This window comes from Peromyscus eremicus, chromosome 10 (assembly GCF_949786415.1).
Source record: "Peromyscus eremicus chromosome 10, PerEre_H2_v1, whole genome shotgun sequence".
NCBI lineage: Eukaryota > Metazoa > Chordata > Mammalia > Rodentia > Cricetidae > Peromyscus > Peromyscus eremicus.
Genome location: NC_081426.1, coordinates 4,533,610 through 4,605,698, shown reverse-complemented (window position 1 = coordinate 4,605,698; position 72,089 = coordinate 4,533,610). Strand labels below are relative to the sequence as shown.

General features: G+C 39.8%; 1 long non-coding RNA gene across 2 annotated transcripts; it reads right to left on the bottom strand.

Moving 5' to 3' along the window:
- Positions 1-51,379: 51,379 nt before the first annotated feature.
- Positions 51,380-66,242, bottom strand: LOC131920636 (uncharacterized). 2 transcript variants are annotated; one of them, XR_009381734.1, is made up of 3 exons: positions 66,091-66,242; positions 53,920-54,082; positions 51,380-52,196 (listed from the first exon to the last, which is right to left on the bottom strand). It is a non-coding gene; the product is annotated as an uncharacterized LOC131920636 (long non-coding RNA). The 2 variants fall into 2 exon arrangements; XR_009381735.1 differs by having other exon boundaries at positions 51,380-51,639.
- Between the last annotated feature and the right edge of the window lie 5,847 nt (positions 66,243-72,089).

Sequence of the window (72,089 nt, the reverse complement as noted above, 5' to 3'; positions counted from 1 at the left end):
GGATTGTCCTTGTTTGGGAAAATTAATGGCCTTGTACTTTCCTCACTGTTTATGATGTGCAGTCAAACAAGAAAGGAAAATGTTAAAAGCTCAAAGGCTAAAGCTACAGAAAAACTGTATAGCAGACTGAGACAGTACTAACTGTGATTCTGTGAGCTAATGCTCTTCCAGAGAACAAAGAAAACACATCTGCTAACTATGTAGGAGCAGTATTCATTGTTAAAAAAAAAGCTTTAAGCTCTGTCAAATCTAATGAGGTAACTTTTACCTAATGTGCTCAAATGGCTGAATTTTATTTAAACTTTAAGGTGCAGAGATAATAAAATAATCTTTATGGCTCACGATCCAACAACAACAATGACAAGGGGATATAATTCATAGCTATGCTTAAAAATTCTAAAATGTTTTAGTATAAAGTGTTAGAAAATATCATAAAATATAGAGAAGAGATTAATATTGTTAACTCAATGTTGATGATAACAATTGAAATGGTTTGCCCAAACTGTGCTCTTCTGAATGTAATTTCAGTAATATGGAACTTTATATTATGAGAAAATGTAGGAAATTGTTGCATAAACTGCTTTTACTCAAGCAGACACTGAGATGAAGTGTAATCTCACCAAGTAAATAGTCATTATGTTCAGAATGGAGATGCAATCACACAATTTAAGGGTTCTGCTTTGATATCTTTACCTTTGTTTTTTACCCCTGGTCTCCCAGGACGGTGTCATCCTACTGAACACACAAAGAATCAGGTGAGGGGCCAATACACAGAGGATCAGAGTCAGTGTGAGAACTACCCCTTTCTGGAGGCAGGTAAATATATCTAGGCTTGATTTCCTTTACCTTGAGTGAAGACATGCTCACTGAACCTGAGTCCAGATAATGCAAGCAGGTGGTGATGACATAAATGACCTATCAGCTTGGAGATCACTTTTGAAGCTTGCAAGGAAAGAACATTATTCCAGACTTTAATGGTTAAGTGTGTAAATGACGCCATTGCTGCTTGTAAAGCAGGCTGAACACTTTTTCTTCAAACACTGACCTTATGTCCTCTGCCACAGACCATAAGGTCTCTGCCACACTCTGTTCTATGCAGAATGGGTCTTGAAATGTACCTACAATAAAGCAATCATGACATGACTGTAAGATAACATCTGATACAAAACAGTGTCATTAGAGAACTTATATTAAATACTAGCTTTTCTTTCACTTCAGCAGTTACTAATTACCTTTGAAATGCTTTGGGAGTTCTATGTAGGACCTGAAATAGGTTCTTTAGATTATCTTCATTGGTAGCAAGCATTGATTCTTGAGAGTAAAATTCAATGCAGGGTTAAGTCTTATAGATGAGATGTGCATTGAAGCTTTGTGATGTTCTCATTTATGAAATTTTTCAAAAGTGAGTGATGATGAGTTTGATTTTGCAAGTTAGAAACTAATTCCAAAGAGATTTTCTTTCTTTTTTTTTTTCTTTTTCATTTTGTTTTTTTCAAAACAAGTTTCTCTGTATAGCCCTGGCTATCCTGGAACTTGCTAAGTAGACCAGGCCAGCCTTGAATTCAGAGATCTGCCAGCCTCTGCCTTCTGAGTTCTGTGATTATAGCTATGTGCTTGGCTCCAAAGAGATTTTCCAAACCACATTGAGTAAGATAAACCCATGGCCTTCACGTCTGCCTGGAACAAAACATGGCACTCTAGGCACTCCCTGGGACCTTCATGTTACTCTGACAGAATATTTCCACTCTTAGCCAATACTGTTAATATTAAGGGTCATGCTGCTTCATCACTCGCCAGACTGACATTTGTAAATACCAGACATTGCTTTAGCTCTTCAGACAACAACTGAAGCAGGACACAACTGCTGTTACAGAAAAAAAGGGAACATCAGCCAACAAAGTCTTTTTTAAAATGGTGTTAAATTTTTCTAGTTAACTCATATGCCTTAAATTCAAAATATAATTCTGTCATTTATGGTCTATCGGACTTGTGGGTGATTTAGATGTTCTTGACTTTAATTTATTCATATCTAAAATATGAATAATAATAATTATGCTCTGTTCCTGGATTGTGGTAAAACAAAACAAGTTAGTGCACATGAAGTATTACATCTTGACTCTCAAATAGCATTTAATACCTGTAGCTATGCCCTTGTTTTTGTGGTGAGATTTGGCAAATAATACAGTTAGAAGCATTATGTCTCCATCTTGGCTTTTTGGTTAAAAATTACATAAGATTTTATTAACTGAATTTACTTGTCACTAACTACATTTTCAGAGCCTAAAAACAAATAAATCAATATCATATTGAATAAAGATTCAATAAAGGTGAAAGGAGAGTGTTTGGGCTGAGTAGCCATTTCTGAAAGGTCTCTGACTTTATACACTTAAGCCTTAGTGAATGTTTCTGTCACTTGATGCTTCTGGTGTTGGCCATTTGAAAGTATCTTGAATAACTGAAGCTCACTCATTCATGACTATTGAGCCAGCACAGATCTTCAAGCATATTTTTAGACATTTTTTTTCCTTGTCAAAAATTAAGTGTAGGGTAGGTGGGAAGGATCTGGGAAGAATTCTGGAAGAGAAGACCATGATCAGAATATATTGTATGGAAAAAAAATCCATTTTATAAAGAGAAAAAAACAATATAAAAGAAATTAAGTATAGCACCTGATGACTTTAAGATGAACACTCTGGAGGCTCAGGCAAGAAATTTCATTTGAAGTTCGTTTGGGCTACAGATTGAGGCCTTTTCTCACTACATGTAACATGTACCAGGCCCTTCTTTTGATACTTCACACCATGTTCTAAAAGATGGTGATAAAAAAGTATATGTATTTTTAAAATGTTTATTTAAATGTACTCTTCTGGTGACAGGACATTTTATTTATTATGCTCTGATTTTAATTGTTTTTTTGTTTGTTTGTTTTTGTTTTTTTGAGACAGGGTTTCTCTGTGTAGCTTTGCGCCTTTCCTGGAACTCACTCTGTAGTCCAGGCTGGCCTTGAACTCACAGAGATCCGCCTAGCTCTGCCTCCCAGTGCTGGGATTAAAGGCATGCGCCGCCACCACCGCCCAGCCTGATTTTAATTGTTAAGTCAAAATATACTATATGCGTTATTAGAAATCAAATTACATTGTGTTTAACCATGGTGCAAACTAAATATTAATTTGAAGTGTTGCATAAATATCATGAGTGATTGACCAATGAATAAGTGACAGGCTAGCCTGTGGATACAAAAGTCTCTCTAAATGACTCTGACATAATAATGACTTCTCAACTTGATGTGTCCAAATTCTTCTTGATTTGTTTTGGCTTTCAAAGTTTTTATTTGTTTATAATGTATGTGTGTGAGAGTGCATACATACATTCGGGGGGTGTGTGTCACTCTTGCCACAGCACATGTGTGGTGGTCAAAGGACAAATTTTGTATAATCAATTGTCTACTTCCACTGTGAGTTTCAGGATTGGAACTCAGGTGGGCAGGCTGGCACTGCCAGTGCCCTATCTTGTGTTTAAAATGTAGACACAACTCAAATACTTCCCAAAGAAATGTAAACAGATGGCATGGTCTGAAAACTTTTTGTGCTTACTGTGAAAGGAGTCTCTACTGTGTAGAGGGAAGTTTCTCTGTGTCCCACCCTACTCCACTGTGGGGACAAATCTCTCCCACCCATGGTCCCACAGTCGCTCATAAACTCATAAAGTAATTACTCAGAGGCTTATATTATTTACAAACTGTATGGCCTATGGCTCAAGCTTCTTGTTAGCTAGCTCTTAAAACAACTCAATTCATTTCTATTAATCTATGTTTTGCCACGTGGCTTCATGACATTACCTGTTCTCTTACATCTTGATTCTCCTGGAGGTGGCTCGGGCCTTCTGCCTGACTCCACCCTTCTTCATCTACATCTTCAGCTTGAATGTACCACCTAACCTTATCCTGCTCTACCATAGGCCAATGCAGCTTTATTTATTATCCAATGAGAGCCACACATATTCACAGCATACAGCATATACTACTGCTTATAGTACAAAGGGTGAGAGGAGTAAGATGTCATGACTTGATGACCTGGGGAGACAATAATCAACACAGGACACAGAAGCAGAGCTTTCTTAGTTGTGTTTCCCAGAGAGCAGAACCTGCTCTGTCAGTAGGTGTCGTGATGAGGAGCAAGTGAGAAGAGCCAGGCAGGGAAGCAGGCAAAGGAGGGCTACTAAGGTAATATGGGGTTCATTTCAGCACCTCTAAGACGCAGCTCACTGCTGGGGCTCCGAGCAGTCTCTTCAAAGGAGAAGCAGTGTCCCTGAACCATCCATGGGGCAAAAGGCAATCATTTGTTAAGTGGTTTTCTTTTTACATTGGTCGGAAGTTCTTGTGTTCCTAATCACCAGACAAGAAAGTATAACATTTGTAGAAATGGTCTAGGAGAAAAGACAGCATTGTGAAGATATGCATGCGTGAAGTGTCTGAGTTCAGACGTGTGTAAGCTTTACTGAATGAAAAATAAAGATTTAGGGGAAAAATCAACATTTGTTTTGCCATTCATGTAACAGCTTGTTAATTTTTATTTATTTGTTTTGGGGGGTTAGTTTGTTTGCTTATTTGTTCGTGACAACCTCTCACTCTATAGCCCAGGCTGGTCTGGAACTGACTGTATTACTAGGGGTGGTTTTAAAGTTAGAACAATCCTCCTGCCTTAGCCTTCTGAGTGAGATTACAGATGTAAACCATGCCCAGCCTCATGCTAATTTCTTTTTGTTTTGTCTCATCTCATCTCATGATGTGAATTTATTTTATTTAAGTGTGATATCTTCTAACCAGAATTATGTTTCAGTTTTAATAATGAAAACTTAACTGAATCACCTATAACACCAAATTTAAGGAAAGCTAAGAGGAACAGACAGGTATCCTGTTCATGCTACCCTGGGACTGGTTTCATCTGTTCCCCCTCTTCCTCCTTACTTAGGGTACTCCAGGTTCTGCCTACCAGCAATGCTACTGCAACTGTGAAAAAAAGCAAAAGTCAATGTACGACTCTGCATTCACTTTGTTAGAGAAATAGAGTAATGAGATATCAAAATTTCACATGAATGTATTATAGATGTAATTAGAATGTTAATAAAAATAAGCAATTTTTATACCAGGAATATGCCTTACTTAGGAGTTAGGGTCAAATATTAATGACTAAAGAGAAATTTCTTACAATTAAACTCTCTTTTAAATTGATTAGACATTCTGAAATTAATGTGTTTGATTCACTACAACTACAGAATAAAAGAAAAAAATACAGTCACTTCCACAGGCTTAGAAAATGCATTTGTGGACCCATTAGCATTCTTCTTAATCAAATGAAATTTAAAACAGAGCAAAGATTCTTCAGATTCATTAGAGCTTATCAGGTTGTTAAAGGGTTATGGTTAGTGACATATTTAATAGTAAGGTATGAACTCTTTCCCATGATGCTTGAATCCAGGATAAATACGACCATTCTCATCGCTCTCATTCAGCACTGTGCAGGCTATCCTAGTCAGTACAATGAGACTAAAGAAAAATCAAAGTTACAAACAATGAAAGACATAAAATTGTTAATAATTTTAGGTAACATGATTGCACATGTACAAAATCAAAAGATATACACAAATACAAAAATATTATAGCTAATAAGCAATTTTGCTAGAATCCAGGGAAATATAAAAATCTAAGGTAATAGCAAAACATTTGATTTTTTAATGGCATTAATATCGGCACCAAGAGTGCTAAAATCTTATGAACAAATCTAACAGAAGATGTGTGAAACCTTAACATAAAAAGACCTCAAAACATTGCTGAAAGAAATTAAAGAGTTAATAAGTACAAAGATAGACTACATTACAAAATGTAAAGATTCAATATTACAGTCTTTTGTTTGAGCCATACATTTGGTTCAAACACAATCAAAATCACAGTAGGGTTTTCATAGAAATTGACAGGCTTGTTCTGTATTCTGTGTAGAATTGCAAGGATTCTAATAGTCAAGGCAATAATGAAGAAGGAAGATAAAGCTAAGAATCTCACATTAGAAAATATTAAAACACCACAAAACTTGTTGATTTGTACCATGTAATATTAAAAGAAGCCAGTAGAATAGAATAAAAATGCTATAAATAGATCCAGATGTAAACATATCTGTTTTACTACCTTGTTGCTACTGTAACTCAATGAGGAAATGATGACTTCCAAATAAATAATGTTAGGTTGTATTTCTACACTTGGATGTGTGACTAGAAGTAATCAAAGCAAGTTAATAGGAAGAATGTGACTGTGTTTATAGCAACTTTAAAAACAAGCAGAACTTACCTGTAATTTAAAACAAAACAAAACAAAGAAGAATGATTTTATTTGGTGAGGACAGGTGTATCATTTTGCTTTAAGTGAAGAATGGCCCCAAAGGCTCTTGTGTTGAATGCTTGGCAATATTAAGAGGTGTTTGTTCCGTGATTGTGGTGATGTGTTGTGTACCCTCATGGGCTTTCCTGATGATCAGAGGACAAGCTCTCGTGACTGGTTTGTCCTCTGATCGTCAGGCAGCCCCACTAGGGCACACAACATATCACCACACATGATGATACAGCCTTCTGTGGGTTAATCACCTGATCAGTTCTTACAGATTGGGCTATAGGTAGTGGAGATTGTTGGAGAAAATGGGTTACTAATGGTGTGCCTTTTTGAAGAGTGCATGTCACCTCTCTCTCCTTCCTGTATCTCCCTGCCTGCTTCCTGGCTGCCATTAGGTAAGCCTGTGCGAAAACAGAACCTTTATAGCAACTTCATACTGTGTGCCAAATTGATTCTAGAAGGATCTTATGAGACAGAAAATAAAAATTCTAAATGGAAACATAGAAAACTATTTTCATAATATTGGAATATGCAAATACTTCCATAATTGGCTGCACAAAGTTCTATTAAATATGTTGGAAAGTCAGATCTAATGAAAATGAAGAGCTTCTATTACTAAAAGGGACTCCTCAAAGGATGAGGAAACACCACACAGAGGAGTAAAGATCCTATCCATACGTACATTTGACAAGAGATGCTGAGTCCAGATGTGTGTGTGCATGCATGCTCATGTGGGAACTTGGAGGTCACCACCAGTTGTCTTCCTCTGCCACTCTCCACCTTATTCCCCCCTCCCTTTTTTTTTTTACATAATTCTTAATTGACTCTTTGGTAGCTTCACATCATGCACCCCAATACTGCTCACCTCCCAGGATCTCCAGATCCACCCCACACCTTTGCAGCATGCCATCCCAAAATTAATTAAAAACAAAACAAACAAACAAAAGACCCATCTTGCTCCTCCATCTTTCCAACACTTCTTCATTCATCCTAGTGGCGTAGGGAGGTGGAGTGTGTCACAATCAGCTCCACCCACAAAATGGTTATTGGAATGAACTATTGGTCTGGTTCAAGGCCTCTGGCACACCATCATCACTGGGCCCTCGTTGAAGCCCCCCTCTCAGATATTGTACCCTGAGTCATGGAGATCCCATGGCTATTGTGCCATAGAACCAGTCCCTTCTCAAACGCCAGCAGGTCTTGGATGGGGCAGATGTTTGGTGGGCCAAACCAAGGCCCAGGATGTGGGACAGAGTGGTAGCTGAGCTGGTTGGTCTGGTCCTGAGGGCTGCAAGAATGTATTATAGAGATTCAGCTGTGTATTAAAGCTAAACTTTGACCGGCCAAGGGTCTGTTAAAAGGCAAAGCCATTTATTATGAATATTTGGTGTTATCCAGCCTTTAGTATTCCAGCTGTCTTCTGCTATGAAATCCTTGTGTGCCCAGACCAATTGGCAAACATTTCAGCTCCCCAGACCTGCTGAACTACTAAGTTACTAACTCCCCTGCTGAGTTTAGGAGACAAGCTGGCTGGAAACACATAGCTTTGTTTCTTGTGCTAATGAGGCTCATACCATCCTCTCGCCTTGAGGAGGCCTAGTGGTTCTCCAGAGCAATTGACTGAGAACAAAAGAGGTTTTTACATATCAAAGAGGGAAGTAAAACAGCATTTCTGAGGAGGAAGAGAACCGTGTGCCCAGGGAAAGAAAAGGCAGGCATGTTTCTGTGGAAAAGGACAGAAAGGCACGGTGAGAGAGAAGACAGTATGACAGAGGTACTGTAGAGGGTAAGCAGATCTCAGGTAGAGTTTTCTGAGTGCCAGGAGTAGAGAGTAGCAGAGATGGAGAAAGGGGATACAGAGGTGTAGCGAGTACATACATACCCCGGTTACAGGGGAGGAATAATCACTCTTGATTCAGACTTGGTATAACACTCATTTATTCACACAGTAAGATTACAAGCAATATTTATCCTGTCTTCCAAATGGAAGCAGGAGTACCTCTCTGGGTGTACAGGTCCGGACTCGCCACATCTGTTCCTCTGGATCTTGGGTCAGCCTTCCTCAGGTCAGCCACATCTGCACTGGGGACAGGATTTCTGGAGGAGGAGAGTCATCTCACATGAGGGTCTGATGAGCTCTGTTGGTCGGGTCTGAGGCTTCATCTTTTATATTCTTTTCTGGCTAGGTTTCTAGTCTTATCCCTACTTCCACACATAGCTTATAGCTTATCACTACTCCATTTGTGGTTTACTTACGTCATTCTATTGCTTATCACTCCTGACCAGGGTTGTTCATCCTAGGTCTAACATGTTCCTCACAAGAGGACGAAGGTGAGGCTGGAAGCAGAGGAGTTTAGTTGTTAGCAGTACTATGAGCTAGGGAGCTGGATGGAACTGAAGCTATGGAGACAGAATTTCAATCCAGAGAAATAAAGTAGATGGATAAAGAGCTTGGTATGTCCAGAGTTATTCCTGCTTTGAATGCCTGGTGGAGCTACAGCTGAAATGATAGATTTTTGCCTTAGAGGAATAAAGTTAACAGACATAAAAATATAGTGTACGTAGATTTTTTTTCCCCTCAGATATCCCACACCCAATGTAGCTAAATCCCCGGATCCCTGGAAATTTCATAGTCTGGGCCACTGGGAGCACCTCCTCAGGTAAGGAGCAGAGCCAGCTCTTCCAGGCCTATGCCATCAGGGTGTCTCTCTTATACCTGTGGTGAGGGGTGGGACCATCTCTCCTGAGTTTTGGGGAGGGAGGTGTCAGCTTTCCCATGGAGGGTGGGGCCAGCTCTCTAGCTGCAGTGTCTAGTGAGGGACAGCCTTTGGATTTCAACACACATGGTTCCTATGACCCCGTATGGTAACATGAGCCACAGTCAGGTCATCGGCCCAGACCCTGGCTGCTGTTAGGCTATGGACCCAGACATGGCCCATGGCAGTAACCCAAGCCCAGACAATACCACAGCCCTATGTGGCTGTACAGGCCACCCAGATCAGCATTGCTCTGGTGGGGGACATGGCCTTTGGGATCCAACATGGCCCCAGGTTGTGGCCTAGACCACCGGCATCCACATGGCCTTTGGTGGCACCATGGGCCACAGACATCAACATAGACCCTGGCAGTAGTAGGACCACAGACCCAGACAGACATGATCCTTATCAGCATCCTGGGCTTGGGTGTCACCTGGGCCCCAGATGGCAAACCCAGGCCACTCTGATTGGTATGACTCGTGTCCATGTGACCCTTGAATACCAACATGGCCCCAGTTATCAGCCCAGACCCCTGGCATAGGCATTGCTTTTGATGGAATCAGGAGACACACACATCAACACAGACCTTGGCTGCAATGTGTCCATGGACCCAGACATGGCCTTCAGCAGTAGCCCTGACCCAGATGACACCATGGTTCCTGTGGCACCTAGGCCCTCAGACACCAACATGGCCACAGGATTCAGCCTAGACTCTATGCATCTATGTGGCCTTTGGTAGCACCACGGGCCACAGACATCACAGACCCTGACTGTGGTAGGACCACACACCTTTTGTTTTGAAGCAGGATCCTATTGAACCTGGAGCTTACTGATTTGGCTGTACTGGCTGGGTGGCAGCCTTGGAACTTCTGCAATCACTTATCTGTGTTGGGGATTGCTGGTGTGTACCACTGCACTCAGCTATTTCATGAGTGCTGGGGATCACTCAGGTCCTGATGCTTGCAGGGCAGGTGCTTTGCTGACTGAGCCATCTCCCCAGATCCTAAGTCCAGGTTTCTAAGCCCTGTCAGTAATAATGGGAAATAGGAAGTTGGTGCCAGCAAGTGAAAGGGCATATTCCAGGCGGTCAGCAAATGTGTCAATGAATGAATATGTAAAACCTTGGCATTTCTGTAAAACCTTGGCTGTAGCAGTAGTCTCACAGGTCCCTCTGGCTCCAGTTTATAGTCCTATCTTCTGCTGATGGACCACATGTCTCAAGCAAAAATACTTACCATACAAGAATAGATAATGTGCATAAAATCCCAAGTGTAAGACCGAGTACTTGACACCAACATATATTATCTTTTTACACATACATTAGAAATGCCTTTGTGGTGTTCATCAAGGAAGAACTCCTTCTTTAGATTGAATTTCCAAGAAGCACACCATGGGAAAATATTTCTGGTGCTTACTGAGAGAAATACACACTATCAGTGAAGGACACGAGTCAGGACCTAAGAGGGGAAAGATCCAAGGCAGAGTCGATTTCTGGCCATCATCTGGATCTCTTGTAAGTCCTAGGACACAGGTTACAGCTAAATTTATTTTTTGACAGAGGAAATTGGTATCTGACAGGTGATGGGCTATGAGCCACCCTCAGAGGGACTCAACTCCCAGGCACTCCTGGGTCTTGGGTTAGTCAACACACATGCCATAACCCAAAGAAAATTCTCAGTTAACAGTTGTGAGTTCAAGCTGATGGGAGCGAAGAGCACAAGGCTGATAATAGATGCACAGATCCACAGGAGAGCTTTGGAGAGGTGGGCAGAGCTCTGACCATGTCCAGGTCCTCCTTCAGCTTCCCAGCTGCCATCTCTCTTCTTATGAGAGCTTGATTTTCACTGTTACTCTTTGCTTTCTCCGCTCTTCAGCTAACTACACATAACATTCATTCCTACAGCAATCAGCTTGAACCAGGTACTGTTCTAGATGGCACAAAAATAGTGATTAAGAAAAAAAATAAAACCCCCTCCAGAGAGCCCATTTTCTACTGAACAAAGAACAAAGAACAAAGAACACATATCATTCCATGATATCAAGTAAGGGTGTGTATAAGGAATAAAAACATAGCTGAGTACAGACTGAAGGTGTCTGCTCTGTTGTTTATTGTTTATTTTTTTCTTTGTTTTAGATAGATAAGTCAAAAACCCAACCGAAAAGGAGAAATTTCAGCTGAGGTAAAAAAAAAAAAAAAAAAAAAAAAAAAGTAAGTAGGCATCAGAGAATTCTAGAGGGATATGAGCTGTGCCCAAGCCCTGAGGTGATTTGGTGACTGGTTTGAGTAACATAGGCCATAATGACTATAGTTTGGCCAGTGCCAGAAAGTGGCAAAGGGTTAGGAAAAAGTGAGAGCCAGGAACCATCCAGTGTGGGGCTTGGAAATGGCAGTGATTGTGTAGACTTCTGGTCTCCTTCCAGCTGTGAAGAGAACTTGCCGTTGCCCTTTGAGTAGATGAGTGGCAGATGACACTTGGGTTTGTAAGCGAGCATTGTAGGAAAATACATCAAATGTTCATGAGTGTTCCAAAAGCAACCCAAGACTAGGAACTTAAAATCCACATTGATTTTCTCAGCTTCTTGTGTTTTTATTTGGGAAAGGCTCAGCTGGGCCATGCAGGTTATGCTTCAGTGTGGCCACCTTGGTTCACTCACATGTAGATGCTGAGTTGGCAGTCATCTGGGGATGGGGGGACTGGCAGGCTTGAGAGCTGATGGAATGGACCATTTCCACTGGCCAATTGATGGTGATTCTCTTATAAAGGGTTCTGCTCAGAGTATGTGGAACAGATCTAGGCAAGAAGACCTGTTACAGGTATGGATGTGTTGGGCTGAAAATATTGATTATTATCCACAAGTATTATGCAAGCATTGCTTTCAAAAGAGAGATTAGGTTTAGAAGGGGAAAGGGAGGGAAAGAGAGACAGAACACATGTATTGTATTTAAACCAAAAGTGCTGAATAAAATCACATAAAATGACTACAGATAAGGAAGAGAATAGGCCCATGCCTAAGCAGTGCTTAAGTTGAGGTCTGGAACAAATTCAACATATACTATTGTGAAAATGTAACTCATCATATTTGATATCCTTTTAAACCACAATATAGCATTTAAGCCAGGTGTAAATGATGAGAGTCATGAAACAAAAGTTGTTCATCCAGTTCTGGGCCAATTTGTTCTTTAAAGTGAAGAAAGCAGAAAGGAATCTGATAAGCTTGGACCCTGGTCTTTAATACTCCTTTAATACTCTCCTAATCATTTTAATTTCTATTCCTAGAAAACCTCCTCTCAGCCAGATTCTCGAAAAAAATAATGATTGAAGGAAAAAGAAAAGAAAAACTAGAGGGACTGCCAAATGGGCTTCTTTACTAATAAACTTCAAGTCAGAGGAAGTAACTTGATGAGGGGCTCACCACCCAGCTAGAGGTGTGGCCTCCAGGGCACAGCAGGGCTCCTTCATCCTCCTTTGCTAGAAGATTCTCTAGTGACTGTGTTGATTCTCTAAATCCCACCACTTTGGTCTTTAGTTTTCCTGGACCATAGAGTGTTTAACCTTTATGGATGGCCAACAGGGAATATCCAGTTTCCTTGCTAGTTATCTGAAAAAATGAGATTAAACACAAGGTTGTTAGACAGATATCAGAATGTCAGTTTTACAATTAAAAAAATGTTAATTTAGCTTGGTTTGAAAGCCAAATGAACCTGCTAAATATGCTCCAGAAATAGGTAGGCTCACCAGCTGTTTTAGTAGTTTACACTGTAACAGACTGCCAAAAATTAGACAATTTCTTTAGAAATTTATTTTTCTCAGTTTTGAAGCAGGAGATCAGGATTGCAGATTCCAGATAGGAACTTCTTGCTGTATTCTCAAATGGCAGTAGTTAGGAAAGATGAGCTAACCAAATGGTATGTTAAAATTTTAAACAAGGGTCTCATCCCAGTAACAAATGGGATTCCCCACCATCAACTCTAATAAAGGCTTCATCTTCTAGTATTATCATATTGGCAGCATCTGACTTTGGAGGGATCATTTCACACCAAGGCACCATAAAGCCATGGCCAGTAGCTCTGGGCTGACCGGGCCCCCAGCTGTCATCACAAAGAGTTGCCCTAAGTGAACAGCAGACAATAGATGCTTCCCTGAGTAGTTCAGCCTCAAAAGGTAGGAAGGAGGATCTGCCTGTAGAGTTCAAAATGTTCTTCCCCAAGTTACTTCCCCAACTAAGAAGGCTTGGGAAGGAAAACTAGATATGCCTACAGAAGAAAGTGGCAGATTGGGGGGAAAGAGTGTTCCAACCAGCATTTAGGACTTTTGCTTTAAAAGTTGTGTTACTCGAATGCTTTTATTTTTAACTACTTTATTTTCAATACAAAACCAGTAGTAGTATCTAGTAATCAGTGTTCTTAAAAAGAAATGTAAAGTGTAAAATCATTATTTTACACTTCATACATAAAGGGAATGAAACAAAATATTTGAATCTGTCTATGTTTATGGGTGTTAGAGATGTGGACCTAACTTGGGCCTGATTCAACTGATGTGTTTGTGGTGGTGGTGAGGGAATAAAAGAAAGTAGTGGAGAAAAGACATTGAATTACCAAACTACCTAAATAATTAAGACAGAAAAACTGGCCTAGAAAAATTGCATTGCTGTCCAGCGGGATGCTGGAGGACAGAGATATGCACACCTTGTGCCTCAATGTTCACAAATGGAGCAATCTTCCACTGGAGTGCTGGGGGACACAGAGTAAGCAATTTTCCTTAATGCCCTCTCTCTTTTTTTTTTAGAAACTTTTTTTTTAAGATTTATTTATTTATTATGTATACAGAAGAGGGTGCTAGATCTCATTACAGATGGTTATGAGCCACCATGTGGGTGCTGGGAATTGAACTCAGGACCTCTGGAAGAGCAGTCGGTGCTCTTAACCTCTGAGCCATCTCTCCAGGCCCAATGCTCTCTCTTTTTCACTATGATGTATACCAGTGATCTATCTGCAGCCATGCTTCATGAATGGGTCAAGGAGATGACTTCTAATGTTTCCCAGCAGAAAACTAGCCACCCTACTCTTCATTCTTCTCATCTTCTGGGCATGGAAGTCAGCATTCCTCTAAAAGTGAGTCTCTTGGGAGGAGAGTCCCCAGTACACAAACTGTGGACTCCTGGAGTGCTAATTTCACTTAGAAGGAAGCTGGAAGATAGGTGCAGAGCTATTCTCTGGAAACTTTAACTATTTTTTAATGGTGTTATCTGATATTTCAACAATGTGACCAGAGCAGCAAAGCCTTGATTTTGTTGTTTAAATATCTCTGATACTTTGTCATAACAAATTAGCTTCTAAATGTTGCCAATTTGGCAGACAAAGCTGATTATTTCCTGCAATCACACTGCATATGTGCACAAGATTATAATTAATGATCAGGGTTGCCAGCCATACTTTAATAATAATCTGTCAGTGTTTAGGAGATGATTAGATCAACTGGCATTTGTGTCCTCTAATGGGACAGAGGCAAGAGAAGGAAGGTTGTTGATCTGGAGAGATCTGCCAGTGTCAGAGAATCAATAGTTTGCTGGTTTCTGTTATAAATTTGAAAATTCTGGGGGAGGTATTGACAAAGCTGCCATGGTGGATATCAGCAGAGTGTTTATGTAGCCTTCCTCGGGAGGAGTGCACATCCTAATTAGATTAAAACTGGTCTTTTGGCAACATTGCAATCTGTGCTCTCTGCATGCCCCTGTATGAGCACTCTGAGGAGATCAGTGATATCGTTCAGAAAAATTATGTGAGTCAGAGATGTCAAGCTATCAAAAGTGGTTCATCATAATGACATGAGACTTATCAATTCTTACTGTTCTGAATTAATACTGTTTAAAATGCTAGATCTGTCCATATCTCAGCAAAAATGTGGCTAACTAAAGACTGTTCCAAAGAAAAGATAATGTTAAAGACTTGGAGAGAAAAAGATGGGGAGAACATAAATTTTTATAAATGGGGTAAAGGAGCTATCTTAAAACATAATACAAAACTGGAATTCCAACATAATTAAATTTGAAAGTGATTTGATGACTAATCAGAAAGTTGACCCAAGGATTATTTCAGATTATCCATCGTTCTTGTGATACTAGATCTATGATACTTGTGATCTGCTTGCAGTAAGACCACTCCAGCAGGGATCAAAGTAGTTTCTGGCTATGACGCCCCTCCCCCACCACACCTTCTTGAAGTATTATGCTGGACATCATCCCAAGACAAATTTCCTTTATTTTTTACTAAGGACTTCGATGATCTACCTTCAACAGGGGGATATAGAGGTAAGAACCACAAGCAACAGATGAAGGAAACCTTTGTTTTGTGCTAGTGAAAAGTAGAACAACTGACTTCTAATGCCAAGGCTCTATTTTTAGAGTACAACAGAAAAATCCTGCACCCTAAATTCTTAACTGTGACCTGGGTGGCAGCCTGGGATTGTTGAAAATCAGCTTTTTAACTTGGAGGAGATACTAGCGTGCACTGTGTGTGTGTGTGTGTGTGTGTGTGTGTGTGTGTGTATCTGTATGTTTGTAGGCGGTGTGTATGTGTGTGATGGGAAAGAAGTACTTTGATTTGTGTTTGATCTTCCAGTTTGACCACAAAGTCAGAGAAAAAAATTAGGAACTGCTCTTTTCTTGGTACTTACAGCTAGATTACATAATCATTTGTAGACAGATGTTGAAAACCTTTACTGCAAAGACACTGACATTGTCTATTCATTGAAGAACCCTGTGGCTCCAGAGACAAAAAGAGCAGGTCTTTCAACAGATTCATCAGCTGGTAGAACATGTCTAATACTAATTTTTAAACTAAGTGAACATTCAGTGGATTACCTTCAAGGCAGGGAGTTTTAGGAAGAGGCTTGGTCACAGAAAATGGTGGAAACGTAGATCTTTAAATATGTCATTCTGGTGAATTCCATGGAATTCTAAATAAATATGCAGTTCTGAAGATTTCACTTGAACTTAGTCATTCAATTAATTCTGAACCTTTTTATTGGCTGTAGTGCACAAGATGTGGCAGAGGGGATGGTTCACAGCTTTAGCAATCATTTTTTAAAATAGTATTTCTAAGTGTAGCACATTATCTGTTGATGGCCAGCAGTTAGTCTATTTCTTCATTAGAGAGAGGAGATGTGTTGATTTTAAGTTAATCTTGGCAATGAAATTATTTATTCTTAATCAAATTGGGATGTAATATGTTAGTGATGGATATTATAGGGTTTACTGTTCTCGTTTGCATTAAGTATTATCCATAGTCTCAGACATCTTAGTATGTGTGAAGTAATGTTTACAGAAGAATCGCAGTGACCTTTTGATACATTGTCATCCCTCAAATAATGGAAATAAGGTTTAATTTAGTTTGATGTGAGTGTACCCATGCTTATCGTTAGCTTAAGACCAGGCACTTAGATTTCTCCAACTCCTATCTTGGTAGGAAAATAAGTAGTTAACCAACAAGTAGCATTTAATATGCTTCCTATCTGAGAAGTTAATAAATTACATTTTAAAAGGTGAGCTATTCCATGATGGTGGAACATACACAGTAACTTAATGTGGTAAATGTATTATAATCTCTAGTCATTTGCTCTCTTTCTGATTGGACTTGGGTATTGCCACTGGTTCCCACAAGACTCTCAGTTCCTCACTCTGTAACCTATATCACTGCCATAACTTGAGACTAAGCCATTTATTTTGCTTTCACCAGTGGACTGTGAATGAGTATCATACACATTACATTCAGAAACCTTAGTAAACATCGTGTTTCCTCTCTGGCTCTTTTCTCTTTAGCATTAGGTCAAGACAGAGGCTGTTTTTAAAGCTTTTATTCTGGGGTAGAGACAACACAAGGAATAGAATATTCTGGGCCTTGACTATTCTGTAGCCACCATGTAACATGGGAGAAGTAAGAATTGTTGTAAACCTCTGCACTGCTGGAATTGTTTGTCCCTGGTCCCCTTTTGAACAAAAACTGACTAATGCAAACAGCAACGTACTTAGTGAATATCTATTTTGTATGCTCTGTGCTCTGCTTTGGGTCAGCTTCCTTCCGGGACTCCATCTTATTGAGATTTCAAGAGAAACATAGAAAGTTAACATGACATAGTCAGAGTAGTGGCCAATTTCACTGTACCCATGATACCTTCATCCAGGAAAGAGAACATTTCAGAGACCAAAGAATGCCACATCTTCATTAGGAGACTAGAAAAAAGAGGCAGAAAAACCCATGAACAGTGAAGACTCACCAGGATATCTGACAACCCACACTTTAAAATATATGGCCAATTAAGTAGATCAGTTTCTCTGCAAAGAAGAATTCAAGTTTGCCTTTAGATCATCCTCACAGGGAAAACAAGGTACATAAATAGAACTTTTGACTGGGTGGCAGTGGCATATGCCTTTGATCCCAGCACTCAGGAGGCAGAGCCAGGCAGATCTCTGTGAGTTTGAGGTCAGCCTAGTCTACAGAGCGAAATCCAGGACAGGCACCAAAACTACACAGAGAAACCCTGTCTCGAAAAACCAAAATAAATAAATAAATAAATAATAGATAAATAAATAAATAAATAAATAAATAAATAAATAAATAAATAAATAGGACTTTCGACTTTACTCACAAAGGAGACAACAGCAATGAAGATTGGGAAGAAAAGTTTCACTTTCATTTGGGTTCACAACTCATAATTTATATTTAAGGGTCAAAGATAAAATGGTCCCATTAATTTGTAATTCATTTCTGAGATGAGGAAGCACACTTTAAAATTCCAGTGGTTATTGTGGTAGAGAGAATGGGTAAGGATTCCTTCAACATTGCCTGAAATTTCACATCATAAGGTAGAACACACGCCTCATCTACAGTAGAGAGGTCATTTTCATTGTTTCCCCGGCTCCCGCTGTGCCGAGTCATGCCTATTTCACATCCTAATATGTTATGACCCAGGTCCTTTATTTTCTTTCAACATCTTCTCTGTTGCCAGTAATACCCATGTCAAAAAATTTAAATCTATTATAAGTGCAAAATAGTGGAGTTGTTCTTAATCATCCTTCCTGTCTCACAACCTCCTACCTAATCTGAACTGCAAAATATGTGCAAACCCCAAGTTCTTGTGACCAACTCCTCTCTGCCCTTTTGATATATTTCTGGATTTCACCAGCATTGGCTTTCCCCTAGTCTGCTCTGGTACTGATGAATAGACCTTTGCTTCTTAATGACTTCTCTGTCTTCTTATGGTTCCTCCAATAAAACCACAAGTAATCCTTCACACCCCATGACTTCCTTGCCCAAATTCCTTTAAGGTCTACAAGCCCTTACCACCTGACTCCTAGCAGCTCCTCTTTGCTTGACTAAATAAACTTCCTTGGTCTTCCTTAAATACATCACACAATTTTTCCTTTGCAGTCACTGCCCTGAATTCTTTTCTTCCAGAGATCTAGAGGGCTTTCTTTCTCTCTTTATTCAAGATTCTGATCAAAAGCATCTCTTCAAGAGTCCTTTTGGAACCTGCAGTAATATCCCATTCTCATTCTGCTCACTTTGATTATTCTTCCACTTTTGACTTCTTATTAGACATTATTTGTTTAGGCTTTTGTTTATTTTAATAAATTGTCTTTCCTACTCAAATGTAAGCAATAAGAGGTTAGGCATTTTATCTTTATTTACTGCTCTCTACCTATTTTCTAAAGTAAGCCCCAGCACAGAGTAGAGACTAAATAAATACTTGCTGAATGAAATTTAGAATAATTATGCAAACACTCAATATTCTCTTTGGTAAAAGGATTTTGAGATTTGGCAGTGGCTTGTGTTAGATGGAATAAATTAAGAAATCATTAGTTCCCTGCTTGTCTTTTAATTTCAAAGGCAATCAATTATAAATAAAAGACAAATTAATTTTACCTACAATGCATATTTGACTCATGCTTTACTATCACTTGGAAGATAGATAGAAGCTGTTACAGTATTTAAATCAAGTCAGGTTTTAGGAGATTCCACATTTATATACTTTTTTATCACATGGTCAAACCATTATTTATCAATTCATACTTTGTTTGAAAAATTACTTGTAAAAAGACATTTAACAATTTTAAATGATGGGTAAATAATGTGAGGGCAACAGACAAGAAAATTTAAGTTACTTAAATCATGTTCTGATAATGCTACACTTGCTATCTAATAAATATTTGATAACTGGTTGCCAAGGAAAGCTTGTGTTCCAGTCCATACTTCCATGGCTATTTAGTGCATTTTGTTGCTTTAGCAATATGATTACTGCCAAGAGTTCACAAGAGTGTTCAGACATTGCCTTGTCTGAGTGCTCACTTAAATTTTTTTGTTTATTTTAATTTTTATAAAATTTTTACATATTTATGAATTGCAACATGAAGTTTTGATTAATGTATTTGTTGTCTAATAATCAACTCAGGGAAATTATTAGCATATGTCATCTTTACATTTTTATAATTTCTTCATAATTTGTACATTCAAAATCTCTTATATTTTAGGCATATCATGTACTATTATAAACTATGTTCACCACTCTCTGCAAGAGAATTCCAGCAGCTATTTCTATTATCTAATGTTGTAGCTATTGACTAACCTATCCATGTAGTTTTTATTGATCCATGAGGGGTGTCTTTGGTATGTGTGATTAGACTGAATTCCACCATATCTTCTCACCCCATCATGTTCCCTGATTTTCATCCCATGACATGTTCCTTCTAATTTATTTTTAGTTTTTTAGTTAGTTAATTATTCTACAGTGTTAGGGATTAAAATTGGAGCTTTATGCTAGCATGTGCTCTATCATTGCAGTACAGATCCAGCTCTTGTAACTATGAGGCAACGTAGCATGAGCTGGTTTTGGCCACCTGTCTTTGTCTGTGAGTCCCGTGATTATAGTCATGTGCCCAGGTACATTTTATATTTTTATTTGCATCATACTCATAGTTTTACATCTCAGGAGAATACAGTGTGGTCTTTTAGTAATTTTATAGATTGCATGTTGACCAACTTGCAATCTAACATATACATTTAAGAAATGATTTCTAATGTTAAAAATGTAGAAGACTCTAAATATCTTAAAACCTTGTGTTAGACCTTAAAAAGTAATCTAAAGCTTTAAAATTCAAAACCGACCTTTACTACATCAGGAAGGAGCCTCTGGTATTACATCAGTATTTCTTGCAAATTTATCTTATTTAAATTTGACATGAATAAAATAGTCATAAAAACAATAGCCACTTATCTATGACCTTTAACAAAGCTTCTATTAACTTTCAACTCATAGTTGTAGATTGACCTTGACCCAATAAAATATCCATTCTTTCCTAGCCCTCACTGTTAGAATTTTATATTTAGAACAGTTTATAAACACTACCCTAGCCAGCCCTATGCTTCCTACTTGCTCTTTGTTTCTGGAATGATCCAAGCCAATATTATTCCTAGTGTTTCAGTAAGTATATCTCTTAAAATACATCTGAAGTATTCTGAAAATACAAAAAGATAAAGACATGGGAGCACATATATAATTCCAGTTCCTGTTGGAAGCATCCATGGTGGCACACGTTTTAATGCCAACACTTAAGAGGCAAATGAAGGCCAGTCTCTATGAGCTCAACACAAGTCTGATCCGCGTAGTGAGTTCTAGGCCAGCCAGGGCTACATTGTGAATCCCCATCTCAAAAAACAAAGCAAAAGCAAGGAACAACAACCACAAAAGAAAAACATGCTGCTGCTCTACATGGCTTCCACTTTCCTTCTTTCTATATTTTGTTCCCTGCCTGGAGAGGCTGACCTGACATCTAATCCAGAAGTGGCTTTCTATTGACTCTGACTTTTGGTTGGGTTTGGCTAGTGGAGATTTGGAGGGAGAGAAGGTGATTTAATTAAGTCTTGCTATTGTGACTATTTACCTTATTTTCTGCCTCTTTCCAGGATCCCTTGGGTTAAGATAATTAGGCTAAGATAATCATTTCTCTCTGTTTGTCTATGCTCCATGCCTCCCTTCTGGTTCTGGTAATGATTCCTTCATTTGTCTTTTTATCTAGAGGAGTTATAATACTTCATAACTTTTAATCTTAGGTCACTACATTATCACATCTAGTTATTCTTAAAGTCATGACTCTAGTAGTTTTTTTTATTCATTGGGAGCCTGGCATTCAGCTCCCAAATAAATACATGGAGACTTATTCTTACTTATGAATGCCTGGCCTTAGCTTGGCTTGTTTCTAGCCATCTTTTCTAACTTAAATTATCCTGTTTCTCTTAACTATGTTTTGCCTCTGGGCTTTTACCTTTCTTTATGCTATATTTCTTTCTTCCCTTCTTACTCCATGGCTGGTTGTGTGGCTGTGTGGCTGTGTGGCTGACTCCTGGTGTCCTCCTCTCCTACTCCTTTTCTCACTCCTCCCTCCTCTCTTTTTTGAGCCTAGATTTCTCCTCTTATTTATTATTTCTGCCTGGCAGCCCCACTTATTTCTCTCTTCTGTCTAGCTACTGGCAGTTGTTAGACCAATCCAGTGTTTTAGACAGGCAAAGTTACAGCTTTATAGAGTTAGACAAATGCAAAATAAAAGAATGCAACATGTCTTTGCATCATTAAACAAACAATCCACAGCATAAACAAATATAACACATCTTAAACTAACATTCCACAACATTTCCCCCTTTTTGTCTAAATAAAAATGAAAGGTTTTAACTTTAATATAGTAACTATATACAACAAAAACAGTTATCAAGTAAGGATTACATTTAAAATATTCAGTCCATTTGTATTTAGCAAATTCAGAGAAAATTCTTCATTATCTATCTTATCTTTATGATTCCAAAGTTTTATACCTAATTTACTTTCTATCATAACTAAGGAAAACTATAACTCTAACTATTTAGTCTCTAACTCCATCAAAGACCTCCAAAAGATATAGTATTAGCTAACAATAGAACCACCTGGCTGCCTGGACAGTCACCCAAAGTTCCTCTATAATTTTGGAGTATCCGTCTTTGGCCTACAGGCCTAGAATATCTGGAAGACTTTTTAGTGAAGCAGGAATCTCAAAGGAGTGTCCTGCCTTGTCTTGCAAAGTTCAACTGTCTTTTTCCTGTATCCTGCTGATCTAGTCTGTACAGCATACTGTCAGCAGTCAAGGCAAGAGCAGTTTCTTGCCCAAATGGCTAGCCTTGCCACATTGAAAGTAAACTCCATATGGAGTTTCTTTGATGCTCATCATACATTTATGAAGTAAATTGGTACTGCCAGGAGCAGATGTGTCTCATTGTCATGAAAAACCTTAGGTTATTAAACAACTTAATTGGCATATTCTATGGGTCTTTGAAGCATTTGAAAAATCATCTGTCTGTCTACAATATACCTATTTAACCTTAAAAACATACCAATGTGACTGTGAGTTTGATTATTATAAATTAACTAGTAACATCATTTCTTAATTATACATTGCATTTTTAATGAGCTGTATAAGCACAATGCCCCAAATAAGAGTAGAAACATATATAGTATAACAAAAATAATTTTAAATTTGTATCAATATACCAAAATCCATACCAATGCAAAATGTCTGAGATTAATAGTAGTCTATTTATCCTATATTCCCCTAAATGATAACAAACATTCATAACCCACCAAATAACCAGCAACCATCAATCTCATCTCTTGGGAATGTGGGCATCATCTTTTCTAGACTGCTTTCTGTTGTCTGTGGGCTCAGGTATCTTTAGGGATCCCTGAGAAAATTGAGGTAATGGCCAAGTCCTGGGAAGACCAGCTGTAACCTTTGCTGATCTATATCACCTGTCAAGATTCAGGAGGTCTCCCATGATCAAACCTGATCCATATTAATACTTAAGGAATCCACAGCCTTTCTTTTTCTTTAGAAACAAAAGCAAAGCCTCTTCCCCAAAGCATTTTTTTACTTCCATTTGACAAATACATTTTTTTTACTTCCATTTTACAGATAAGGCGTTCCTAAAGTATATAGGCTGGTTTATTTCAGCAGTCCCTCTTTCAGTCCCTCAGCAGCTGTTGTTTGCTTATCAACAATCAAAGAATTCAAGGTCAATACAGCAACATACAGGATCCAGACTCCCTGTGTATTTGCTATCTCTATGTGGCTTATTCTATTTTCATATTACTTTACTTCTCTCTTTAAATACTTTACGTTATTAGTTTTAAACTACTTACTTTTTTTTTCTATGACTGTCTAAATCCTCTTTTCTTTCTTAAGCCAACTCACATTGTTAAACACACTGTAACCTGTTTAGAGGTTTTTCTGTTTGAACCTCTTTTACTGAATATCTCTAGTCCTTTTTGACTGCATGTGCCTTTAAACTGCTAAGTGGTATGGCTAGGATCTCTGCTACACTACGCTCGCTCTGGCACCTGACTCCACCTGCTTCTCAGAACTGTAAAAGCCAAGCCTAAAGCTTTCAGGCCCAAGACAGAGGTAGGTGACCAAGAACTGCATTCAACCTCCTGGCTGTAGGAAGCAGGTGCCTGTGATGCCACGAGCATTTTTACTTAGCTTGCCTTTTCCATTTAGTGCTCCAGGCTGAACGGCAGCACCTCTAAAAGGAGATGTGTCCTTTTCCTGTTTTCTTTTTTCTTTTTCAGCTTTTTCAGGGCCTACGTTGCAATTTGAGTCTCATGTTGGTATGCCAAAATGTAAGGTTTTTTTTTTTTCTTTTCTTTTTTGCTCTTGTAGGGCCTGCCACCCAGCTCCCAAATAAATACACAGAGGTTTGTTCTTACTTATGAATGCCTGGCTTTAGCTTGACTTATTTCTAACCAGTTCTTTTAACTTAAATTATCCCATCTACCTTTTGCCTCTGGGCTTTTTACCTTTCTTTATTTTATATATCTTCCTTTCTTTCTTACTCCATGGCTGGATGTGTGGCTGGGTGGCTGGTCCCTGGCATCCTCCTCTCCTTCTCCTTTTCTTGCCTCCCTCTTCTCTTTCTTGAGCCTAGATTTCTCCTCTTATGTATTCTCTCTACCTGGCAGCCCTGCCTATTTCTCTCTCATGCCTAGCTACTGGGAGTTCAGCTCTTCATTAGACCAATCAGGTGTTTTATACAAAGTAGCACAGCATTAAAGAGTTAAACAAATGCAACATAAAAGAATGCAATACATCTTTGCATCATTAAACAAGTATTCCACAGCACAAACAAATGTAACACACCTTAAACTAATGTTCCACAAATAATGACTTTGTAAGGAACCCAACTCCATTTGGTATAATGAAGTATGCCATTCATTTCCTTCTGGGATTTTGATTGGCACAACCACTTTTGAAACCTAGTTTGTATTTTCTGAACAGCATGTTAACTCATACCTTCTGAAAGTCAGGAGACTCATCTTGCTTCTCATAGAGAATACTTAATTTGTCCCAGGTTTAGTGGAAATTAAGTGGCTTTATAGTACTTTTTATATAATTTATATACCAAATTTGTATTTCTCCTATCTCTGTGATACTTTAGTCAGCCTTATTGAAACACTCATGGTAGTAATATTGAGTCATGCTGGGCTGTTAAGCCACTATTCACACGGACAGACTATGAATGTACACACATTCACAGCATATAGACAGTGAATAAGTAAAGCAGTTAGTCTATCCTATGTCATGGTCCGTGTTTCACAATTCACTTGTACTCAAAGGTAAACTTATCAAACTCTTGTAAGACACATTCAGTGTCAAAATGGGAACACCACTGCTAGTAAACAGTAGCTGTTCAAGCTTGAGCCATGTGCAGGAGGCCCTAAAGGAGAGAGTTTCTGGCCAGGCCACAGAGAGCAACATTGGGTCCAGTGTGTGTTGATCTATGTTCAGGTATCCTACCTGATTCTAGAATTTTGCTAATTTGGGGGAGTATAATAACAGGAATTATCATCTCCCAGTTGATTCTAGATCTAATCAAATTGAAAACTATGGTTAAATCACCAACAAGCTGATGTAGAACACCTAGTGATTTCACGACATAATTGATCCCACCTTGGACAAGCAAATAATGGTTCAATCATGGGCCCACGGAATCCTTGAAAACTGAGTAATAAGCTTCTAGACACCTTTAAGTGGCTCCTGCACATCACCAGGTCCTCTCTGATTCGCTTTCACTGTTTCCCTTGACCACCTCACACCAGGCTTCCTACCCTTTGCCTCCTTGCACTAGCTCTTACTCTATGGTTGCTTTTTCTTCTTACAACTTTTTATTTTTGAGATATGGTCCTGAATTTCCAGTAATTTCTGTAGCCAAGGCTGACCTCAAACTCCTAACAATCTCCCTGTCTCAACTCCTACATGCTGGGATTACAAGTATATGTAAACCATGTCTACTAATCTCCAAAATTTTGATATTCAAATGTAAGATTTTTGGAGTCAAAGATTATATCTCTAAAGCTAAAAATGTATCTAAATTTTGGGCAGAAAATGTTTCTTCACACATGTTCAGCAAAGAGGGGCACTCTGTCAAGAACTAAGCATCACATACATCACCAAGAGGTGAATTTTTCCCAGTGAGTATTTTGGTACTAATATGTACATTAAAATTCTAAAGAAAAATGTCTTGGAAACATTCTCAACTCCCGAGCTTAATCTGTTAGGAAACTATTAAGAGTTATAAATGAAGAAAACCTATCCTCACTAGTAATCAAAATGAAGAAGTGAGTTTTTCTCCTAACCAACACATACATATGTATTAGTTTTAAGCCGTTATTTATTTTGACTATTGCATGTCAGTAGTCCTTAGACATTGATTAAAGGAAAAGACGAATCTCCTAACCATAAATTGTCTGTGAAGTGCTGTGGAGTGGCTAGAAAAATGCCATTAAACTGTGTATTAGTTTTAAACAGCAAATCATATTTGATTAAGTCATTAGGAAGTAATTATCCATCAGCTGCCTGTCAGAGGAGAGTAGGAGAAGGGGAAAGAGAGAAGGGGGAGTATGAGAGAGAGAGAGGGAGAACAGGTAGGGAGAAAGAAAAGGGGGAGGAGCAAAAGAGAGAAAAACAGAAAGTTGTACTGGCTTATACTAAGAAACAGTTCATACTGACAAATTTCTATTTATGGACTATAAGGTTAATCCTTTAAACATGATGCAATATCATTAAAATGAATAGGTATTCCTCATTTTTAGCTTAATATGGATATAAAGTACTTAGTGTTGTAGAACCTGGAAATCCTCTCTTGTCTCATTTGTTAAGAAGATAAGTATCATTAATAATTAGTTCTAGAACAGGAAAAAATACTAAATGTAGGTAAGAATTAAGAAAAACAATGATCTGAGTACTCTACTTTCCATGTAAATGCTGGTTGATTCATGGCCTCACTATCTCCCAGCAAGTTACCAGATCGACCAACACTGAGCCTTGATAATGAGTGTTACATTCTCATGAGAAAAATGAAGTTAGAATATGGGTCTAACACTATCCCTTCACATTTATCAAAAGCTAAATTAATATTCTCTAAACCAGATTATGTAGGTCTATCTATCTATCTATCTATCTATCTATCTATCTATCTATCTATCTATCTATCTATCACCTATCTATCTTCCACCTATCACCATCTCTTTCTATATATCTTCTATTATAGATCACATATCACCTATTTATCATCTAGTATCTGTCAGTCAGCTTCTATCTATCTATCTATCTATCTATCTATCTATCTATCTATCTATCCATCCATCCATATATCAGTCATCTATCTTCTATTATCTATTATTTATCATTAATCTCCAACTATCTACGTATTTACATATCTGTCTGTCTGCCTATCTCGTCTCTGTCCCTTAGATTTATCTCTGCTTCTTGAACTTAACTACTTTCTGTGGAAGTCTCTGGGAATGGGATTTAAGGAAAAGTAGACCTCTCCTGCTTAGGCATTGCTATTACAAAAAAAAAAAGCCCATACCTGTATGTGACCTCAGCCTATAGAAAGGCCGCATTTTCTTTCTTTTCTGCCTTCTACTTCATTATTCTTCATTTTTCTTGTAGCTTAATCTATTGATACTGTTCTCAAAGGAACAAGATTTCTCTTCTTTGCTCTCTGTATTATAACCAAATGCACTAGAATTAGCTTACAAGCAGAATAGAGTTAGAAAATTGGATTCCTCCCTCAGAAACATTAACTCATAACATTTTTGTCCCAATCTCATGAATCATTTTGTTGCAGCCACTAGGGGGTTATTGCCAGATGGATTTGGCTACTTTAAAATTGAACCAGCCCTGGAGAGAAACTCACATCTAGTCTAGTCCCACATCATTGTGAACAAGCTGCTTAGAAGAAAGTTACATGGACAGAAGAGTCTCTGTGAAACAAAAATAGTTCAACTTTCCTTGGGATCCCTGTTTTCAGCAACTCAACACTGATCTAGTTGGAACTAGTGTGATTAATCCTTCTCATGGTTCTTTAGGGGTCCATGTATGACATTATCTGATTTATTCTTCCCTCAGAAAAGAAAAGGCTAGCTTTTCTATAGATACATATTATATATATAATATTTATTTGTATATATAATACTTATAATAAATATACTATACATAATATTATATATTACATATTTATTTATATATTTTGTATATATATATCATATTATATTTTCTATCTCATTCTGATTTAGAGTAACAATTTACATCTCTCTTTGGTATGTGCATCTGTGGTGTGTGTAAGTATGGGCATGTAGAGGCTAAGGTCATAGTTTTGTATTTTAGTTTGGTTTCTGTTACTGTGATAAAAGATCCTGACAAAAACAACTGTAAGTGCTGCAAGCTGCAGGAAAATGTAAGGGAATTCAGCTACTATCACAAAAGCTACTACTTGGAAAAGTCAAGGACTAAAGGTCAAGCCATGGCTTAAGAAGTCTTGGTGATATTTTAGTTTATATATATATACACATTAGCTGGTTTCTAAAATGATTTTCTTGTGTACTTCTAAGAACTCCTAACAATGTATTTACATAAAATGCCTATCAAGCATCCAAGGCCAAATGAAACAACACCTGTCTCCTAGGTGAGGCGGATAGCTTTATTTCTTGTGCAATTTAGGGTGAGACCCTCCTTTCTTACAGCCTTACTAATAGACCCCTAACTTCTTACCTAAGCACTTTTAGGAATATAGACTGAGCACATAGATCCCCTTTTTGATATACTAACCAGTCATTAGCACTTGGTTGACCTCCTCCTTTACCACTCCCATTTTGGATTATAAAAGAAAGCCTAGTGGTCACTGCCTGAGTAAAATTCTTACCTGCCTTTATGACCCTGTAAGAATTCAAGCCTGGTGACCTTGCTCTGGCAGAGGATCGCTACTGCTTGGGTTTTATGATAACCTCTCAGAGTCTGGGGGGAACTGAGAGGTATAGGGAGAGAGGAGGTTTTTTGAGGGGAGAACTTGAAGATGAGACAGAGAAGAGACAAGAGAACAGAAAAACTAGATGGGTAATAACTGGAGAGGAATGAACTAGATGGGAAGAACTAGATTGAAGGACTAAAAGAGAGTACCAGAGGAACAAGATGGAAGATGAAGAAGAGCCAGATGGGGAAGAACAAGATGAGAAAGAAGGAGATGGGAGAGGAGCTAAGATGGGATGGAACTAGATGGATGAGAACCTAGATGGGGCAGAACTAAGATGAGAGAATTAAGATAGAACTTAGAGGGGACAGCAGATAAAAGTAGAGACAATCATGCAAGAAAGGAGCTAAAATTGAGAGCAGAATAGAAGCTGCATAGAGAGAGAACTGACACAGAATAATAAAGTGTATGGACTAAGGAGTTTCGTGTACATAGATTCATTTCTTATCTTCAAAGATTAAATTATCAGCTGGTTATAGATTCTTCCCCCGTACCCTGGGAGGGAACTATTGAGGGGCTGCACCCCCCTAGTCCCTGATATGTAAGGAGAAAGGTTTATTTGGGTTACAATTCCAGGTGACAGTTTGTCATTACGAGGATGCCGGGATAGGAACTTGAAGCATCTAGAAAATAATGCATGTATTCGTACTTGTGTCCCTCTCTACATTTATATAGACCACATGCAAAGCAGGGAGTTGTGCCACCCACAATTAAGGTGTGTCTTCCACCTCTTGTAACTCAAGTAGGGTCTGCCCACAAGCTAACCTGATCTAGACAATCCCTCACTGAGAGTTTCTTCTAGATGATTCTAGAAGGTAGCATGTTGACAATCTAACTTAACTATCATATCAGGAGTCATCTTCTATTGTTCTCTATCTATTTTTTTTGAAGTAGAGTCTTGCACTAAACCCATTCATGAGTGTCTCATGCATCAACTATATTAGTGATTGCTTCTAGATATGAATGGTTAGGGCACAGTCATTCAGAGCCCATCAGCTGGCAAGGCTTTGATGGCATTGCCCTGTATCTTGCTTACAACTAAACCATCTTTACTTATTTTAGTTTCTTTCTGAAACACCTTTTCTCTTAGCAGGATTTTAAAGTATCATTTATATAAAACAGGCCGGGCTGTGGTGGCACACAATTTGATCCCAGCACTCAGGAGGCAGAGCCAGGCAGATCTCTGTGAGATCCAGGACAGGCACCAAAACTACACAGAGAACCCCTGTCTCAAAAACAAACAGACAAACAAACAAACAAGTATCATTTATATAAAACAAAAGTAATGGATTGTTGTAGAAGTAACCAACCATCTTATTAAATAAAAAAACACAGAGCCAATACAGATAAAAGCCAAGAGGTCAGAGCAATAGCTAAGAGCTAAAAACCTTACCCTTCACTATCGCGGTGGTCCTACCTCTCCGAAAGAGAGCTACTTCCTGTGTCTGTCTTTTTTTATAGAGTTTCTGTTCTGCCTTCTCATCAGTTGTAAACCCAACCACATGACCTCCTAGTCACTGCCTGTCTGTACAGACCTCCAGGTCTTCTATGGTTGGTATTGAGATTAAAGGTCTTTGTCTCCATGCTGGCTGTATCCTTGAACACACAGAGATCTACCTAGCTCTGCCTACCAAGTGCTGGGATTAAAGGCGTGCACCACCACCGCCCAGCTTTCGCTATAGCTTGCTAATAGCTCTGACCCCAAAGCAACTTTATTTATTAACATACAAATAAAATCACATTTCAGTACAAATAAAATATCACCATAGATTGTGTCAATTGGGTTCTCCAAAGGAATGGAACTTATAGAACGAATCTTTCTCTACATATATAGAACAGGTTGTGGTTCAGCTAATCCAACAATGGCAGCCTATAAACAGAAGGCCTAAGAATCCAATAGTGGTTCAGTCCATGAAGCTGGATGTGTTACTTGGTGTTCAGCACATGCTAGAATCCTGAAGAGGTAGGTTAATGCCAGTGGAGGAATGGACTTGCTAGTGAGAGGGAGAGAAAACAGAGAGAAAGATCTTCCTTCTTCCATGACCTTTACATAGGCTGCCAGCAGAAGGTGTGGCCCAGATTAAAGGTGGATCTTTCTCACCTCAAAGCTCTGGATTAGAATTGTCTTCCCACTTAAAAATGATTTAATTATGAAAAAAATCCTGATGACTGGGTTGGCAGAGATGGACACACACACACACACACACACACACACACACACACACACACACCTGAGGCTGTTTGCCCTAAACATGGAGAAAAAAACCCACAGGTATTAGGCACCTTGCACCATTATGGTGAACAATTACATAGTGGAGTGTGGGAGAGAGAAAGAGGCAGAATGGTTCATGTCCTGTGGAGAGAAGATTATCCAAAGAGGTGTAGGCAGTGAGGAAAGGGCTGATCAGAGAGGCCTGCTTGCCACAGGTGGGAGGGGGGAAGTGGGGTAGTGAGGTGGGGTGGGGTGGGGGGGTGGTGACATCTGTTCCTGTAACTCCAAGGGCCGTGTCTGAGTCCATGGTTCTGCTGCAGCCACGATCTGTGTTGATGTCCATGGTTCCTGTTACCACCAAAGGCTGTGAGGCTATCCAAGTTCTGGGCCATTACCTGTAGCAATGCTGGGAACGGGGAGGTGGGGTGAGGGGTGGGGTGGAGGTGGGGGGTGAGGTGGAGTAGGGGTGGGTGGGGAGGGGGGTGGATGGAATGTGCCACAGCCAGGGCCTGAGGCCATGCAGATTTGAGCGCCTGGATTGCCACCCATGGCCATGGTGTTGACTGGGCCTGAGCTGAAAGTGGGACGTGAATTAATATAAATGAAAACACACTCAGAGAGTCACCCTGTCCCTCAAGCATCAAGTTGCCCTTGCCCTTAGCTTGTTTGGCCACATGTTCATGGCCCCAAGGTGCTTGAGAAGTGGCTGAGCCTTGTTCTCAGTGACTCTTCATTGTGTGCCACTTTCCTGTTTATTCCTCTTTGTTCTGCAGTATTTGGACTAGGGCCTCAATGCGTCCAGTGGTTTTCACAAGAAACTTACTTGTAGCAAAGAGTTGTTCTCTGGTATTCAGCATTAAAATGCAGGTGGACTTAGGTTGTGAGAGGCTACCTGAAGGAGATGTTGTAAGAAGGGCTACAGGGTAGAACGTGATTGCCCTCTTCCCCAGATCTATGCTCACATCTTCTTTTTGTCCTTCATGCTTTGTTTAAAAGAGAAAAGAAAAAAGAAAAAAAAGTAGAGGAAAATCTTCCTTTTCTTTAGTCCTACGTAGGATTAATTTGCTTATTCTCAGGCCTTTTGCCTCTAATTTACTCCATTAAAGATCTTCCTCTCAACAAAGAAATCAATTCCTAATCATTTTTAAAGATCTGAACATTTTTTCTATTGAATTATTTACACTCAATCTATATTTCTTTGTATTTAACATGTAACATGTTTAACATTTCTTTGTATTTAACTCTCTATGTCTGTATTTTGCCTCTCTTTCGACTCCTTGTGTTTCTAAGCACATGTGTAGCTGTTCTTTACTGTGGGACAAGGCTCTCCTCCCTCTCTGTTCTTTCACTTGTATTTTAGTCTCTGCAAGGATGATGACCACATCAAATAAGGCTGTTGCCTGATTAAGGGTAATAGAAGTTGCTATAAACCCACCTTAGGGTTTGAAACAGATCTTAAAATTCTACTTGTCAGATTACAGCACTATATATGTGCACAAATAAAGGACTGCAAGGAAACATACCAAGATGGCAACCATGGCTACTGGTGATTAATATAATCATTAATAATTTGTGTTTTAATTATTATTTTTTGTACTCTCCATATAGTTTCAAAAGAAGAGAAAGAAATCCTATCAAGGCATATACAATGAAGTGAGTTTTGTAATGGGGCTATAGATATAATATTCCATCATAAATTGACTAATAATCTGATGTTCACTTACAGTAATTGTATATGACCTTTAAAATTCAAAATTATTCTCAGTTAGAAATACATATGTGTTTGTTCTTTTGCAATGTAGAAATCTTCAATAAACATAAAGAATAATAAAATCAAGCTCAAAAACACTTTTCATGCTCAAAATGCAACACAAATAGCAAAGTAAAAAGCAAATTCCAAGGTAATTTTCACATTCTCAAGTGAATGTATTATTTTCTTGATCTTTTTGTTATGAAATCTTCCTGTGCTGAATATCTTACGGAATTATGCTAAGCTTCAGCTGCTCAGCTCTTGTGGCATAATGCTTGCAAGCCCTTTCTAAGCCAAACCACCTCTATTATGCTGTTTCACTGCACATTAGGTGCCATTAAATATCTATTTCATTTATCACAAATTTCAACATGTCTGCTCCAAATCGAAGACGTGGTTTAAAATTGTTCAATATGAGGCTGTCACTTAGTATTTAGACCGAGGAAAAGGCGATGTGCGCACACGTAAGGACCTCAACAAACAATTTTCCTCTGTGGCTAAGAAAACAGAAATTGGCTGTCATGTTGTGAATTTTAATGAAGAAAAAAAGAAATTATGTGGACTTTGCTTCAAAAAAGTATTTATGGAATAGAAATTCCATTCCTAATTTTTGCTACATGCTGTCATTTGTCAACTTTCTGTATCAATTTTAAAAGAATTTTGTAAGGGCTAGAAGTGCTGAATAAATCTTGCCTGAAACTCTAGTTTAACTTCATGGATAGTACATCTGTGGAAGCTAGAGGCATCATGTTTAAATTTTATATTTGCAATGTGTTTTCATAACAATGGTCAGAAATGGTTAAAACTATTAATCCAGACTTTTCCACAGGTATTTCAGTTGTCAGATTGACAAGCTATGCACAAGTGAAATGTAATTGTTCATTTTGTTTTGTTTATCCTCTACTAATTATTTTCAGTTCTCCAGTCACACTGTATAAAGGAACAAAGAGAAACATTTGTCCTCTAATTTTGTATATTAAGCCAGACTGTCCTGCAGTCTCTTGAGTCACTCCCCCCACCAACTTCATTTAATCAAATGCTATCTTTGAGAACTTCCAAGCCATTGCTTCTAGGATGCCTGCCCCTTCCTTATTTGACCCTCTGACGCGCCCCTTTCCTCCCGCTCCTCTCCTTCCCACTCCCCTCTCTACCTTCCTACTTTGTAGCAGTGACAATTTATGGATTCAGTATTTCTTACATTCTATTTTAAAAATGTGTCTTTATCCAAAGGTTAATTCCTTCAGGAGTACAAACCTCTAGATTTTTTCATTGCTATATTAGTCAGTACAACTGGATTCAGTAGGCTCATAAATCCATCAATTTTCTGCTCTATAGCAGTATAATCTATGAAATCTCACAACTGTAGTTACCTTTCTAAATAGACTTGAGAGACTGGCTGAAATTGAATTATTGAGAGTAATTTATTTTTAAATGTTTTTAGTTGAACTAGAACTATGCCAATCCCCCTCCCCCCATTTCCTCCAAGATACCTTCCCTCCAAGCTCTCCTCTTTCTCCCTTCTCTAAAGTTGATGGACTTTTTTACTTTGATTATTGGGATGTGTGTGTGTGTGTGTGTGTGTGTGTGTGTGTGTGTGTGTGTGTGTAAATTTGTAAACACAACCTACTGTGTTTTTGTTATTTGTGTATATGTGGTTTCAGTGCTGACCATTCCGCACTGTATAACCAGTAAGGGGCTCTTTTCCAAGAAAGGCTAACTCTTCATCTTTCAGAAGTCATTAGTTGCCTATAAGATTTTGGATTTGGTGTGTGTGTGTGTGTGTGTGTGTGTGTGTGTGTGTGTGTGTGTGTATGTTTCTTTTTTGTCTTGTGTGGGACCTTGTGAAAACTTCCCCCTTCCATGTTAATATGCTTACTGATATCACCATTGTTCCAATTTTGTTTGTGTGGCCATTTGTAGGAAAGACTTTTCCAAGTTGGACTTCCTGGTATCTACTTCTTACAGTCTTTCTGCCCTCTAATTCCATGATGTTTCCTGAATCCCCTGTGTGGGAACTGTGATGTCAGTGTATCCATTGGAGCTAGGCTTCTCACAATCTGTTCTCTGCATTGTTTCCAGTTAAAGTTTTCTTTCATGGTCTCCATTTGCTGTGAAGAGAGTAATTTAAATGTTAATATTTCAATAAAAATTGTGAAAGGTCTGAGATAAAGTTGGTTGTAAATAAATGCCCCTACAATGTAGGGCTAAGATTTTAAAAGTCTTTAGATTCCATTGTATGAACTTTGGATTTTTTCTGGTTAAAGGTTAAAGTGAATTAAAATTATTATTTTGCTGTATTTTTGTCTAATTTTTTATAATTAAAGTGAAAATGAGCAGTATAGTATAAATTCTCAATCACTGTCTCCTTTCTCACCTTGTCTCACATACATATACACATGACTTTTGAGTGAGTTCAGGCCTTAACATCAGGCAGCCCGTGGCAGAGCAGGTCTGGGATGTCTGCTACCTTTATGGTGAGCATAGGTCAACTCTCAACAGCTTTTTTTTTTTTCATCATGCCACTCTTTCTGTGTGACAAACTTGAATTTGTAGGATATGTGAAATAAGCCACATAAAAGGAGAATACTCTATAATTGCTTGGAAATAGCTCTTATGTAACCATTTTGTTATAAAAACACAATCTGGAAAGAGATCTGGACAACTGGAAATATTAAAAGGAATTCTCCACAAAGTAAATGTTTATTTTATACCTAAAAGGCTCTTGTAATGTTGGCAGGAAGACTGGTTTAACTGAGTGGTTTGGTGCCCTAATGAAAGTGAAATGCTCTGAAATCTGACAGAAGCCAGGCTGGAATACAAGCAGATCACAACACTCTGAGATGTATGTGAACGCATTCTTCTACTCCACATAAATATTTATTTACAGAAGACATGAATATGAGAACACATTCCAACAGCATCTCAAATATGTCATATCCAAGTTGTGGAAGAGCAGTGTATGGCTTCTGATTGAATCACTGAATGTAGGCTTGAGAATTCCAGGGCAAACTCACTGCTGCCATTTCTAACTTTGCTACCAAGTAATGAACTGAAGTTACTCAAACTTGGCAGAACAAGTACCATCCTGTTGTCTTGCGGAAAGTAAAACACAATTTGCTCGTTCTGGTGCTTATACTATATTTGGGTATAAGAAAGCCTTTGCACTTAGAGGACCATATGTGTGAATATCACTTCCCAAACCTTTCACGTGCATGAATATTCAAGTGTTTACTGGTGCCCAGTCACTTACCTATTTATGTAGTTCTTAACCTTCTTCCACAAGGCTGTTGGACAGCATAGTTAGGGAGTATATTTGAATTCTGTCTGAGAATTTGGTAATCTGATTCTATTAAGCCTTTGGAAAGTTCTGCAAAGATTCAATGTAGGAGAGAAGGATTCCACCCATGCAGATGTTCCATTAAAGTAGTGCCAAATGCCCACTGGGAAGCCAGACATCTGGAGGCTTGAATTACAATGCTGTCTTCTCAGAAGATTCCCCTGTACATGCATACACTGTGTCAATGGCAAGATTTTGTCCATCTGTTTACTCTCCTGGTGCATATGAATGCACATAGGTCAGGGAAAATTGACACATATCTGATTTAAAATAGTATTCCCAAAATGAACTCCTTTAAAAATATTTTGAAACTATTCCTCCATTAACAAAAACAAAGAAAATATATTCAACTGTATGGCTGACATAAAAAGAATTCATTCCAAGACCTAATTTTCAGATTTCTTTTTTTCTAGAAAGGTTATTTTCTTTGAATTATTATTTTAATTCATGGATTAGTGACAAAAAGAATGTAGGCTATGAAAAGATGCTCTTATAATTATCTGTTTCCCTACAGACTGAAACAGTGTATCACATTGTACACATAAAAACCTGAAAATGCTTGAGATATTATTATTTTATATTGAGAAACAGTTTAATTATTTAGAATGTAGTTTTATTTTTCATATGCAGCCAATCATATTCTATTATTAAAAACTGTTGCTATGGTTTCCAGCTTGGAAAATTATATTTATTGTATTATGGCAGCATATTGGAGGTTTTGCTTCGACATTAAAAAGAAAAAAATATTGAATAAAACTAGTTTTCTAATAAATTAAATCATGTCACACAATATAGTTATAATTAGATCTTATTAAAAATATTCTTTCCTGTTCCAGTTTACATTTTGGAAATTTTCAGGTTACAGCAAGAAGGAGCTCCTTTGTCTTCCTGTGTCTCTGATTTAGTTCTGTTTCATCCTTCAGCTAGAACAGTCTTTAGGATCATTTGGGAAATCATTGCTGGTGGGATTGCAACAAAAGACTAGAAAGGAAAAAGGGAGGTCTGCATTGCTTCTACTCAGAGTAAAGGGAGGAAATATAAAAGAGAGAAAAATGGCCTTGATATTTGCTAGCCTGTAACACCTTTCTTTAGGATGTGTTATCTATGATCCATCAAGCTTCAGGGCTTTCCTGTGTGCCAGCTATTTGTCCCTATTTTACAGACATTAAGAAGGAGTATATCATTTTATCTTACTTTAACTAGTAGCTAGCTCATGGTTGAGCCAGAACATGGCTGATGAAATAGATTTTAGATACTCACTTAAGAACCTTGGAAAACACCTTTAAGAGAGATTGAAACGTTTCCCATAAGTCAGGAGTGATGGGTGGAGCTAGACTGGAAGAGTGCTGGGGACCCTTTACCAGCATGAGGTACATTTTGCCTGGGGTATGTCACTCTGACATTCTTTCTTTAATCAGTGTGAATTTTAGTTCTGTAGATAATTAGGTTAAGTTTGACGTATTTCTTTATCGTGTTTTGAATTCTCCATGATTTTCCTCTTTTTAAAAGATATTTTCTAAACTAAGAAATATGGATGTTACAGGGAGTCCACCAGAGATGACCACTCAGCCACACTTTACAGCCAACTGAAAGTCTTCATTCCAGCAATCTGGGACTACACTTAAGTGTTTGGGGACCCAAGTGTAGCACCAAAGGTCCACAGCATGGGGTTTTTGAAGGCAAAAAACCATGGCTTGGCATCTGTGGTGTGGGGTGGGGTATGTGTTTTTTTCCATAAGCAGGCAGTTTACAGAAGCCAAGATAAGTTAGCTGGGGCATCTTGACCTCAAGCTCCTAAAATAGAGTTGGATAATTTTCCATGGGGCTTCTCATTAAGAAGATCAAACTCTAGTCAAAACCTAAAATGGCCTCAGCAAGAATACAAGATGGAGGAACCTCTCCATTGTCTTGTCTTGTCCCATTCCCTACTGGTTGCATGGACATGAATCAAATCATTGACTTGTCTTATTTTAGGGAGGCACAGTTGGCCCTAAGGACCAGTAGCTTAACTGAGTTTATTTTCTGTTTGATGTAGTTGGCTATGCAGTTGAGAATTTAGGATCCCATCATTAGCCTGATCAGAATATGAGTCAATGGTCTACCTAATGCTGACAGTAAGGTGGTCAGCCATGGGAGCCAGGCCAATAGAGACAGACACCAACTATCTGATGTGTGTATCCTTGGTTCTTCCTGATCACCACTGATTTGTTGTCATGTATTGGGGAGTACGGGGGTCCAGCCCCTCGATAGTCCCCTCCCAGGGTACGGGAAGAATCTATACAGCTGAAAATTTAATCTTTGAAGATAAGAAATGAATCTATGTACATGAAACTCCTTAGTCTATACACTTTATTATTCTGTGTCAGTTCTCTCTTTACACAGCTTCTATTCTGTACTCATTTTTAGCACCTTTCTTGTCTGATTTGTCTCTACATTTATCTACTGTCCCCTCTAAGTTCTATCTTAATTCTCTCATCTTAGTTCTGCCCCATCTAGGTTCTCATGCATCTAGTTCCATCCCATCTTAGCTCCTCTCCTATCTCCTTCTTTCTCATCTTGCTCTTCCCCATCTGGCTCTTCCTCATCTTCCATCTTGTTCCTCTGGTACTCTCAATCTAGTTCCTTTAGTCCTTCAATCTAGTTCTTCCCATCTAGTTCATTCCTCTCCAATTCTTACCCATCTATTTCTTCTGTTCTCTTGTCTCTTCTCTGTCTCATCTTCAAGTTTTCTCTTCAAAAATCCTTCTCTCCTTATACCTCTCAGCTCTCCTTAAGTCTCTCAGGAATCCAGTTATAAACCCAAGCAGTAGCAATCCTCTGCCAGAGCAAGGTCACCAGGCTTGAATTCTTACAGGGTCATAAAGGCAGGTAAGAATTTTCCTCAGGCAGTGGCAGTCAGGCTTTCTTTTACAACCCAAAAGGGGAGTGGTGAAGGAGGAGGTCAATAGAAAGCTAATGATCAGTTAGTATGTGAAGAAGGAAATTTATGTGCTCAATCTACATTCCTAGAAGTGGTTAGGTAAGACATTAGGAGTCTATTAGTAAGGATGTAAGGAAGGAGCATCTCATCCTAAATTGCACAAGAAATAAAACTATCCTCCTGACCTAGTCGACAGGTGTTTCATTTGGCCTTGGATGCTTAAGTCTGTTCTTAGAGAATACAGAGGTATCTCTGATAAGGTACTTTCATCCCTCCAGGAATGGTTCTGGCCAGATGCTGCCAATGAGGATAATAACAGGGAGACTTGAACTGGGCTTCTGGCTGTGCACAGCTGTCAACACAGAAGATTATCTCAATATTTCTTTAGTAGAGGGGAAATGGTGCCCAATACATGATGGAGAAGCTACAATAGCACACAAGAAACTCATAGCAGGAAACAGCTCTAATCAAAAGCCATATATCACCAAGGCTCCTTGAGCCTCAGCTTTATCTCTGGAAGGCCCTTGGCTTCTTCCAGGTATTAGCTTTGTCATAATCAGCTGAAATCCTACTTTATATATTTTTGCAGCTTGTAGCAGTCATGGAAACAGCAAGTTTCTCCTAAGAAAAGTCCTCCCTGTTTAATAAAACAGAAGTCTAGTCTCCTTCAATTTTATAGGACTATCTCTGTGAGAGAGTCAACTTGTCTCTCCAGTTTCCAAATAGAATTCTTCAAGTGGCCTTGGTCTAAGTCTATCTGAGAACTGAATTGCCTCAAGTTTTAGTTCCCAGCAATCAAGGCTGAGATGCCTATGGCAATTGCACCAGCTATTCCTGCCCCCACGGAGATCAGGATGAGAATAGAGCCCATTTGACCTTAGTTAACATTGAGTCAAGGCCAATATGGGTTCTACCCTCTTCTCCATTATAGGCACATAACTGGAGGATAACAGAGACTATTATATAGAGAGTGGGGATGTAACTTTCCAATGAGTCAGAGGAAGCATATTTAGTCAAACCATTAGTACAAGAAAACCAGGTAATTTGAAGATGTGTCACAGGTGTCCTTGGCAGAACACACATAAAATTGTAATCCCTGAAGGTCTTTTTCTAGCCAGTCTTCTCAACAACCTGATTTACTAATGACTATTACTCCTCTAGACCCATGTTATTTTACCCCTGGAAGGAACTTAAGAGACTACAGGTCTACCTAAATGATAGAGTTTCCCATTCCGTTTTCCTGAATTCCCATGTCCAGGTTTGAGACTAATGGGAATTATGTATATCCTGGGTTAGTAAACTCTAGTCAGTATTGTCTTTAAGGAGTCCAAGGTTCAAGTGACAGTCCATCTGTCATCATCCTCAATTATTTTTTTTCCAACTTTGACAGCAGTTGGGGTGGTAAAGATAACTAGATTCAAACAGGTTCCAGAGTCCAGGATAACTAGATCTAGACAGGTTCCAGAGTTGAGGATAAATGAATCCAGACAAGTTCCAGGGGCTGGGCAGGAATTCTCTTTATCAAAACCAAGTCTTCTGGTTAGAATTGGGGGCAGATTCAGAGGTGGGAGATGATAGGATTCTCTTCACAGTCCAGTCAATGGCCTGGCAAGCTACCTGCAAAGCTTTCAAGGACTTGAGAAGGGAATGATTAGATGTTTCTGACTGGGTAATATCTTGGAGTTTGGTGGGCATAGGAGATGATTTTCAAAACATAATTTCAAAAGGAGTAAGCCTCTTGCAGAAAAAAGTACATTGAGCCCCAAGAAAGGCAATGGGGAGGAGGTTGGCTCGATTTTTCTCCAGTCTGTAGCTGGAGTTTTCTCTAGTCCCGCTTGGGCCCTTAGCCGTTCACACCCAAGTAAACACATAGAGACTTATATTACTTATAAACTCTATGGCTGTGGCAGGCTTTTTGCTACCTAGTTCTTATATCTTAAATTAATCCATTTCTATTAATATATAAGTTGCCACATGGCTTGTGGCTTACTGGTATCTTTACATCTTGCTTCTCATGGTGGCGGTGGCTGGCAACATCTTCTGACTCGGCCTTCCACTTCCCAGAATTCTCATCTCTGATTATTCTACCTATACACTTCCTGCCTGGCTACTGGCCAATCAGCATTTTATTTTTCAAGCAATCAGAGCAACACATTCACAGCGTACAAAAAGACATCCCCAGCACCAGTCTCTAGGATGAATTAGGTCATCATCTCCTTAAGAGTTCTACTCATCCTGTCTTATCTGAGCTCGGCTATGAAGGCTGGGACATTGTTGGATCCCAAAATTAGGAGCAACCCAAACCTAGGAATTATTTCCTGGAGACGTTTCTTAGTAGCTATTCTATCAGTCTCTGTTTCATGGGTTAGGGCTCCACTCATTCTGAGAAGGTGTCTACAACCACCAGCAAATATTTATAGCTCAAAACAATAAGCCTGATTTCAGTTAAGTTCAACTCCCAATATTCCCCAAACCCATTTCCTCTAGCCTGTGTCCCTTGAGGGATCTTCCTTCCCTGCTTTAGGGTTTACCTGAGCACAAGTGGGACATCTAAAAGTGGTGTCTTTAATCAAGTTTTCCAAATTTGGAACATAATACCTGGGTCTGAGGAGTTCAACAATTTCTGTGGCCCCCTAGGTGGGTGGCTTGTTGATGTCTTCCCAGACTTGCAGGTCTGTTGTCCGGGAGCATCAAGCATCCTTGTTTGTCTTATTTAGGCAGTTCCCATTTATCCCAGTCAGTCTCACCCTGGGAGGTCCTTTACATTGGGTTCAGTAGGACTATCAAGACTAGAAAAGGCCCCACTGGTGCTGGGGCCACCTCCCTTGTAGCCAAGCCAGCTGCTTTGTTGCCTCTGACTTCTAGGGAATCCCTTTTCTGGTGTTCTTTACAATGGACAATGGCCACACTCTTGAGTAGCTAGAGAGCTTCCAATAGTGCTAAGATTTCCTCTTTTTCTGATTTGTTTTTCTGCTGAGGTTAGCAGTCCTCTTCCTGCATGGGCATGGGCCATGGTGAAAACATGTCAGCTGTCAGGGTTTATGGTGATTGCCTTGTCTTTCCCCCATGGGGTGCTGAGTCAAAGCTGAAAGTTCAGCTCATTGAGCTGATGTTCCCCTGTTAAAGACCAGCCTTAATACTATACTATCCCAGGGAGCCCAGAAGGGACACTACCAGTGGCATGGGAATGAATCTAGATACACTCAGTTCTTTAGTCCATTCACTTTATATTCTTCTAAGCCAATTCCATCCATACAGTTTCAGCCCTATCCTCACATTCAGCTCCTCTCTGTGCCCAATTAGCCTGTCCTCATAGTTTTAGTAAGCTCTTATGCTTTTGACCTGATCTTCCTCCTCTGTCCCTTCGTCCTCCATCTATATCCCTCCTGGGTCTTTATCCCTGGCCCTGATAAACTCTACAAGAGATCTGCTTTGCACTCTACTGAACCTGTCTCTTTCTCCTCTCTCTGGCCGTGTGGTTCTGTGTCTGCCTCTGGAATTGTGCTCCAGTCTTTACTGCACCTGATTATGTAAAATGCCCTATTGTTCTCAGTCATGTCCCTAGGCATGGAGGAAGGGGATGGTCTGAGCTTCATTTGCACAAGAAAGAAGGCTATGCATCTCCAGCCAGCTTGTCTTCTAGGCTGGGGGTGGGGGTGGGGGGGGGTGGGGGGGTGGGGGGTGGGGGTGGGGGGGTGGGGGGGACAGTTAGTTACCTAGAAGTTCAGCAGGTCTGAGGAGCAGAACTGTTTGCCAAATGATCTGGGAATATTTGGGCATGCAAAAATTTCATAGCAGAACACAGCTGAAATATTAAAAGCTGATTAACACCAAATATTCATAATAAATGGCTTGCCTTTTAATAGACCCTTGGCTGGTCAAAGTATAGCTTTAACACACAGCTGAATCTCTATAATATATTCTTGTGGCCCGCAAGAATTGCCCTAACTCGATCCTGTCTTGGAAGAAACTGTTCCCATCTGTGAACAATACCTCTTCTGGTGTCAGTCACCTCAAGACAGTCATGCAGGGGACCCAAAGAGTTGTCTTCTGGCAATAGACTGGAGGGCCGAGGACTGACTGTGGGATTGATCCAGGAGCAGGACTTGGCATTGGATCACCCCCTCAAGAGGGCTTCAGTAAAGTATGGGGCTGCCAGGAACAGTAGATGCCCTAAAGTTAGCTTGTCAGTTTCTTTTCCTAACAGGATGGCGTTGTGGCTTTGGGGTAGTGCAGAGTTTCACCACCAGTCTGACTCAAGTTTGGGTTTTAGTAAATTAGGGGCTTTTTGTTAAAAAGAGACTGGCTAGGACCAAATCAGAGAGAGAGTTCTCTAGGTAAGGCCCCAGCTATGGTTAGCTCAAAGATTATAAACAAACCCCACAAAGTTATAATGTTGAGGAGTCAAATTAACTCATATCCTGTCTGGGTGCAGAAAAGGCTTGATTCTGTAACAGATGTCCAGCAGGTGTCTCAGACATTCAAGAAAGCAAGTGTTTCATACAAAAGCAGAACTTAACACTTAGCCTGTTTAGTCTTATGACCCCATTACCTTGTAGGAATAGCTGAGGCAGTGAAATATTTTCCAATAACCAGCAATTTTTAAAGAATAGCCCAACTGCATCAGGAAGTAGTCCATCTCAGGCTAGCTGACAGGGTCTGCATCAGGAAGTGGTCCATTTCAGGCTCGCTGACAGGGTCTGCATCAGGAAGTGGTCCATCTCAGGCTAGCTGACAGGGTATGTTGTACCCGTTTCACAAAACCCCCAGAGACCACCAAGGAGCCGGTTTCCAATGCAAGCACGTAAGAGTCCTTTTACAAAGGTTCAACCTGGGCCACCACATAGCAGATGGAAGGAAATGTGGCGTCAGCCAGTGGCAACAGCCATGAGCCCAGGTGTGGAGAGTTTTTATAGGGAAAAATCATAAGCTGGGAATTGGCAACTTGGGATTGGGTAGAAGGGATATGGGGCAAGGTGATTTTTTGAAACTGTTGGTCTAGACTTTAGGTGCGAAATCACATTTGAAACCATTGGGTAGACTTTTGGCGGGGAACCACAACTTGCTGAACAGGATTATTTGGATTGCTCAGGAGGATTATCTAGATATCTTCAAGGGCCATAAACCATAGACAAGGTCTGCAGGAGCATACTGCCCTGTATCTGTTTGAGTTGTCATGGCACATTCCTGAGGTCCTTCCTGGAACTGAGTACAGCAGGTGGTCTAAGATGGTGGCCCTATGCTAGGATGGGGTCTGTATTGCCTTCACAGGTACATTCAAGTTAGGAGCAACTTTCTCAAGCCTTACACAAGTTAAAAATAATTTTATTTTCTGCAAGCCTAACACAGTAAATTTATCCTCTAAAAATAATGTTCACCATCATAGTAGCAGCCATGGCCCATATACATGCTGGCCATCTGGCTGTAACCAGCTCAAGTCTCTTGGCCAGATATGCCACTGGTCTTTTTCAGTATCCCAGGGTTTGTAGGAGGATCCCCTAAGCAAGGCCTCTAGTCTCATCCACATACAAGTGAAGCACCTTAGTAATGCCTGGGAGGGCCATGGCCACAGCAGACACCAGGGCCCTTTTCAAGCCCTTGAAGGCCCCTTTCTCAGTCTCAGTCCATTCCAAAGGCTGTGCACCCTGGTGGTGGCAGAGAGGGGTCTGACCATCACAGCAATCCCACCATCTTCTGACAGTATCCCACACCCCCAGCAATTCCTGTGCTTGTCTTTTTCATTTGAGGTTGGTCATGTGCAGGATGGCTGAAACACTGTCATGGAAAGTGACTGCTTTCCTTCCTTTAGGTTGTAGTCTAGGCATGTGACCTGAGGGATGCACAGCTGAGCCCTCTTGGCTGAACTGCTGTACCCCAGGACTTAGAGGACCTCTACAGAGGTCTTCTATTGCCTGTTCACATTCCTCCTCAATGGTTGTGTTGTGCCCAGATCGTGACCCTCAGAGAGACCACCAAAGATGAGCATGCCGGAATGCAAAAGCAAGGTTTAATTCTGGATATCCAAAAGCAATACAAGCCTAGGCAGGGACTTCGTCCAATACATCCAACACAGTGGAGGCTGGAGGAAGTGCCCGCCTGTCTGCAAGCTCAGTTTTTGAAGGGAAAAATCACAAGGTTACATCGTTTAGGGGCGCTAGTATGGGTACAATTCTGATTGGCTGGCTTCTAGGGGCTTTCTAGAAATCATGGCTTAATCTTACTTCTAAGGGAGTGGTTGCCCACCACCATTTCTCATTGGCTGCCCTCAGGTGGGGGCATTTTTATGGTCAGTTACCCTGGAAACCAGGGAGAGGACATTCCATAGTCTGGCAGGCATTACCTCGTGACTATCTTGACTCTGTACTTTTACACTTCCTGGTTTCTGGAATCTGAACTGACTTGTTTCAGTAACTGTTGGCCTATTTCTAGAAGGAGAAATCTTAGGCCTTAGTTTTTGGGTGAAGGCATTTTGGTCTTATTTCTAAGATGGCTCATTTTGGTCTCACATTTGGAATCCACAGGGTGCTTTGTGGATATTTTTAACAGAAGTGCACTCAGAGCTCCATCCATTGCTGCTGGTAGTTCCTGCATCCCTTCTCTTGGCCTATTCCCTTCATTCCCTCTATTGTCTGTTCCCCAATGGCAGCAATCATTGCATGGGAGAGTTTCTTTCTCTACCTTCAGCTGAATTTTGGCTGCTGTAAACTTTCTGAGCAATTTCTCAAAGTTAGTACCCATTCATTCCTTCAAATCCCTCTAATTTCAGGAGCTTTCTCCTTTTGTCTAGGGGTGATTGCATGACAAAGACAACATTAGGGACTTACTGGCTTGGGGGAGCACCTGTGTCTATGGGGATAAATATCCAGTGTATTTCATAGAGCCTTTTGAGGAACCCAGCAGGACTCGACTTACCTTAAAAAGTAGCTGGTATGATTTCTGGCTGCCACTTTTTAATTCTTCCAACAATGATTTGTGAAAAAAAGTGTCCAGTGCACTCTTACCTTAAAACAGTTTCCAACAGGCTGATAAAGGCCTGTGGCTTCTTCAAAATTGGAGGGATTTGGGTCTTCCAATTATACAAATTACTGGTAGAGAAGCAGATATAAACCACAAACAGGGAAGGTGTTGAACTTCCATGCCCCTCTCCACTTCCACTGCTCCCAAGCACACACCCAGCTCCACTGGAGTAATTTCCTCCCCCTTCCTGGGGTACAACCAGCTGCTTAGACAGACAGGGGAGTGTAGTGATACTTTGTGCTCTAACAAATAAAACTTGTGTGGAGACAATAGTGTGGAGCTCGTCACTAGAGGCCAGGGAGTGATGGCACAGACCTTTAATCCCAGCACTTGGGAGGAAGAAACAGGAAGGGTGGAGAGAGGAAATGATAAGGCTGGGTAGAGAAAAGAGCTCGACCCCTTTTCAGTTTGAGGATGCCTAGAGGTAAGAAGCCTTTCTAGTGGCTGGTTGCTCTGCTTCTCTGATCTTTCAGCATTTGTTAAGACCAATTAGAATACCCACTATAAGCAGAGAGCCTGCAGCTTGAGGACCCATTTCTCTTCCCTTTGTGCATGATGAGGCCCTCCCTACCTCTACACAGAGAACAGGACCAGGACCCCAAGACCACAAGCAGGAATCAAGAGACTAAACAAGCCTGAAGCTAGTGCTTGGAAGCAGGAAATGGGGAGGTCAATTTTCTCTGGCAAGGCTGATAGAACAGAGGGAGATTTGGGGTTTCTCTTAGTGAACCAGCTGGGCCAAAAGGATTTGGGTCTCCAACAAAAGGGCACAAGTCTTCGTTATGCCCAGATCCTGAGGACCCCCAAAAGACCACCATGGAGACCGAATCCTGTATGTAAAAGCAAAGAGCCTTTATTCTCTTCAAACTCCGAGCTTGGTCTCTCCAACTGTCCAATGCAGTGGTGAGAGCAGAGAGCCCTGAGCTTAGGTGGGGTGGGGTTTTTATCATAACAGAGGTTGGGGTGAGTGGATTTCCAGGGTTCAGGACCCTGATTGACTGGCAAGTGTCTAGGAGTATCTGTAAAACAAAAAATAGGTGTGTGCTAGACTCAAGGACATCTGGCCACCTTATTTAATGGTTGGAATGTCTGGGATGTCAGGTACTTCCTCATCCCTGGGTGGATCCCTGGGTGGTGTCAGCTTAAGGCTTTTCCTGGATCTGGGTGTTGCCTGCCAGTAAGCCTGTCACAGAAGCTGTGTCTAGGCCCCTAAGCCTATCATGGCAGCTGTGTGGTCAAGCTGTTTTGGGGCCCTTCCACAGTTTTTTGTGTGTGTGTGTGTGTGCGTGTGTGTGTGTGTGTGTGTGTGTGTGTGTGTGTGTGCACACACCTCACAACAAAGAAAGCCATTGATTATTACGGGGAAACTGGCATCTACCTCCATGGTTCAAGACCCACAGGTGTCACCATAGTAACAGAAGCAACTGGTCACCATGCCACTGGAAGGGAGCACCACAGGAGAAGTGGGTGGTCAGTCATTGTTCCTGAACCTGTGGGAAATCCTGTGCTTTGCTCTTGAGCAATGGTGGCTGCAATCTCAGGATGGCTCACTCCTTCTTCCATTTAAGATCTGTTTTTCACCCAATCAAATGGACAGAAAGATGGGAAAAGACACAGAGGGAAACATAGTCATACAGAGACACATAATAAAGACAACCAGGAGTGGCCACCACACATTCATAAACCTGAACAGGCCAGAGGCGTCTGGTGGTGTTCCACAGATCTTGAACACAGAATTTACAGTTGTGTCCAACAGCCCCTCTTGTGTCCTAACTAGATGGCACCTCCTGCAGACAAAACTTACCTCTGGAGGTGTTCAGACCAGATGACTTTCGATTTGCTTTTTTTTTTCTTTTTTCTTTCCTTTTGGATGGTGGCATTGAGATGCCTCTGCAGCACTCGACAGCAGCAATCAGTTGGTCAGAAAAGATTTTCCTAGGGTCCTGGAACCCCCTAGGGTGAGTACCCCATAAAAAGTCCTGTCCAGTCAGTGCATTTTTACCTATTCTCAGGAGTCCCAGGACCTCTAAGTATTGGAATTCTGTCTCTGTGGATCACACTGAGTCTCCAAAATGTTACAGGGAGGCCCCCAGAGAGGATCATGCAGACACAGTTTATAGCCAATTGAATGTGTTTATTACAGCCAGCTGGAACTACACTCAGCTATTTGGGGACCTAAGTATGGCACTGAATGGCCAGATAGAGCACAGGGTTTCTAAAAGCAGAAACTATGTCCTGGCATATCTCTCAGCAGCTGCAGGGGAGTTCTCCACAAGCAGGTAGTTTATAGAACCTAAGATAAGTTAGCTAGGGCATCTTGACCTTGGGTTCCTAAACTGGAGTTAGGCAATTTTCCACAGGGCTTCTCATCAAGGAGATCAAATTCTAGTCAAGCCTAAAACATCCTCAGTAAGATACAAGATGGAGGAACTTCTCTACTGTCTTGACCTATCCCGTGGAAGCCCTTAGTTGCTTCTGACTGATGGAAGGCTCTCCTGTCAGGAACTGTTTCAATGAAGACAGTGGTACAGAAGTCAAGAAACAAACCAACAGATTGTTAGTTCTTTAGATTTTTCACTTTTCTGAAGATAATTCCCAACAACTGAAGCAAAACTATAGGACTTGTTGGCTGTAAATGATGACTTGGGCAGTAGTGTGTTTTTTCATGTGCCCAAGGAGTTCCAGCAGCCAGGCCCTGCCCCTGAGGAGTTCCAGCAGCCAGGCCCTGCCCCTGAGGAATTCTAGCAGCCAGGCCCTGCCCCTGAGGAGTTCCAGCAGCCAGGCCCTGCCCCTGAGGAGTTCCAGCAGCCAGGCCCTGCCCCTGAAGAGGACCTCCAATTGCCAGGCCCTGCCCCTGAAGAGCTCCAATAGCTAGGCCCTCACCCTGACAAGCTCCAACAGCCAGATGGTGCCCTAAAGAAAAACAAAGTCTCACCAATCTCTGAGCCTGACCCAAGGTCAGGCTACATAATCCCTACAATCCCAGGGTAGCCTGGAAAGCTCCATCCCTCCAAGAAACCCTATATAAACCCTGTCTCCAGCTTAGTTCTTTCCCAAGCAGACGCAGCCACCTTCCTGGGTTTTTCCCTCTCAATAAATCTCTTGTGTGAGGCTTGTTGTGTGGTGTGACTTTGTGGTATTCCTGGTCTCTTGACTGCCAGGATACCTTTCATCTGAGCTGTTAACACTTACAGTGCTGATGTTTGAAAACAGGAATCTGAGAAGCCCAGAAAGCATCTCTTTCTATACTTCCTTGAGCTTTATTGATGCTTCAGAGTGAACACAGGTAACTTACTTTTTAACATGCCCAGACACGATGCTAAGGGCCAAATTGAATACATTCATGTATTCAGTCTACAAAGCAGTATATAAATTTGGCAATCTATTCTTTACAGTTAAAAAACAATTGAGTTTGGCCAGTGAGCGGTGAGCTGGCCCGCTGGATAAACAGGCTTGTTGACAAACCTGTAACTGAGTTCAATCTCCAGAACACACAACTTATCTCAACCAATACACATTGGAATATGAATACACACACAAACACACACATACTCGTGTGTGTGCGCCCCCTCACACCATAAATAAACATTAGAACGTTTTAAAGCCTCATGTTATAAAATCAGTAACAGACAAGAGTTTCTAAGCATTGACCATGGCTATATATCACATTGACTTGGTCATTGCTCTTCACCACAAACAAAAATGAATAATCAGTCATTTGTCTATTTTTAAGACTAAAAAAATAGTTAAGTGCTAAAATGGAAAAAAAATTGAATATATCAATTCTATCCCGCTATTTTTCACCAAAACCATATAATGGAGTGGTTATCCTCTGGGCAAACATGGCATTTCCCTCTTGAACTGTCAGCTGTTGTGACTGTCTGAAGTACACCTACACAAGACTGTGGCTGCTAACCTTTCCTCCATGGAGAAAGAAAAGGGCTCATGAGACCCACCTCACCCTGATGTTAGGTAGACAGCTAACTGTTGCTGGGGACAAAGAAAGATTCTACCCTTCAGTGGCTCCACAACTTGCCTCCACACCTGAAAATAATCCTATTTAAACTCATCATTTCATCAAGCCAGATTTGAGTGGAATCCTTCTCTCCCCTCCCCCACCACCCCTCTCCTTGCCTTCTCATCTGAGGTGAGATGTTTTCCTCACATCTCCTCAGAAAAACTTCACACAACACCAAGTCAAACCAAAACAACAACAAAAACAAAACAAAGACAAAACTGGGGAAAGAGAACCCGAGAATGTATGGAGAAGAGCAACAGCCTGGTGGGGATAATACCTGCTTCCAGCAGAGGTGGTGAACCCTGGCCAGTCTGATGCATGAGATGCACATCTGGGAACAAAAGTTTCTCCTTTAGAGACGAAGTTCGAAACAGTCTTATTAATTAAGAAACACAGAGCCAAATACAGAGGTAATAGCCAAAGAGATCAGAGCAATAGCCACGACTATCCTTAGCTTACCACCAGCAGTAGCTTCCACAGAGAGAGCTTCTTCCTGTGTAAACTGTGTTTTTATTGTCTTCCTGTTCTGCCTTCTCATTTGTTCTAAGTCTAGCCACACGACTTCCTTGTCACTGCCTGTCTATACAGACCTCCAGATCTCTATGGTTGGTACTGGGATTAAAGGCTGTGTCCTTGACCACACAGAGACTCTGCCTGCCATGTGATCGGATTAAGGGCATGGGCTACCACTGCCTGACTTCTGTTTATGGCTATTTGACCTCTGGTCTCCAGGCAACTTTATTTATTAACATACAAATAAAATATCACATTTCAGCACAAATAAAGTATCACTATTCTCCTTTCCCTTTCTGAACCAGCTTTTCGTGACACTAAAACCTACACAGCAGAAGGGTGACATAGTCATCAGAATGCCACTTCTCCACTGTCATATAACCCCTTAACTGAGGAGTACAGACACTGACTCAACTCAGGCAACACAATTTAAAAATGTTTCTGTAGAGAACGTACAGAAAAAGGAAGTAACACATATTCAGTTACTTATAATTATGAGTTATCTTTGTGAAAGTTAGTAACTCACAAATGATGAATATCAATACTTTCTCTGTACCTCACCTCAGCAAAGCAAGGTAGTAGAGAAAATCTTGATAAATTTTTCTATCAAAATGAATGTATACAAATAATACATAATGTATATAATTTAATATAGTTTCCTAGCATGTAGCAAGAAAATGCTAAGATTTTATAAGTAATATAAATATAATGCTTTAAATGCAAATTTATGAAAATTCCTGAACAAAAGAATGAACAAGATAATTACTTTCCAAGTTACTGTATAATATTTTAATAAGAGAGGCACACAATGAAAAGAACAAGTATAAGAAAAGTTCATTAATCCAGAAGTACTTAAAAACTCACCAAGTAAGACAAATAATACAAACTGTTTAAAACATATTATTCTTTCTATAAAAAGTGTGTTCTGTCCTAAACCAACCCTATTTGTCTTGTGAGGTAAAAGAACAAAAGATAGCTACAGAGTACTCTTTGTAAGAGGGTTAAACAAGATGAAACATAATTACATGTTTTTAATTAAGTATTTTAATGAGAGTAAAAAAGAAAAAACAAGGAAAGAAAAATCACAGGATGTAACTGAACTTAATGAAAATCTTGACAGGATGTAGCTGAACTTAACAATGAAGATCGTAAGTTCCTGTTTTATGTACGCATCTTCAGTTTAACAAAAGTTAAAACTACTCTCCTTGTGGTGATTGTGTGCACTGGAAATGTTTGGGGTTCAGACTTTTTGATAATATTCCTCCACGCCTTGGCTTGTCTGAAAAGGAAATCCTTCATGGCTCAGCTGTACTGAAGTTCTGTTCTTCCAGTGAAGTGCCTTATCAAAACCTGGGAGTCAAAGGAGATCTTACAGAGTCACAAGTGGTTAGACCATCTTCGCAGTTGAAAATATTTTTGATACCAACCGTCTGAATGATAAAGAGATATGATTTGAAATGGATAAAATATGTCAGTCCAAAGTTTATTCTCAAAGTTTTCAATCAACTTAAATTTCAGCAGATCTCAGATACAAATTTTCTTTACCTAAATTCATATCTGTGTGTCCACAGGCAAAAATGTCAAGGAGTTTGGTATCTAAAGAAAGCCCAGAGCAAAGAAATCATTGAATTCCTTTGAGTCACATGTGCTTTGAATTTAAGGGTAAAGTATTTCAAGTCTAGTGTTAAAAAGTAGAACTCTTAGTGCCCTTTTTTCCTTCAGGAGGAGGTCACTTAGGCATTAATGTTGGAAGAAATTATTATTTTTAATTCAATGCACAGAGCATCTCAGGGCTGAAATAAAGATGGAAAAGTCACCTTTCCATTCACTGTTTGCTTGATATTTTCCATACGAAGTTTCATTTCTTCAGCAGTTATCTCTCCTTGATCCTTTTCTCGGCATGAAACCTGACTCAATTTCAAAGATAATACCTTTAAGGCGGGAATATTTCTGTCACTGATATCAAACAAATTCACAATGTGGAATAGACACCCCACAGTTTAAGAAAGGGGAAATTGTGCTAGTGTATCCAAGAGGAATTGGCAAAGACTTCATAAAACAGAGCAAAGTCAATGAATGAGATGCCTCCTTCGGTACATCTGCAAGCCAGCTGCTATATTCATTGAGGTGTGTTAAAGACTGGAATGGAAGGAATATGTCTTTGCCAACTGTGACTCTTAGCTGTTATTTTTCAGCCAGCATGCTGTAGGGGAAGAGTAACCTCTAAACTTTCTGGAGAGATGAGAGATGCACACACTGTCCATTGAGGTAAACCAATAAAGAAAAGGCACAGAAATAGAAAGAACTTAGATAACATTTTAAATAATCGCATTCTGGTGCTTACTTGTACATTCTGAGGACATGGCAGCTTGTAAATATGGCATAAAATAAACAGACTGTCAGTTAGAAACATAACACTCACTAACCCTGGTGGCATGATGGAAGTTCAGCCCAAGCACAGGGTCTGGGAGTTTGGCCAAGAAAATGATCTTACAGGGTCTAAAGCTTGATTTGTGTCTCCCATAATGTGAACTGGCATTCATTGCCTTGTAATCGATCTGCAGATAAGAAGAAATTATTTATGGCCCAATTAAGTGGGAGGGAAGGTGTGCACTCTATGTACATATGGGAGACCCAAGGGTCTCTGGCAGGATCACAAGCCATCAAGAGACTTTTGATGATGGTGAGACCTCCGAGTTGACCTGCTGTGTCGGGAGTTTATCCAGTGCTATGCGTCCACGTTTGTAACTGACTCTTGGTGCACATTTCACTGCACACTGCATGAAAGCATGTAAGTTTTTCTTCCAGTACAGAAATGGCTAAAATTGTCTGGACTTTGAAGCATTTTCTGAAGTGGCTTTAGAAAGTAAATTCTCAGAGATGTGAGTCATTAGTTTTGAAAGAGAAATAAGACTATTCTGGCTTTTAATACCACTACAGAGTATGATTTTCCAGGAAAGACAAATTACAAAGTACTTCCTAACATGTTTAGTATAAACTCTCTTATTTGGGACAAAGAGAAATGAAAGAGGGGAGTGAGAAGGGAGACGGGAAGAAGGGGAAAAGAGAGGAAGTGAGGGGAAAGGAAAGGAAAGAAATGGCTTATTTGAGGGCTTTGAGGAAGCTGGTGGGTGGCTACTTTCTAGAACTTTCACTCACACACAGGCACGTCCCTGTAGCTAGAGTTTTCCTGCCTGGCCCACAGTCAGGACAGATCTCTCTCACCTGCCAGTCCCACAGCCGCTCAGACCCGATCAAGTAAACACAGAGACTCACATTGGTTACAAACTGTATGGCCGTGGCAGGCTTCTTGCTAACTGTTCTTACAGCTTAAATTAATCAATTTCTATAAATCTATACCTTGCCACATGGCTCGTGGCTTACCGGCATCTTCACATGCTGTTTGTCATCGTGGCGGCTGGCAGTGTCTCTCAGCCTTCCACTTCCTAGCTTTATTCTCCTCCTTGTCCTGCCTACACTTCCTGCCTGGCCACTGGCCAATCAGTGATTTATTTATTGACCAATCAGCAACACACTTGACATACAGACCATCCCACAGCACGTCCCTACTTTTCAAATGAGCCAAGAGTTTCCATGCAAAGCTTACACCACATATTTTGCCAGGCTTACCAGTATCCTTGGACACAGCTGGTGTCTTCACCCAAAGTCTTTTCAGGGATAGGGGTTTCTCCTGCTCCCCGAGGCAGGCCGTCTGACATCCTCCTTCTCAGTGAGCTGGTGGTCTCTGGCTCTGCCCTAGGTTTGCCATGGTTCTGAAGTTCCAGGGGCTGACCTTATCCACAGAACCAATAATTAGTAATCCAGAACTTGAACTTGGCTCCAGACCAATTTGTAGAAACAGATATACTTCCAGCTTGGAAGGCCGCTAACAGCCTTGGCAGCCTCTTGCTAATTTGGTTCTGTTTTGTGTGATTTATTCATGAAGCTTCTTCTCTGGAAAGCTCAGCTGCCCACTGTTGAGGCCAAAATGATGAACTTGAAAATGTAAAGATTATAAACCTTTAAAGTATACAATAAACCAAAATATAGTTGTTAAAAACGGCATTTTTCCTTGACTTTTGAAATAAAATAAATAATATAGCATAGCTAGATATGAAGTTTCTTTATCATCTTCTCAAGCCCTGCTCATCACCTCCATCCCTAAAGGCATGGGTTCTCATGATATCCACGCCTCTCCTCAGATTAAGTATTTATTGTGTTTGTGGTATGTGGACATGAATGTACCATGTTGTGTATGTGGAAGTTTGAGGACAGCCTGCTGAGCCATTTGACCCTTACCATTTATAAAAACAGCACGTATAGATATTACATATGGACATACCATAAAATAGAGAGCATATGATATGCATACAAATCATGTCATACTGGACACATATGAGCTGGTTATTCTCACAGCTGCTTTTAATGTCCTATTCAGATCAACATAGTTCATTTAATATTTTAGTAGTTCTCCTTTTGGGTAGATTTAAAAAAATATGTGCATATGTGTATGTCTATGTCTGTGAGACCATAAAAGGATGCTGGCTACCCTGGAGCTGGAGCCTAATATGGGTGCAGAGAACTGGACTCTTGTCCTTTCAAATAGCAGGATACACTCTTTGCTTAGCCTTCTCACCAATCCCAGTCCTTGGCTCTTATCTCACTCTCTCTCAGTACTGGGGATCAAACCCAGGGCCTTTTGTGTGTCAGCCACGTGCTCTACCACTGACCTGTATCTCCAGGTCCAGTGGTCCTTATTCTCTGGTGTTTCATATCCGAGTGAAACTGATGAACTCCTTCCGAGAGTAAATTATAAGTTTTCTCTAATATGTGATACAGGATTCCAAAAGGAACTAGCTATGTTTGATAATGAACAAATTATAATGCAATAATATTAAAAATAGATTGAGTAACATCTCATGGTAAAGCTCCACTGCTCTCATTGGAGGGAGTGATGAGTGGACACGGGATTTGTAGACATTGGTGACAATGGGTAGATTACATGAAAAATGTCCTTGAGCTCAAAATACTGGCAGGCCACTCCCTCTGTTTTGTTGCTAGACTTTGTAAGAATGTAAATGTTAAATGTTCATTTGGTGTTTAGTGATAATAATGATGGAATTTTATTTCCATTCAAGCTCAAGGGACTTCTGACACATTTGCATCTTATGTACGCTACACTTCCAATAATTGCCAATGCTTGGTTCTCCCCACCTCAGTTTTCAAAGCAAGGCTCATGACTTTTTAATCTAGCAGAAGTTTAAGTTTGCAGTTTTGTTAAATTATTTTTATTGCTGTGAGAATGTTGCCTATTGTTTAAAGAAGGACATTTTTAAAGATTCCCATTTTTTAAAATGGAACTTTTCACTTTTAGGGTTGATTAAATGCACGTGAGCAAAGTAAGAAGGGACTTGGTTTTCTCTTCTGTGGTGGCTTATTTAATTCTCAAAGTAAAGACAGACAGCATTCTGGCATTTTTATTGTCCTCTTCAGAGAGCATGAGAAGTTGACCCTTGGTCATGACACCAGCACTGAGCGCTCCCTCCTTTAGACAGCCTGGGCTTTCAAAAATCTGTCCCCCGTGTATTAACGAAACATTTTTCTCATTTAAATTTTCTTACTTCTTGTGGGTTGATTTGTTACTTCCAAAGATTGTGAGCAATTTGAAGACAGGGATCATATATGTTTTGCTTTTCTCTCTTTTTTTCAGTAATGCCCAGCAGAAGGTTGGTCACATAAAAAGCAACTCAGTGAGTTTTTGCCATAATTGAAATTAGTGTGTTATAATGTTTTACTTTGAAACGTTTTCCAGCCTTAACAGAAAGTTTAAAATATAACATATCTTCACCTATGCCTTGTAATAGACCCCACCCTACTTTTCTAATTAATGTTTTAGTATACTGAACGTTTTCACATTTTATATTCCAGTATATATTATACCTTCCAAATAGTGGCTGTGATTTCCATAAACTACACACAGAAACCAAATCCTTTTCAGCATGTAAGATAAAAATTACCTTCTATAGGGAGAAGGAAGGAAGGAGACCTCTCTGCCCCCACAGTCCAGCTTGTCACCTGCCTATCTGTCTCCAGGGCTAGGTCCTCATGCAGTCAGAACATGCACAGACTACCCGGCTGTGAGGGCCCAAGGGAAGCAGGGCTATCTTGTCATGATCCCCTTCTCCTCAGCTCAATTAAAGTCTCTCTTGCTTTAAAACTCTGAAAGTGAAAGTCAAGGATACTTCTTCCATTAATACCTAGGAACACTCTTACTGTGTTCTTTCAGCATCTGACAATTCCAGGCATTAGTCTAAATGTAAGCCAGAGATGTTGTCACTATAAAATATAGTATATTTCCAATTCTCTTAATCAGAAAACCACTTTTCCTCAAAAATAGCCTTCTTGCTTTTTATTTTAAGGTAACTTTAGACTCACAGAACTTCATACAAACAGAAAGGAGTTTCTGCATCCTCTTTACTCAGTTCTCCAGAATGTTATGTTGTATTAACTAGAACTAAGGAATGCATGTTGTAACAGAATTCGCAGCTCGGTGGCTTTTCCGTCATGCTCCCTTTCTCTTCCAGGATCCTACACTACATTTGCAGTGAGGCATATTCTCACTTTGTCCTACTCTGTGATAGTTCATTTGTTTCTTTGTCTTTTATGATCTTGAAGTTTTGAGGTAAGACTGCTCATTTATTCTGTTGATACCAGGTATTTGTCTGGCATTTTCTTGTTATTAAACCAACTTGGAATATTTACCAAGAATCCAGATCAAATGGCCTACTCAGTGGATTATATCAAGAGCAGGAACAACAGCTTTCACTGGTGATGCTAACTTTGATCCCTGGTAAGAGGATACAGCCTGTTATTTTGGTTTGTTTGTTTGTTTGTTTGGTGTGTGTGTGTGTGTGTGTGTGTGTGTGTGTGTGTGTGTGTGTGTGTTGGGGTTTTTCCATTTTAAATATGCTACCAAATATATTTTGACTAATCTTATACTGAAAGATAGTGTGACAGCCTGAAAATATTCTGTTTTTCTTTAATTGTTTTTCCAGCATATTCAACATACATTAGTGAAAATTTCCCTGGATAATTATTATTATGTTTATTCAGAGAGTGACTTTCTATTTCCCTCATTTCTTTTGCATGGTTGTGTCCATGTGGTTTCATTCACAGCTATCTGGTTTTGATCTTTGGGTTGTAATTCAATGTTATCATCGTGTATTTTATTCCTCCATGTGTTTCATCCTTGGCCTCTAGCTCTGTCAGGTAGGACCCCTGTGTTTTGAAGTGTCCTGTCCTTGGGAACTTGCTTTGTCCTTGTTATAAGATGTTTCAGGCTCATCTAGTTTCTCTGCATAAATCGTGAATCAACGATTTCTTAAATTTCCATTTCCTTTGGTTGGTCAGCAACACTTAGAAACTGAAATGCAGACATTTAAAGATGACAGTATGGCTCCCACTTTGCTCAAGACAAGCAGATGTTTGTCTCTGACCATGAAGCAGATAGACTATGTGAGTCTTACAGTAGCTGCTTCCCCCTGGTGCTACAACTGAAATACAGAAATAAACAACAGGTATGGGTGTGTTAAATAAAGCTTTACTTACAGAAATAGATGTTGGGCTAGATTTGGTTCTTGAGACAATAGGTTTCCAACTGGAGTGCTAAAATGACAAGCCAGCTGCTCATTTTCACATTTTAGAACACATTTACTAAACAAAGAAACAAATTAATGTTTTCATTTTCTCAGGTGAGTAATGGCCAGATTGTACAGATACAATTTCATATATAAGCTCGATTTTAACCTTAAAGATAATTTTTGTATTTTATTATGTTCAAAACATAAAAAAAATTACTTCAACAGTTACTACATGCAGAATATCTGCATAAGATTGTGCTCTTCAACATCCTGGGGGTCAGGAGGGGTTCATGGGGCCCCACCCCTCCCTGAGGATTTATTCACACAACAGTTCATTGAAGAGGGAGACATTTTCTTCAGTGGGATAATTACTGGTAAGGTGCCCATGTTTTTGGAAATGAGCTCTTACCCAACTTTTGTAAACAACTACAATAAAACTCATTGGATCATAACAACAACAACAACAAAAGGAAGAAGAGGAGGAAGAAGACAGTGGGAGTGGGAGGGATGCAAAAGAGGGTAATAACAGAACAACAGTGAATACAATCAAAATGTATTATGTACATATATGAGAATGACACAGTAAAACCTATTTGTGTATAAAATTAATATACGATCGGTAAATGAATTAAAATGACAGTATGCTGCTGGGATTCTCTTATCTGAGGGACTTAGCATGCTCTGGTTTAGTCTGTTATGTCCTTCCTTTCATGTGCCTCAAGGCAGACTAAGAACAAATAAAAGTGCTCTCTGCCTCAAGCTCCCTAAGGGCCTGTGCTGCACTAGACAGACATCTGATTCTTGTGTGCCCAGTGATCAGTCCTGCTTTGGTAGGCTCTGTTATTACTACGAAATAGTACAGAGACAGGCTTCCTCTTGTGGAGCTTGACAACTGTGGATATTTTCTATATGAACTTGCATATGTCAAAAGAGATAATGATGTCCTCAGTTTACAAAGGCTTCAAGCATGCCTCTCACCAGCAGGGGACTTTCTGAAGGACAATGGTTAGCACCTTCTCTTTCACCCTAATGTTTCATTCAGCTGCGCCCAGTTTGAGCTGACTTTGCTGCTGATTTCATCACCTTTCTTCACACTGTGGTGGAGACTGATGCTCCATTAGAAGGCAGCTACATCCTTCCAAACATAAGCACCAACAATATCCCTTCTCTTTCAGTCTGAATTCCACAGTGTAGGAATGTTACACAATAATGTCCTCACAGCCAACAGACTACACAACAAGAACTCTTTTTCTTGTTTTTTATATTTGGATGTTGTGTCCTACTTTCTTGATGAGCTCATATTGTCTTGAGTTGACCTTCTTCTTTAAAAACAAACCAAAACAAAAACTTCTAAAAATATAAATAAATAAAAACCAGCCACTTGGCATATACATTTCTTTAAGACTCAGACTCTAGATTCTCTTTGAGATTTTGTGGCCCTAGATTTATCACTGGTCTTGTTTCCTGTGGATTCCTACAGCTCTCACTAGATCCTTCACAAATGTTCTTTGTTATTCATTTCCCCTGTTTCTCTACTCTCATTCCCTCCAGAAATTAAGAAGCCCAACCAAGATAGCAAACATGTCATGTCAATTCCAACACCACAGTGTGTCCAGTCAAAGTAGGCCTTAGGTAAATGTCTGTGAGGAAGACTGAGTTTCTCAACCCTTCTTTCATCTAAGAAGAATTCTATGGAAGCAACTGTACTATACTGAATTACCCAAAATAACAAACAACTTATTTACAGGGAGGTGAATCTATTAAAAAGCACATTCCATCTGAGTTCCATGTATTCATAAGAGAAGCCATGAAGAAATACATTTATCGTGTGGCAAACCAGTACTCACATTTTGCACAACAACAACAAACATCTGTAATTGGGGAAATCAAGGCAAGGGGACATTTTCTTTCAAGTCTGGGATGTATTTGAGAAAGTGAGTGTTGACCTGAAGGGTTGGGCATTAATCTAGAGTGAGGTGGCATCAAATTACTGGAAGCTGGTGATTTAAGCTTCCTGGAAAACTACAGACACTTAAATTCTCAAATGCACAGAAACTAAGGCACAGGCTTGTATCACCAAGTTTCAAAGGTTAGATGCTTTCTTTGTGACTCTTTTCTAGACATTTCCATTATTGGTACTATCCAGTGAGGAAGCCATAGGGACAGGACCCTTTCTGGAAGATTATTAATCTAGGTCTGAATCTCTATGTGTACCAAGAAGCCTCCTTCACTTCCATTAGGAGCTCATACACACATATCTGCAATTTAGTTTGTAAACTCTTGGAAGCCTGGTATCTAATCTATGACTTAAATATTTTAGATAAATTATGTGAAGAAAGTTCCCATTACCTTTTTAAAGCTTATTTCTTCATGCATTAGAGTTCTCTAATACTAACGGTCCCAATTATGATTACTATTTCTGTAACAAAACACCCTGACCAAGCAACTTGGGGAGGAAAGAGTTTATTTGGCTTACACTTGCATATCACTGTTCATCACTGAGGAAGTCAGGCCAGGAACTTCAACAGGCAGGAACCTAGAGGTAGGAGCTGATGCATAGGCCATGGAGGGGTGCTACTTACTGGCTTGCTCATCATGGCTTTCTCAACTTGCTTTCTTATAGAACCCAGGACCACCATCCGAGAAATAGTACCAACAACAATGGGCTGGGCTCTCGCCCATCAATCACTAGTTAAGAAAATGCCCTATAGGCTTGTCTACAGACTGATCACATGGAGGCATTTTTTCTTAATTGAGGTTCTCTCCTCTCTTATGACTACAGTTTGTGTCAAGCTGACATAAAACTATTCAGCACACTGGCCTATTAACAAATTCTTAACACATCCAGACAATCCAGAGAAACCAAAGCTGTTGGTCCTTTTTGCTTAGAAACTTAGTTGTCTCTGATTGTTAGTAAATTCTGTAGATAACAGAGAAAGGAAAGAGTTGCCTCTTTTGAGTCTCCATTTATGTAGTCAGGATATGTCAATGTAAAAAACTTCCTGTAATTTAGAGAGTCTTTATCTGTCCCACTCACCAACTCCCAAATAACCACACAAAGACTTATTAATTATGAAAGCTCAGCTAACAGCTTAGGCTTGTTTCTAACTAGCCCTTATTAATCCATTTCTATTCATTTATGTGCTGCCATATACTTATGGCTTGTTATCTCATCTCCTACATGTCATGCTTCTTCCTCACCCAGCTGATGACTCTGCCTTCTTCTTCCTAGCATCCTCTCTGCCCTAAATATCCTGCCTACCTATTGACTGTTTTTTCAAATCACAGTGACACATACTCACAGTGTACAAAAAGATTATTCCAAGACACCGACACCATAAAGACAATCTCAAGTCCCCAAGAATCATTTACCTAATTTCTTTGAAAGGATAACTTTGCTTTGAGGATATCCTACTACATACAGCTCCTTTTACCTAACCCAGGCCTGTTAAATAAACTTGTCATTTTTACAATTAACTCAGGCAAAAAGTTTCTTACTCTGTCCTTGGAGACCCAGACATAACCCATGCAATCTCTGGGGTCGCCCTGTCTCCTCTGGAAGCCTGGCTGCATGATTTGATAGTCAGAGCTGTCATTATCATCTAGTGTGGCGCATGCCTCTGGGGTGTCCCACTGAGCAAGGGTCTGAACTGTGCTACCTGTTCTCCCTCATGCCAATTATAACTTCCATGAAGGTGTAGGAAATGGAGACAGATCTATCAACACCATTCCCAGCCCTATAACGAGCAATTTTCACTTATTATAACTGACTAAATATGTGCAGACTGACCCTTAGGGTCTCTCATCACCTTCTTCCCATCCCTCTGGAAATCAAGGCCAAGATTCACTCTTCATTTCAGATTTCCTGACTCTCAACTTGTTTCATTTATTTCTCTGTGTTCCATCTTTGTCTGGGCTGTGATAAATGTCTTCTCTCTTTCTGTGCTCCACTGCCTTTCTTCCTCATATGTTGCACATTAGGGTCTGATTGCATTTCTCATCCCTGGACTCCATTGGTATAAATACACTGCTTGGGGACCGAAGGAGATGGCGCCTCAAGCCTTGCAAATGATCCAGGAATTCAATATGCTGTTTGTTTTGTTATTTTTACAACGTTTCTGCATCTCATGTTCCCCCTGTGTTCAATGAATTTATATTATTTGTCTGCACTGCAAACAGAAACAGTGATATCTGTTGGCCTATTGTCTGTACGTTGTCAGGGCTTCATGCCTGGGCACACCGATGAGACAGACAGAAAAATGCAAAAAAAAAAAAAAAAAAAAAAAAGATCCTCTTTTTTCAGACAGGGTCTCATGCAGCCCAGACTGGTTTTGAACTGATTAGTCTAGGATGTCCTTAAATGTCACTATTCCTGCTTCCACCTGCCATGTGCTGGGATTATAGGTGTCTGATACCATGTCCTGTGTGTACTGTTCTGGAGTAGAACCCAGGGCTTCATACTTGCTAGGCACCCTACAAACTGATCTACCTCTCCAACCCATGATTTCAAAATCAGTTTTGGGTTTTTCCTTTGCTTGTAGGTAGAGGTAATTCACATACTGCACAAATAATCTAACTGCTTCTGTGATATTGATTTACAGTGAGAACAACATTGACATTTTAATAATGCCAAGAACTATAAAGGATCTGAGAATTAAAAACTAATGATTTACTCAAGTCATTTTCTTGATGCTGGTGAAAAACTTGTGCCACCATGGTCAGGAGAAAAGACTTAATCATGGTAGATCGGGAAACTTGTATGTCCTCCCCTCAGATTCCAGATATATGAAGCCTTCCAGTTGAAGGCTGCATACTCTGTGGATTCTGTCACAGTTAAGTACAGTAAGTTAATGAAAACAATTTAAAAAAAAAAAAAGAGTTTATTTTCTATGTTATTTGCCACATAAATATACTTGGAAACACAGTTCCAGAGAAAAAGAGTGTGTTCTTCATCTTTGTCCTCTACAATGAGTAGAAAACAAGAGACTTATGGGAGCCAAGGACCTAGATTGACCAGCACATCTTCTTTTTATACACTTGAACTTGCTGGCCGAGCTTCTGAGTTCTGGGTGGGCTTTTTAAAATTATTATGATTATTCCTGTTTTCTATACAGAAATATATATATATGTTTTCCTTAGTTAGAGGCAGCTTTATTTCTGATATTCATACATTTACAATTTTTCTTTCCTTTTACTGTTGCATAGACTTAAACTCCCAAACTCTTTGGGGTAGGAGATCTGAAAATTAACATTCTTGCTATGTTTGTACTCTTTGAAGGGATATATTCTTTTTTGTTGTTGTTGTCAATAACAACACTGTTTAGCTTCAGTTTTTTTTAATCATGGTAAAATGTTCAATTAACTATTTTAAAAATGCAGATACCAGTACAGTCCATGGAGCCTCAATATTTTAACCATTATACTTAACCAGCGACAGCCATTCTTCTGTCTTAATATACTCTGTATATGTACTAAAAAAATCAGAAAGCAGAGAGTGCAGGACATTTTAAGTGTTATATAGCAATAATGTAAAGTAAAAGACTATCAAGTGTTCGGAAACAAAACATTAGGAGAAACAGTGACATCTAAGGGTAAGCACTGAGTTCGTAGACTGAAAGTCAGAAGAATTGTCTATGAAAAGAAACTGCTAAACTGTTGCTACTACAAGTGTCTGCCACAATGAAGGGCCTTGTTAAAAAGACGCAAAAATTTAACAGGGTGCTAGAAAATGTTTGCAAACCACACAGCCAGCAAAGGGCACTCTTCTGGAATACCGAAATAACTCTCAAAATCATCATTTCTTCATAGTAAGTCTAATTTGACCCTACGAGATGGCTCAGTAGCTCAGTTCACTTTCCTCCAAGTCTAATGGTTGGAGTTGAGTCCACAGAACATACGTGGTTCACAGAGAGAACCACCTTCTACAAGTTATCCCCTGCCCTCCAAATATGCACTTGACACATCGGTGTGCCACATGCACCTCTCTCAAATAACTAAATGCAAGAATACATTTTAAAAAGAGTATACTGAGGGAGGGAACCCAACACCAATACTACATATTGAATAACCCTGAGGGAAAAAAAATAAGTTAATTGGGAAATACCCAAATTTTAAATTCAGTGGATAAAAGAAAACACAAGTAAGGTCATGTCACTCCCTTGATTAAAAAAATTCTCATCTACCTCTTGGAACAATGTATCTTACAGCACTCAGCTCCATTGCACCCTGGCTACCAAAGCCCTCTTGCTCTTCCACATCAAGCTAAGTCCTGAAGAAAGGCCACTGTGCTTGCTGCTCTCCTCTCTCAACACTTCTGTCTCCTTTACGTGGTCCTGTATCTTCCAAGTTTCCACTCAAGTGCCATTCCTCTGAGGGATCACTGATCACCCTAGCAACCACAGGTACTCATATTTCCACATTTGTGAATATCTTCACTTGATTACTGAAGGGCTCTAGCAGGCCTGAGCATAGCAAGTCCATACCTCAGCATGGCAAGCATGGCAGACAAGTTTTAGCCTTTTACCCTTCTCTCCCTTACTAAAACTGTTAGACAGCATTCTGAAAGCTAACCCCCAAGATCCATTCCCTTATTTGGTCACTTCCTCCTCCTGAGGCTGAGCACCAAGGTCCAATAACCAAAGGCCCCTTTTTGGGTACAAATTAACATGTCCAATCAAAACAAACCAATTTATCCTAACAAGGGATTTCCCCCTTTCCCTTTAAAAACTGTCATTTGCCTCCACTTTATCCAGAGACAGTCCTTTATCCCTCTGGGACAACTGTCCCTCCCTCTTTCCCTTGTCCTTTCCCCTCTCTGTAGTCCCTGCCTTTGTCCTTCTGAGACAAATGAATCTCCTTTGTGCTGAGAACTTGGTCTTGGTGTGTCCTGTGCCAACTCTGGTCCTTTCAATCACAATCCAAATTGGCATGTTTGTTTATTAATTTAGTTGAAGTTCTAGGTCTCAAATAAAACACACAGCCTTGGTGACGGTCTAAAGACACAGGTAGTCTCATAAACAGAGAATAAAATTGCACACAATTACAAGGCAACTCAATGTTGTTTATCAGATGTACCACTGTACACAGACCTGTTCTGGGATATCTGTACACTGTGTGAAAATGTATAGCTGTGATTGGTGACATGTCTGGGCAGAGAAAAGTTATATAAGGCATGAGGAAACAGGAACTCTCTCTCTTTAGACTGAGAATTCCATAGAGGTAAGAACTAGTGGCTGGATAGTCTGCTTCTCTGATCTTTCAGCTTTCACTCTGATATCTGGCTCTGGGTTTTTTAAGACCATCTAAGATTCAAACAACAGGCAGGACTTCGGGGCAGAGGGAACTTTGGGAAGAAGAAGGCAGAGTTGTCAACCAGATTGGAGGAAGCAGCATGGGCAGTACAGAGAGATGAGGTAATGAGCCATGTGACAGATTGTAGATCAAAATAAGTTGGTTAAATTAAGTAGTAAGAGCTAGTGGGACAAGCCTAAGCTGAGGCCAAGCTTTCATAATTAATGATAAGTCTCCATTTCATTTAGGAGCTGGCTGGCAGGACAGAAAAGGATTCATTACATAGACTCTTTCAGTTTATTATCTTAATGACAAATGTGCATCCTGAAGGAACTATATGTGATGTACAAAAAGATGAATTTACAAGAATAATCATTATAGTATTAATTTCGGAAATCATAGTCTTGGTTTCCAGAACAGGTTAACATTGATTACTGTTTATGTAATTTAGTCAGTGTTTACTGTTGTTAGCATCTGGAACGGAGTACATGGACACTCATACTGCATATCTAAACACTGGAAAATTAAATACTTCATTTTTTCATTGACAAAAATACATTGGTCACAACCTGAAATAACAGAAACAAAGAGTAAAATGAAGTGCCCTGACACTCAAGTTCTACATGATGGGGCTCCTCATGTCTCTTTAAAGCACCTCTCACCATGGACTGCTTGAAGCTACATACTGTCTTGTCCAGTCACAGGGCTCAGCTCCATTCCCAGAGCACTGTTTTTTCTTTATGCAAGTTCTACCTTCAGTTTGAAACATTCTCCAAATTTCAGATTTCTTTCTAGTTCAGCTTCAGTGCCCTCTTCCTAACTACCAAGTCTGATCTCCCCTAATAATAAGTCATTTATTCTCAGTACTCACTTGTCATTTTGTTTTCCTATTTAAAAACAGCATCTTTCATTGTAGGGAGGACCGTGGACTGTCTTTTCCTCCACTGGATAGTGAGGCACTTTAGAACCCAGAAGTCATCGTTACCCATTTGTCACATCTGAGCCTGTGCCTTGTCCCCAGTTGGTATTCCACATTCCAGAACATGGAATTACGTTCAAGCCAGGGAAGCAGGTAGCCTACTGTGAAGTTTCATCTCTCTCCACTCTCCTCCTAATCCAAGATGGCAGTCTCACCTGAAACTCGGTAGCAGACCACCTGCTGCAGCCCCTCCTTCCTCTCTGCCTCCATATCCGGTGGGTCCTATAGACCTTCTCCTCCAACCTTGTCCACTCATCTGTTATCCCAGCTCCTAACTCCAGGAGGCATTCCCTGGGAACTCACCAGTCCTGTTTGCCTGAGAAACAAGGAAGCTAGTGAAGCACATAGGTGAACATCAGATCTTCACTCTCTCTTCCTCCTTCGTATCCAACCCCCCAGGCTGACCCTCAGCTCTGCAGCAGATTTCCTGTTGTGGCCTCTCCTCACTTTGGCCCCATTCCCAGGTTGGTGGAACACCCTGTTTTCCTGCCTCGTGAGGACCGCTTCCGCCCCACTCTGATCCCATTTATTTCTAAATGTCAATTCCCAATACCTAGAAACATATTTTACCAGGAAACCCAGAAGCCACACCTAGCAAGATCCCAAAAGAACTCGGTCAGGTAACATGTAGCCACTACCTTCTCCTAAGAACCAGAGAGGGCAACGGAAATCAAGGAACAAAACACCCACATAACAGAGACAAGTACAGATGTTAACACCTATAATTATAATCTCCCAAACCCAGATGCCTGGAAACCAGAGTAAAAGTACAGTAAACAGTAACTAGGACAATGTATCTCCTCTACAGCCCAGCAACCCTACCACAGCAGGCCCTAAGAGATACAACGAAGCTGAAACATTTGACAAATATCATATAAAATCTTTTATAGATATAAAGTCCTTAACAATGAAATGAATTAACTCCTTAAAGAAATGTGTGAACGTACTGTAGCTAGTCTTTCTCTGTTCTACCAACCCAGCTCCCGAATCATGACCTAGAGACTTCTTATTAATTATGAAACCTTGATTGATAGCTTGGGCTTATTTCTAACTAGTTCTTATAACTTAAATTAACCCATATTTTTTAATCTACATTCTTTCATGTGGCTCGGTTACCTTTACTTTGTAAAGGTCTTGCTGCTTGGTCTGCTTTCCTGGCGTTGTCTTCTTGTGACTCTGACCTTCTTCCCAGCATTCTCTCTGCCCTGAAAATCCTGTCTAGCTATTGGTCATTCAGCTTTTTATTAAACCAGTCAGAGTGACACATATTCACAGTGTACAAATAGATTTTTCCTTAACAATTGACTCTCACATACTGGAAAAAAAGACAGCATCTTCGAAAAATGGTGCTGGTCAAACTGGATGGAAGCATGTAGAAGAATGCAAATAGATCCATACTTACCACTCAGCACAAAATTCAACTCCAAATGGATCAAAGACCTCAACATAAAGCCAGATACACTGACCCAGATAGAAGGGAAAGTGGAGAATAGCACTGAACTCATTGTCACAGGAGACAATTGAGAATTCTCTGTTTAGACCTGTACCCAGAGAATTCTCAATGTAGGAATCTCAAATGGCCAAGAAACACTTAAAGAAATGTTCAACATCCTTAGCCATCAGGGACATGCAAATCAAAAGTACTTTGCGATTCTATCTTACACCTGTCAGAACAGCTAAGATCAATAACACATGATCAATAACATAAGATCAATAACACAGCTCAGCTTGTGGAGAAGTGCAGTAGGGGGAACTTACCTTCATTGCCAGAGGGAGTTCAAACTTGTAAGCCACTATGAAAATCATTGTGGTGGTTCCTCAGGAAGACAGGAATCCATCTACTTCAGTATCCAACTATATAACCAAAGGATGCTTCATCACATCACAGAGACAGTTGCTCAACCATTTTCAATGCTGCTCTATTCATAATAGCCAGAAATTAGGAACAACTTAGATACCCTCTTAGCAGATGCATATATAAAGAAAATGTGGTACATTTATATAATGGAATATTATTACTTAGCCATTAAACATTAAAGTCATGAAATTTTCAGGTAATGGATGGAACTAGAAAAAAATTATCCTGTGTGAGATATCCCAGACCCAGAAAGATAAATAGGTTATGTATTTGCTTACATGTGGGTATTAACTGTTAAGTCAATGATAACCAAGTTATAATCCATAGGACCACAGAGGTTATGGATATAGTAAGAGATTGGGGGGTGATAGATCTCCCTAAGAAAGAGAAATAGAATAGATAGTTATGGATGGATGGGGGGTGCTGGAATGTTAGAATCAAATGGCAGGGAGAGGAAGAGGGGTAGATGGGAGTGAATACTGGGAGAGACAGATAAAATTAAGGGCCATTTGAGCGGTAGTATGGAAACCTAATACAGTAGAAGCTTTGCAAAATATATACATATATGAAGACAATCTAAATGAAATTACCAAATAACATGGAGATAGAGCCCCAACTGAGCATGTCTTGTGACTAAATGAAGTGTCCAGTTCTGGGACTGGGTTACATCTAATTGAATGGTTTACCAAAAGGGTCCTCCTATGAGAACCCCCAAACAATCCAGCCCCAGCCAAGACTATTGGTTGCTTTCCACGAATTGATGTCAAATCCCATTGTTGAAGAGAACACTTATACAATGCACTGAAGTCAAGCTAGTGCCTACATAGAGCCTTTACCTCTGTTTTTAGTGCCTTTGGTACACAGAGGTACTCTACATCCTAACAAAGATGAAGAGTAAACACCAACCAAGCCACAAACACTTTCATCTACGATGTTTTCCTGCCTGCAAGATATGCTAGTTCAATGGTGGCACAATGGCTGTGGGAGTGACCAAGCAATAGCTGATTTTACCTAAGGCCCACTTTTGAACTGGAACCCATACCTGACTGCGTGGTTTACCGGGAATGTGAGACTTGATAGCTCAGGAGCCTAGGATAAAACCAAATACTACTGTTTTTTTTTTTTTTAAGTACCAAGAAAATGACTCCTAATGACATTCTCTATACTCATAGATTAGAGTATAGAGATACTCTATACTGATACCTTCCTCAGCTATCCTCAGAGAAGCTTCATCCTGCAGCAGATGGGAACAAATTCAAAGACCCCAAAACCAGACATTATGCAGAGACCTTGGAACATACAACCCTAAATGGAATATCTCCATAAAACCCCTAGGGTTTCATGGAAGCCTGTAGAAGAGGAGGCAGAAAGAGTGTAAGAGCCAGAGGGAGGGAGGACACCAAGGAAAAAAGATGGTCTAAATCAACAGGGTCGACACAGAATGGACTCAGAGACTGGAACAGTATGCATAGGGCCTGCATGGGTCTGCACCAGACAGGGCCCTAGGGCTGAAAGGAAAGTAGAGCACACCCCCATCCCTGACCCAGCAGCTGTCTCCATTTCATAACCACTTGAAAATTCAAATTTAGCTTTCTCTAAGGGAGCCTCACTGGAGAACAAACTAAAGTAAAGGGTGGGCTTCATGCCCTGCACCAGATGGCCAACAGAAAACGAACTCAGCAGCATCAGTGGTGGTTTCTTGTCTCATAATGTCATGTCAGGGCTGGTATTTTTTATTTTATTTTATCTTTTACCTTTATCTTACATATGTTTCTCTCTCTCTTTTTCCCTTACAGGTCCTTTTCATGTTTATTATGGCTTCCCGTTTAGTATGATTATGGGATTCTTGAATGTTTGAATGAGTTGGTCTCTGTATCTATATTTGTTTCTTGTGCCTTTTTGTAGCCTCTTTTCCTTCTGTTTGTTTTTCATAGTCTAATGTATTAGTTTTTGTTTTATCATATTTTATTATTATGCCTTAGAATTCTGTTTTTCTAAAATAGACAGAAAGTAGGTGGATCCACATGGGAGTGGAGTTGGGGAGGAGCTGGGAGGAAGAGAGGGTCATGTGAGGAAAAATATCTCCAATAAATGGAAAAAAGAGAACTGAATTAAACAGCAAGAGAAATAAATATTTAGTACCTAATTTCCAAATATTTTAAAATGGAGAGAATAATACAGTCAAATACTTTTAACAACTAAAACCTTAGCATGAGTCTGAGGTGATAGATATGCCAATTGCCCTGAATTAACCCCTAAAAGCTTTATTAAAGCATTATTTTGTATAATAGATAAATATATAAAATATAAAATTGCCAACTAAAAGTAAAACTAATAAAAGAAAAATATATTGTCAGTCTTTTTTCAAATGTATTCTAACTTTTGTTTCAAAATGTTTGGAATAAAAATACTTTAACCACAGACAACTCTCTGTGTTTTATTATTAACTAGTAACCAAGAAACCTTTGTCACAACGAGCAATTTTACAGTCATCCCTTGATGTTGTCACATTCTAGTCAATTCAAAAATTTCCTTCACTGGAAACTTTTTGTTTAATTCAGAATCTAAATACTATTATATACTAATATTAACATATTTATCTTTTCTTTAATTTAGCTTTTTTGAAAAAATAGCTTATTTATAAAGTTTGCTCTCACCTAGTCATTCATTTCTTCTCTCTCTTCCCCCAGCAGCTTTTTCCTGCAGAGGAAAGGTAAATCTATTTTTGAAAAGAGATCTGAGCTTTACACCCCAGAGGCCACCATTTGACATAAATAATTACTGAGGGTTATTGCCTGAGTTCAACATTTCATTTTTCATTAACAATCATGTAATGGTGAGTTTTCTCATAGTGTCTTCATTTATGAGGCACAATATTGCTATAGAGAGACTGTGTCTCTTACAAATTCTTTTGCTATCCATAAGTACTGGTTATATGTCAAAGATAAGACTGATAATTGACATATTCTCTTGTTATATTCATCTCTCTCTCTCTCTCTCTCTCTCTCTCTCTCTCTCTCTCTCTCTGTGTGTGTGTGTGTGTGTGTGTGTGTGTGTGTGTTTACACATGCAGGTGCATTCGTGCCGGGTGCACATGTAGCGTTCAGAGGACGATGTCAGATGTCACTCATTGCTTTCCACATTGTTTTACATGGGATCTCTTTTGTTAGGTTTTCTTTTGTCACTGAATATGACAGGCAGGCTGGCTCTCTCGGGAGCTCCTGGGCATGCTCCTGTCTGTGTTCACATCCCTCTGTCTGCAGGAGTGCTAAGATTACAGATGCATGTGCTATGTCCTCCTCCATGTGGTTTGTGGGATTTAAACTCAGCCCTTCTCACTTGGCAAACACATGACTCATTGACCCATTTCTTCAGACCTAGCATGTTCTAAAAGGATGGATTTTGTTTCTGGGCTTGGGGAGATATTCAAACAATATAAATTTTCAGTTGAATAGAAAGAATACACTGAGAATATTTATTGTTCAGCATAGTGTAGTGATCCTAATTTAAAACAGTGAGTTATACTCTTGAAAGTTAAAGGACTATATTCTCTTAACAGGAAAGTCATATAAATATGTAAAATAACGTAAGTATAAATTAGCTGGATTAGGCATATAAAAGACTTGCAATGAAAGAGGCTGGCAGATCTCTGTGAGTTCGAGGCCAGCCTGGACTACAGAGTGAGTTCCAGGAAAGGCACAAAGCTACACAGAGAAACCCTGTCTTGAAAAACCAAAACCAAACCAAACCAAAACAAAACAAAAAACAAAACCAAAAAAAAAAAAATTAGAATGATTAGTTTCTTTAGAATCTTTTTTTTGCCAGGGGGCAGGGGGAGGCAGCGTTCAAGACAAGATTTCTCTGTGTAACACTCCTAGATGTCCTTGAACTCACTTTGTGGACCAGGCTAACCTTGAAATCACAGAGACCCACCTGCCTCTGTCTCCTGAGTGCTGGGATTAAAAGTATGTGCCACCACCGCCCCACTCTTTAGAATCTTCTAAAGACAGTGTCTGTTTTCTTTTAAATTGGT